At 45.5% G+C, this 60,948-nt stretch overlaps 2 protein-coding genes across 4 annotated transcripts; both read right to left on the bottom strand.

The window, feature by feature from the left end:
* Positions 1-2,399: 2,399 nt before the first annotated feature.
* On the bottom strand, positions 2,400-26,727 carry Il10rb (interleukin 10 receptor subunit beta). Of its 2 annotated transcripts, none has more exons than XM_090348852.1 (7): positions 26,590-26,724; positions 25,170-25,293; positions 19,826-19,986; positions 16,968-17,134; positions 11,378-11,522; positions 8,021-8,175; positions 2,400-2,948 (listed from the first exon to the last, which is right to left on the bottom strand). In XM_090348852.1, exons 1-7 carry the CDS (start codon positions 26,648-26,650, stop codon positions 2,703-2,705), a joined length of 1,059 nt encoding a protein of 352 aa, XP_090204978.1. In that variant the 5' UTR covers positions 26,651-26,724; the 3' UTR covers positions 2,400-2,702. The 2 variants fall into 2 exon arrangements, with proteins under 2 accessions (XP_090204978.1, XP_090204986.1); XM_090348860.1 differs by having other exon boundaries at positions 2,802-2,948; positions 11,374-11,522; positions 26,590-26,727.
* Positions 26,728-27,190: 463 nt separating this feature from the next.
* Ifnar2 (interferon alpha and beta receptor subunit 2) lies at positions 27,191-48,222 on the bottom strand. 2 transcript variants are annotated; one of them, XM_090348833.1, is made up of 10 exons: positions 48,007-48,222; positions 43,354-43,435; positions 41,847-41,885; positions 39,956-40,079; positions 37,798-37,967; positions 37,072-37,229; positions 36,194-36,362; positions 32,204-32,340; positions 32,038-32,103; positions 27,191-29,075 (listed from the first exon to the last, which is right to left on the bottom strand). In XM_090348833.1, the coding sequence occupies exons 2-10, from the start codon at positions 43,406-43,408 to the stop codon at positions 28,362-28,364; spliced, it is 1,632 nt and encodes a 543-aa protein (XP_090204959.1). In that variant the 5' UTR covers positions 43,409-43,435; positions 48,007-48,222; the 3' UTR covers positions 27,191-28,361. The 2 variants fall into 2 exon arrangements, with proteins under 2 accessions (XP_090204959.1, XP_090204966.1); XM_090348840.1 differs by lacking the exon at positions 32,038-32,103 and having other exon boundaries at positions 48,007-48,221.
* Positions 48,223-60,948: the final 12,726 nt, after the last annotated feature.

Below are 60,948 nucleotides of genomic sequence, written 5' to 3'. Positions count from 1 at the left end.
GCTTGAACTCAGGGCCCTGAGGTTTTTTTTTTTTGCTCAAAGCTAGCACTCTACCACTTTGACCCACAGCGTCTCTTCCAGTTTTCAGGTAGTTAATTGGAGATAGGAGTCTCATGAACTTTTCTGCCCCAACTGCCTTTGAATTGCAGTTCTCAGATCTTAGCATCCTGAGCAGCTAGGATTACGAGTGTGAGCCACCAGGGCCCAGCAGAAAAGTTGCTTTTAAAACATCACACTCGACATTTAAGTTGATGTCATCTTAGGGTCGTGGAGGACAGTGCCATAGTTTGGATGTGGTTTGTCCCTCAGAGGTTTATATGCCAGCAGCTTGGTCTCCAGAATGGTGACACTGTGCAGTGGGGGACTGTTTCAGATGGGGCTCAAAGCCTGGGCCCTGTGGCTTAGACCTGTAATCCTAGTTACACAGGAGGCTGAAATGTGAGGATCATGGCTCAAAGTCAGTCCAAGCAAAACACATTTGAGACTTATCTACCATGAATCAGCAAAAGACAGGAAGTAGAGTGTGGCTCGAGTGGTATGGCAATAGCTGTGAGCAATATAGCTCAATGAAAGCATGAGCCCTAGAGTTCAAGCCCAGAATCTCTGGAAGGTTTGGAGAAGCAGTCTGGGGGATTCAGACAGTAGCAACCCCAAATCAGACCCAGTCTTGTAGGAACATCCGCATTGCAGTTGAGTTGCTGGTCTTCTTTGGACATTTCTCCTAGGACCCCTAACTTTTCTTTCAAAGCCAGGACACGGTCTAGGACCTGTGCCTATAGCCCGACACCAAGTAGGGCTGGATACATGAGCACATGGCATTCTGAACCACTCAGCTGTTGACACGTCTAAAGAAAGGATTCAGGTGCAAAGCCAGACAAAGAGATACCAGTGGCCTCTGCAGAGCGGTGGTTGAGAATGGGGTAGCTCAAGCCATCTGTTGGTGGCTCACATCTATAATCCTAGATACCTGGGAGGCTCAAAACGGCACTTGGCACGGTGTCACATGCCTATCATCCTAACTGCGTCAGAGGCTGAGATTGGGAGGACGCTGAGACTCCAGCTCAATGGAAGAAGTGTGTAAGGACCCATCCGTGTCATCTGAGTCATGAGAAGCAGATCTCAGTCCAAGCACTGACCTGGACAGAAAGTATGACCTTATCTCAAAAATGACTCCCACTGGGCGCGTAGCCTAGTGGTAGAGTGCTCGCCTAGCATGCGTGAAGCCCTGGGTTCAATTCCTTGGTACCATGTACGCAGAAAAAACCGGAAGTGGGGTGGGGTGGCTCAAGTGGCAGAGCACTAGCCTTGAGCAAAATGTGTCCAAAGACAGTGCCAAGCCCCAGTATCGGCCAAAAAAAAAGACTCCCATGAAAAAGAGCTGGAGGCATGGTGGTGTAGCAACAGAATAGGTTGAAGAGCACAGTCCAAGGCTACACGGGGAAGAAATCCAAGCCACTACTTGAAAAACAACTAAAAGCAAAACAGGGATAAGGGTGTGGCTTAAATGGTATAATGCCAGCCCAGCAAACTCAAGACCCTGAGTTTAAACCCTGGTACCATAAGAAAAATGAAAAAGGCAAACGGGGGCCTCTTTCGCTGTCCAACAGCTATACAACTGTCCTGCCATTAATCGACGGTGTGGATCCTGAATGTCCTCCAAATACCTACATGGGCAGCTTGGTGATAGTGGGAGGGGGCAGAACCATTAAGTGGAGCTTAGCTGGGAGAAGTGATGTCACTGGGGGGTGACACTGAAGTGGATATTGGGTTTCAAGCCCTCCCTACTCCCTCTTCTGGACAAGCACACTCATTCCCACCATGATGTAGTGTGTTGCCACAGGCCCAAAGCCAAGGGACAATGAACTGAAACCACTGCGATCATGAGCAAAGACAAACCTTTCCTCTTGTGAAGCTGTTTATATCAGGTATCTTGTAATAACAGAAAGCTGGCAAATACATTAGGCAGAGAGGAAAGATCTCAGACAGCACTGGCAACACATGAAATACACACATGAAATACACACAGGTAGAACAAGGAATCCTCTCGACGTCTCCCTGAGAATCCTGCAATCTGGGTCCATCTGGTATGATGATGACCACTTTTAAGGTGAGGTTGTTTTTCAGGTCCATCAATTGGCACCCCACTTAGTTCTCATGTAAAATACTTCTCACAATGAAGATGTAATTTGTATATATTTTTGGGGGGTGAGGGGAAGGGTCATAGGGCTTGAACTCATCCTGGGTGCTGTCTTCCCTGAGTTCTTCAGCTCAAGGCTACCACCCTACCTCTGGGCCTGGGTGCTGTCCCTGAGCTCTTCAGCTCAAGGCTACTACCTTACCCTTGAGCCAAGCCCCACTTCCCATTTTTCTAGAAGTTAATTGGAGATAAGAGTCTCAGGTCATTTTATGCCCGGGCTGGCTTTGAACCTTGATCCTTAGATCTCAGCCTCCTGGGTAGCTAGGATTATAGGCATGAGTCACCGCCCGGCTATAATTTATATTTTAATGAGTATAAGCGACTGAATTTTCAGTGGACAACTTTTTTTTTTTTTTTTAAATCAAAGTCTTTATAAAGCAGTGAGTCTCTGAGATGGAGTATTTTTGGCATCTGGGTCTTTCAAACTAGATGTTTGGTTGTGTGAACAAATCCAGAGCCTGAGATGTGTAGACGTGAAGTTTTCTTAGGCAGTGGCTCTCTCTGATCATTTCTCTGGTACTGACATTTGGGGTGTGGGGTTTTCCAGGTCAGCTGAGACTGTTTCTTCATTGGAAACTATCTCTGGAGGTCCTGGCCCAGATGGGACTCCTGAGTTGTCACCGCCACTGGGATTCTGCTTGCTGCTTTCACAGTCTTCTGTAATGATACTCAGTTTGTCGAAAACTTCATTCTCATCAGAGAATGGAAAGGAGAAAAAGAGACGCGTGCTCTGATGAGGGTGGCCCAAAAACTGTGGCAGAAAGAAAGGACAATTAATTATCAAATTGTTCCATTTCTTTTTCTGAGTCTTACAAATATTTTATTTTTATTTATTTTTTGTCAGTTGTGGGGCTTGAACTCAGGGCTTGAGTGGTATCCCTGAGGTCTTTAGCTCAAAATTAGTGCTCTACTGTGAGTAGCTAGAATTCTACTCCCTGAGTAATTAAAGTTATAGGTGTGAGCTACCAATGTCTGGCTAGGGGCATTATCTTTTCTGTGGGGTTGTGGGGTTTGAACTCTGGGCCTGGTTGCTGTCCCTGAGCCCTTCAGCTCAAGGCTACCACCCTATCCCCTGAGCCACAATGCCAACTTCCAGTTTTCTGGTGGATAATTAGAGATAAGAGTCTCATGGACTTTAGTGCCCAGGCTGGCTTTGAACCAAGATCCTCAGATCTCAGCCTCTTGATTAGCTAGGATTACAGGTGTGAGCCACCATGCCTGGCGCCTGGCCTGGTGCTAGGGCCATTATCTTAATTATTGGTCTGATATTTGGGCATTAGACTAGAATCTTGTAGACAGGACATTTCTTCTACTCTGTTCATGTCTATTCCACCTGCCTACACTAACAATGCCCTCTCACAAATTCAGGACCTCAAATTCTTTTGAGAAGTTTTGAATTAGATTTTTATAAATAAGCTGGTGGCTCAAGCCTGTAATCCTAGCCACTCGGGAGACTGAGATCTGAGAATTGGGGTTTAAAGCCAACTTGAGCAGGAAAGTTTTGAACCTTTTTTTTGATGTCAGTTGTGGGGCTTGAACTTGGGGCCTGGGTGTTCTCCCTGAGCTCTTCAATGCTAGCACTCTACTACTTTCAGCCACAGCACCACTTCTGGCTTTCTGGTGGTTAACTGTAGATGTGAGACTCTTATCTCCAATTATTTACCAAAAAGTGGAGCTGTGGCTCAAGTGGTAGAGTGTTAACCTTATGTAAAAGGCTCAGGGACAATGCTCAGGTCCTGAGTTCAAGCCCAAGGGCTGGAACAAAAACAAAAAAAGCTGGAAGCCAGGTGTGGTAGCTCACACCTGTAATCCTAGCTACTCAGGAGGCTGAGATCTGAGGATCTTGGTTCAAAGCCAGCCCAGGCACTAAACTCTTATCTCCAATTAACTACTAGAAAGCTAGAAGTGGCGCTATAACTCAAGGGGTAGGGCGGTAGCCTTGAGCTGAAGAGCTCAGGGGCAACGCCCAGGCCTAGAGGTCAAATCCCACAATCAGCCAAAAAAAAAAAAAAAAAAGCTGCAAGTGGTGGAGGTAAGAGTCAAAAAAGATAAGCAAGGGCCAGGAGCATGGCCTAGTGGTAGAGTGCTCTGTCTGGCATGCATGAAGCCCTGGATTTGATTCCTCCGTACCACATAGACAGAAGTGGTGCTGTAGTTCAAGTGGCAGAGCGCTAGCCTTGAGAGAGTCCATGTACAGTGCCCAGGGCAGTAGTTCAAGCCCTAGGACTAGCAAAAAAAAAAAAAAAAGAAAGAAAAGGCAACCAAGAGCATGAGGCCCTTGAGTTCAAGGCCAGTACTAGCACACAAATCAACAAACAAACAAATATGCTTAACGTAGCTATACAGCTTCGGAATACATCAAGACTGACAGAATTATAAGATGATTTAGACAAATGCACGATCTTCTTAATATAGCATAACAATATATGCATGAGTACACACACACACACACACACACACACACACACACACACACACACACACACACACAAGTTAATGGCTTCCTTCTGTCCTGATGGAGTCCACTCCCTGTGTCAACACTGGGCACCCTGGGGGCATATGCTGCTATACAACTTCCACTTGTAGTGTTAAACTTGGTCAAGCCAAGGGGGCTGAAAACTCTCAGAAAGGGCAGTTACCCGACTTCCCTTACCTGGGCAGCCATTACAAAATCATGAAACCATTTTGGAGAGAACCTCAGTTTTATACTACCTAGTGACCTCACCCATTTGGATACTAAAACCCTAAACTCTGACAGCTTGATACAATTGGTCTTTAACTGAACTGCTCACCTCACACCTTGGGGGTGTAACTCTGCTGTGCTAATCATTTGTTGCTGTTTCCCTAGAAAAAGATGTGGCTCAAGTGGCAGAGCACTGTCCTACCACATAAAAGACTGAATCAATCCCAGTACTGCCTCCCCACAGCAAAATAAATAAACAAATAAATAAATATATATACATATGTATATATACATATGTATATATATATATATATATATATATATAATAAAAATACAGAGAGAGCCTGCTAACTTTGGAGGTAAGAGCTCAGTCCAACTGACCCCTTTACTAAACGTATGCTGGCTTTGATCTGCCATGTACTCTTTCCTGTCTGTCCAAGTTTCTTTGATGGTGAAGATAAGCAGCCAAAAATAGCAGGTGAATAATAACTTAGTTTCCTCTAGTTTCTCAGTTAACAGAATACCACCCACCCACAGCCAAGGGCCTCCCTTTGTTCAGCTGTGGCTTTGCACAACTCTGATGTTTCAGTGTTCCCTGATGCTCTTAGCAATTTCCAGCTTCTCTAAAATACCTGTCTAGGGTCTCAAGTATTTTTTTTTTTTTTCTGTAGTGGGTACTGTCCTGGGCTACCCAGATGCCCTCTGTAACACTGACAGATGTTATAGCTCACAGCTGTGGGACTCGTTTTCAGGAAATGCCTCACATAGCAGAACAAGACCTTGTGTTCTTCTTGGGGTGGCCCACATCCTGTGCAATCCTCTCAATGGCTACGCTGGTGGCTGGGGGAGAGCAGGAGAGCCTTGGAAGGAGAGGAACAAGAGGCCTGTGGATGGCATGTAGGAGGAGGGGTGCCAGCTTGAGATGTGTAGATTTGTGGAATGCAAATTAATTCCAGCTGATAACTTCAACACAGAAAGGATACAGCCAAGCAGAGGGGAGGCCCAGCACTGGACATCTGCTGGCTTCTGTATGTGGCCTCAACAGGATCATGAATGGGCTTTGCTCTGGCCTAAGAGTGGTAGTTTCCACTCCCTTAGGCAGATGTACTCTAGCCCCTGCTGAACGTCCAGCTGGCCTGTGACACAGATCAGAGCTGAGCCCCCAGGTCAGTGCCAAGCCCCCTGGTAGGACGATGATTCTAGGGGAGACCAACTGGCCACTTGGGAGTGGGTTGAGGACATGGAGGCATTGCATCGTGGAAGGCACAGTGACACCTCCTGACTGCAGCTGACTCCAGGAATAAGTTATTACTATAGTTCGGCAGGGCCCTGGCCAGCACACGGAGGCCTTACAGAGGTTTCACAGGCAACAACTGTAGCTTGGATGAGGCACCTACACAATGCACAGGTTGATTTCTAACCCCTCGCTCCTCAATCAGATGCCAGGTAAGAGCCCGTGGCTCATGACTACAATCCAGCTATTCAGGAGGCTGAGCTCTAACAATTGTGGTTCAGAGCCAGCCTCGTTGGGAAAGTCCCTGATGTTTACCTCCAATTAGGCCCTAGAAAGCTGGAAGTGGAACTGTAGCTCAAGCTGTAGAGTACCAGTCTTGAGCAGACAAAGCTAAGGGACAACAGCCAGGCCCTGTTACTGGAACCCCATCCCCACCCATCTAAAAGAAGAAAAGGAAAAATGGCAGGTTGTGGCTCAAGTGATAGAGTAACTGTCTAGCAGGCTTAAGGCCCTGAGTTCAGTCCCTAATACTGCCCAAGAAAAAACTGCATACAGCCAATGCACCTTCAACCATACTTAAAATTACCTTGATTATTTATATCATCCAATCTAATAGACATTTTATGTAAATAGCCGTTACGACTATAATGAGTAGGGAATAGTGAAACAAATTTACAAGTTCAGTACAGATAAAAAATTAATTTAAATATATTTGATCTGCATTAATTTGAATGCACAGAAGCAGAATCAACATAGAACGGACCACTTATTTTATTTCTTAGGGTCTCTTCAGTTCTGATCTTTTGCTAGCTACATTTTTTCTTTTTTCTTTGGTTGGTCATAGGGCTTGAACTCAGGGCCTGAGCGCTTTTGCTCAAGGCTAATGCTCTACTTTTTTTTTTTTTTTGCCAGTGCTGGGTTTGAGCTCAGAAACTGAGCACTGTCCTTGGGATTTCTCAAGGCTAGAGCTCTACCACTTGAGCCTCAGCACCACTTTCAGCTTTTTTCTATGTAGGTGGTACCAAGGAATAGAACCTGGATCTTCATGCATGCTAGGCAAGCACGCTACCATTAGGCCAAACTCTTGGCTCCACTCTACCACTTTGAGCCACAGGGCCACTTCCAGTTTTCTGGTGGTTAATTGGAGAGAAAAATCTTATGGATTTTCCTGCCTGAGCTAGCTTTGAACCACGATCCTCAGGGCTCAACCTCCTGAGGAGCTAGGATTACAAGCATGTGTCCCTAGCGCCTGGCAGTTCTTTCTAAATCTTTGGAAAAACCCTCCCTTAAACAAGATATACACTAGAATTTCGGTCTCTCTTGGGTATTTCCAAATGAGCACAGCACTCTTCCTTCCCCTCTCACCTGCCTGATCTGCCTGCATTAGCCTAGTTGGGTCTTTCTTACATTTCTACCCTGAGAGCTGTTGTATACCCTTTTCCCCAGATCTGTCACTCTGTTCCCCAATCACGTGAGGCTTTGGGCAGAGATCACAGAAGAAAGGAGCTGTCCAGGTTCCAGAAAGGCTTTTGGAACAAACCTGCCTTCTTTTTTTTTTTGTCAGTCGTGGGGCTTGAACTCTTGGCCAGGGCGCTGTCCCTGAGTTCTTTAGCACAAGGCTACTACCTTACCCCTGGAGCCACAGGGCCACTTTTGGTTTTCTAGTGGTTAATTGGAGATAAGTCTCATGGACTTGCGTGCTCAGGCTGACTTTGAACCTCAATCCTCAGAGGTCAGCCTCCTGAGTAGTTAGCATTACTGCCTCCTTTCTTTCAAGCTGACTGAAAGACCAGAATGTGAGATGTGAGTAATTTTCCTGGAAAACCTACTGTCTAAAACTGGGTAGCCTTGAGTTTACAGCAGAACATGAGGAGTTTTGGAGTCTCCATTCTGCTCCACCCCCTACCTCTTTCAGGTGCTGCGGGAGAGCGTTCCCAGGGGCAAGGGTGTACTTGGTCTTCTTGTAAATGCACCATAGCAGAGCAAAGCAGCCGATGAGCAGCAGGAAGCCCGCAAAGACAGACACCATGAGGATGATGGGCACGATCCAGGGCGGAGTTTCTGTGGGGAGATGGGAGTGGGTGAGATTCTCTGCAGCTTGAGTCACAGAGACCTTAGGGCTGTTGTGTAACCACAATCGGATGGCAACCTCTGGAAATCAGACTCTCAAACGGTTCATCCCTAACAGTCTTCCATGAATACAGCTGCTGTCTGGAGGTTGCAGGGCTTCTCAGAGAGTTTTGTTCCTTTCCTATCTTCTTCAGGGTCTGCCCTGTGACACTACGGCTATTGTACAATAAATCAAAGGATAAGAAGAATTCTGACCAGCATGAGGCCGGGAGTGTGGCCTAGTGGTAGAGTGCTGGTCTAGCATGCACAAAAACCAGGGTTCAATTCCTCAGTACCACATACATAGAAAAAAGCTGGAAATGGTGCTATGGCTGAAGAGGTAGAGTTTTAGCCTTGAGAAAGCCCCAGGACAATGCTCAGACCCTGAGCTCAAGTCCCAGGACTGGCCGAAAAAAAAAAAAAAAGAATTCTGACCAGCTTTGTGAGATATTTATTACTAACTACCAAAATGCCAGAAGTGAAGCTGTGGTTCAAGTGGTAGAGTCCTAGCCTTGAGCAAAAACGCTAAGGAACTGTGCCTAGGTCCTGAGTTGAGGTCTACTCTCTCATGCATGCGCACACATGCACGCACGCACACACACAATCTTGGTGCATGTTACTTACTTTCAGGCTAACACTGTATCAGTCTGCTCTGGGTGAACTTTTGCATGAAAGTGGTAAACAGCTTAAGGGAAATGCAGACACTAGAGCTGAGTGGTAAGAAGTGAAAGAAGCCTCCCAGAACTCATGACTGATGACCCCAAACAAATTTCAGAGTCAACTGACATGACTAAGCTCTTGTTGGCTGTGTCTCAAGAGATAGGATGGTAGCCTTGAGCTGAAGAGCTCAGGGACAACGTCCAGGCCCAGAGTTCAAGTCCCATGATGGACAAAGGAAATGATGATGACCAAAAAAAAAGGTGGGGGGGGGTGCCAAGGGCAGATCCTTCCCAAGTCTGATGTTCGTGGCTGTTGCAGGCAAGGGATGTCTTCCTCAGGACTCAGGGGCCATTCCTTTGAAACTGCCAAGAAGTACAGTGAAGCCGGTGGCTAACGCCTAGAACTCTAGCTACTCAGGAGGCTGAATTCTGAGGATCACAGTCCAAAGTCAGCCAGGGTATAAAGGTCAGTAAAAGACTCTTATCCCCAATAAGCTACTCAGAAAAAGCCAAAAGTGGCACTGTGGCTTAACTGGTACACTGCTAGCCTAGCTGTGAACAGAAAGAGGATCAGGGACAGCACCCCAGCTCTAAGTTCAAGCCCTAGGACTGGCAAAAAAAAAAATAAAAAGTACCCAGGAAGTCTAAAAGCACCTAACTCTGATAAATGCCAGTTGGCAGACTCAAGTGGCCTCATGGCAATGGCAGTGATCTGAAATTTGTCACTTTTCCACTTTCCTGACGTCCTCACCATCTTCCTTTAAGACACCGGGTGTGTGCTGGTTAGAGGCTAGCCTAGCCAGGACGCTCTCTAGACCCTCATCTTAGCCAACAGAAAGCTGGACACAGTGGCAAGCCCTGTCATCCCATCCACACAGGAGGTAGAAATGGGAGGATCATGGTCCAGACTGACCTGGACATACATGCGAGACCTTATGCAAAAGATACAGAAAAAAAGGGGAGGGTGAAGCATAAGGTTCAAATAGTAGAGCATCTGTCTAGTAAATGCAAGGTCCTGAGTTTAAAATCTCAGCACTGTCACAAAAAAGGATCTGGTCTCTTCTCGAGAAAGAACTCAACAGTTCCTAATGCAGTTATTATCGATAACTGTGCGTGTGCACCGGTACTAGGATTTGAACTTAGGACTTAAGACACTCCCCCTTACCTTACTCACCCGGCCAGCATTCAACCATTGGTGACTGACTTGAATAAAGTGTTCTTACTTGCTTTAACTAATCCTGCTACAGAGTTGACTGTGGCCATGCGTGTTCTCAGCTCGTTCTTCAGTACCAGCCTCCTTCTGTGGCAGTCCTGGCTACTTGTTCTCCCTAAGGCCAATGCTGCTCTCCTCCATGAGTAAGGCCCATGGATATGGTGCCGTGCCAGCTAGAGGCAAGAGAACCAAGCCTTCAAGTCATCTGAAAGGGACTATTTAGGGGGCACACAGCAACTGTCACTTAGTTGCAGCAGATTGGAGAACCCTGAACAACAATGGAACTGAGTACTGAGCTCTGTCTGTATGGGGGGATGTGTGAGAGACCTGCTGAACCCTCTGCCTACCACTCACCTGCCCTCCTCAGCTGCCTGTTGTGTTTCTGCTGTCAGATCTTCTGATGTCCAAGCCTGTGTCCTGCCAGATTAGAACTCTATCCCATCTCCCCAAGAATTCACTCCAGTGAGACAAACAGGGGCTGCTCTCCTCTACATGACACCCTGCACCTAGGACTCACTGGGTTCCTTCTTGGTGAATGTGGAATCCTGCCATAAGCTGGCTGGAGCTGCCCTAGGCTGCTGACATTCCAGATGTGGAGAAAGTTCCAGACTCTTACTCACCCATCCTTCCATTCATGTTTTAGCAGGTCTAAAATGTGACATGCATCAGAGTTCTCAGGGCCCCTCAAAGCACTGAGGATCCTGGCACCAGTGGCTCACACCTTTAATCCTAGCTATTCAGGAGGCTGAGATCTGGAGGATACTGGTTTGAAGCTAGCATAGGCAGGAAAGTCCCTCCAATTAACCACTCCTCCCACCCCCAAAAAGGCAGAGGGGGAGGTGTGCCTCAAGTGGTAGAACACCAGCTATGTGCATGGCATCCAGGCCCTGACTTCAAGCCCCAATACTGCCCCTCCAAAAACAAAAACAAAGACGGGACATGTGCACCCAAGACGGAAAGTCAACTTGGGGAGGGAAAAGAGGGCTTGGCTCTGCTGGGTAGTTCCAGGAGGCTCTATGTGTCTTGTTTCAGAGAGCTGAGAATAGTAAAAGCACAGCACAAGTGGAATCACTGGATGGCCACCTGTTCCATTCCCTTCAGACTGAGAGTGAAGGAACTGCTTCAGAAAGGGGCGTCTCCTCTGATGTAAAGCTGACCAATCAGGACTGGAGACTATTTGGAGGCAGGTCTGCAGACTGCTCAGCTGGATGGCGTGGTGATCCATGTAGGACCCATCTGCTGGGCTCAGAGCAGGCAGAATTCCGAGATACATCTCACCTACCATCATTCGTTCGCTCACAGACAGGCTCACTCCACTGCCCCATTTTGTTTCGAATAGGAACAATGCCTTGAACTTGAATGCAGTAAGTTGTCCAGGGCTCCAGGTTTTTGAGGACCTCGAATTCATTCTGAAGAGTAACTTGAATCTGGTTGAGTGTGGAAAAGAACACAATAATCACATGCTTCAACACAGAGGAGTCCTCAGTATTTTCCCTCATTTTTGTTACTGGAGGTTGGAACACAGGACCTTGTGCTTGCAAGGCTGGCAATACACTACTGGTGTTTTCTTGGTTATTTTTAGGATAGGATCTTACCTCCCGCCGGGGTACACACCTGAAGCATGGTGCTAGGATCCTCAGTGCACTCCACCCTGTCCTGTCCCTGTCGAGAAGCCTAGCATATTTTAAATTTTTTCCTGGAGCTGGAATGGCGGTTTTCCCAGTCTCAGTGCCTCTGTAGCTTGGGTTGACAAATCAAGATCTTCCCATTCATTCCCAGACTCCCAAGTGACTAAATGGCACGTACGAAGCATTGGCTTCAGGTTTCTTTTTTTTTTTTTTGCCAGTCCTGGGCTTGAGCTCAGGGCCTGAACACTGTCCTTGGACTTTCTCAAGGCTAGAGCTCTACCACTTGAGCCTCAGCACCACTTCTGGCTTTTTTCTATGTATGTGGTACCGAGGAATCGAACCCGGGTCTTCATGCATGCTAGGCAAGCACTCTACCACTAGGTCAAACTCCTGGCCTTCAGGTTTCTTTTCTTTCTCTTTTTTCATAATTACCAAGTTATTATTTCTGCCTTAGACTCAGCGTAGGAAAGAGCGGCTGCTCTCCTAACTCATCTCAGATCCTGACACCATGTCAGGGATGCAGCAAGACTGCCATACTGACAACCAATGCCTGAATTCTGAAGCTTTACTGACATCAACCATCACGTGTGCCCTTAAAACAAAAACAGGAAGACTAGTTTTAACCCAGGCCTCAGTGCCTCACAACTGTAATCAGAGCTACAAAGGAGGTAGGAATTGGGAGGATGGGGGTCCCAGGCTAGCCTAGGTATAAGTATGAGACATCCCCCTCACTCCCTATCCCGCAGTAGGATGCAGTGCCATGCACCTATTATGCTAGTTATGTGGGAAACTTAAATAGGCAGATTGCTATCTAGACCAGATACGGCATATACGTGAGAGCATATTTAAAACAAACAAAAAAGTTAGTGCTAAAGGCATGCGTGGTTCAAAAGGTAGAGAGGCAACCTAGCAAGTACAAGTCCCTGAGTTCAACCTGTAATACCATCAATAAAAAGATACAGGCCGGGAGTTTAGCTTCGTGCTTGCCTAGCATGCACGAAGACCTGGGTTCGATGTATGACATACATAGAAAAAGCCGGAAGTGGTGTTGTGGCTCAAGTGGTAGAGCGCTAGCCTTGAGAAAACCCAAGGACAGTGCTCAGGCCCTGAGTTCAAGCCCAGGACTGGCAAAAAAATAAAAAAAAATAAGCCAGTTTTTAATATATTGCATCGTGTCTCATAAAAATTCAAATGTTGAGCTGAGCCATCTAACTCCTATAATCCTAGCTACTCAGGAGGCTGAGATCACAGGTAGAAGCCAGTCTAGGCAAGAAAGTCCGAAAACTTTGATCTCCAGTTAACCACTAAAAAGGCAAAAGTAAAGCTGGAGTTCAAGTAATGGAGTGCTAGCCTTGAACACAAAATCTCAGGGACAGCATGCAGACCCTGAGTTAAAGTCCCAGGGTCAGCACACACACAAAAATTATATGTTGAGGCCAGGAGTTTGGCTTAGTGGTGGAGTGCTCGCCTAGCCTGCATGAAGACCCAGGTTCAATTCCTTGGTACCACATACATAGAAAAAGCTGGAAGTGCTGCTGTGGCTCAAGTGGTAGGACTCTAGCCTTGAGAAGGCAGTGCTCAGGCCCTGAGTTCAAGTCTCATGACTGGCAAAAAAAAATTGTATGTTGAAGTCCAAACACCAGATGCCTGTAAAACATAGTCTTCTATGGAGGTAGTCTTTCTTTTTCTTTTCCTTTTCTTTTTTTTTTGCCAGTCTTGGGGCTTGAACTCAGGGCCTGAGCACTGTCCATGGTCTTTTCTCAAGGCTAGAGCTCTACCACTTGAGCCACAGCACCACTTCCAGCTTTTTCTGTGTATGTAGTGCCGAGGAACTAAACCCAGGGCTTCATGTATACTAGGCAAGCACTCTACCACTAGGCCACACTCGTGGCTGGGATTCTTCTTTTGTGTACTAGTATCTCCCAACCTGGGGGGTTCTGCTCTTGGGGGGGGTCTGCCTCTGATTTGGTGGCTAGCGTCGCTAAGACATCTCAGTTGAATTTGAATTGAAGATTTAATTAGTGCTACAGTTCTGAATCTGAGGAATGAAAATAGTTGCTGGTAACCAAGGGAAGTGAAAGAGCTTACAAAGTGGGTACAGGCTTAAAACAAGAACTTTCGCAATTAGTTCTTTATCTGCGGAGCTGATGTGGATGGCTTGCTAGTATTTCTTCACTCAGCACACTGTGTTGGAGTCTGGGACCCCAGCTACCCAGGAAGCTGCAATCTGAGACTCTCGGTTCAAAACCACATTGGGCAGAAATGTCTGTGAGACTCTTATTCCCATGAAGAAGCAAAAAGCCAGAAGTGGCTCAAGTGGTAGAAGCTTCAGCCTTGAGCATATGCTCTCTCAAAAGAGAGCATAAAGGCCGTGAATTCAACTTACACTATTGGCACAGAAAGAAAGAAGCAAGGAAGGAAGGAAGGAAAAAAGGAAGGGAAGTGAAGGAAAGAAGGAAGGAAGAAAGAAAGAACAAAAAACAACACAAGAAATGTAATTCCTAAAGGTCAGTCATGCTATTGTTCATGGAACCAGTCTTGCAGAAACACTAGGTTTCCATTCTATATAAACTTCAGAGTGATACTGTGGGCACGGATGAGGGAGGAGTCAGAGAGCAGGTGGCCTTTTCAGGAACTCGGGGGCCTTCATACACAGGGCCAGGCAAAGTGAGAGAAGAAATGCATGATACCAGACGCCTGTGCTATGGGCGTGCTTTAGATAAGAAGCTAAGTATAAGAGACGGTTTGCCTTTCATGCTTGGTGTAGGAGGCATTCAACCGTCGTGGTTATGGCACTGGATTTTTAATTAGAGGGTGCTGTTTCTCTCTGTGAGGGGGAACTGCGTTTCATCTCTGGGTCCAGGGCTTGGCTGAGACACCTGGGCTTGATAAGTAGTTATGAAACTAGATATGATAAATTGCTTTTCAGGTACACATTTCCTGGGGCCTTGGCTATAAGCAAAACTGTCTTTTATGTGACAATTTCCTGTACTATGATTTAACTGTGTATGTCTTCCAATTCCTTCATTGAATTTAATCACCAATACAATAGTATTAGGAAGTCATGACTCAGAACCCAGATGCAGCTCGACCAGCAACCTTCTATAAGAGGTGTGAGGGAGGTGTTGCTGTTTGTTTTTGCTTCTTTCTTTTTGTCGGAAGGGTGAAGAAAGGGAGGGAAGGAGAGTGAACAAATGTAGTCATGCTATTTGGAAGACACTATGTGGAAAAGGCACTGTGCAACTATGCAACTTGTAGACAGGGACAAAAGGGTGCATGGGGTAGAGTGAAGGGGAGGGTGATGCCATACAGAAAAGAAATGTGCTCATTACCTGACTTATAAAACAGTAATGCCCCTGTAAAACACCTTTATAATAATAGCATATATAGAAAGTTGTTGTTGGTGGTGGTGGTAAGTGGTGGTCGTTGTCGTGGGACTTGAACTCTGGGCCTGGGTACTGTCGCTGAGCTCTTCAGCTCAAGGCTACCACCCTACCCCTTGAGCCAAAGTGCCACTTCCAGTTTTCTATTGGTTAATTCGAGATAGAGAGTCCCACAGACTTTTTCGATTGGTTAATTCAAGATAAGAGTCTCACAGACTTTCGTGCCAGGATGTCTTTGAACCATGACCCTCAGATCTCAGCCTCCTGAGTAGCTAGGATTATAGGCATGAGCCACCCTGCCCGGTATATAATTATATTTTTTAAAAATACAGAAACAGGGCTGGGAGTTTGGCCTAGTGGTTAAGGTGCTTGCCTAGCATGCACGAAGACCCGGGTTTGATTCCTTGGTACCACATATATAGAAAAAAGCCAGAAGTGGTGCTGAGGCTCAAGTGGTAGAGCTCTAGCCTTGAGAAAGTCCAAGGACAGTGTTCAGGCTCTGAGCTCAAGCCCAGGACTGGCCAAAAAAAAAAAAAAATACAGAAACAAAGATGTGTGAGGGAGCAGTTCATCCCATTTGCCTTTCATCTTAGTCTAAGGATACAGCAATATGCCCTCATATTAGAGGCAGAGAGAAGCTGGGCTCACGCCTGTAATCCTAGCTACACAGAAAGCTGAGATCTGAGGATGGCAGTTCAGAACCAGCACAGACAGAAAAGCTGGTGAGACTATTGCCTCCAATTAATCAGAAAGGAGGTGAGGGTCAGCCTTGAGTGGTAGGAGTCTCACTTGAGAACATGAGGCCCTAAGTTCAGAGTCTCACTTGAGAACATGAGGCCCTAAGTTCAAGCCTCAGTAAGTGACACCCCTCAAAACAAATAAATAGATAAATAGTGACAGGAGTCATGCGGAGACAGGGACAATGCTACAACTAGGTCTTTATGTTCCAAGCCAACCCTTTAAAAGAGAGTGGCTGGGCCGGGCACTGGTGGCTCACACCTGTAATTTAGCTACTCAGGAGATCTGAGGATCACAGTTCAAAGACAGCCGAGGCATAAAAGTCCCTGAGACTCTTATCTCCAATTAACCACCAGAAAACCAGAAGTGGCGCTGTGGCTCAAGTGGTAGAGCGATAGCCTTGAGCTGAAGAGGGACAGTGCTGAGGCCCAGAGTTCAAGTTCTACAACACACACACACACACACACACACACACACACACACGAGGAAGGGAGAACTGGGGTAAGAGGTAGCCCTTGAGTGGGGGTGGGGGATGGAGTGAGGTCACAATGGGTTTGGCTCATCTGCCCTGTTTCTGGGGTCTGATGCCACAAAACAGAAGTCACTCAGATCACCTGATTCAGCTGACTCCAACTTCCCCTGGCCTGCTGCTGCTGACTCAGTCTGCTTCTCCTGCAACTTCTCTTGTGAGAAAAGGCAGTTCTCAAGGTACAGACTTCCCACTCAATGTTCCACACATTTGCCATGGGGCTCTGAGAAGCTTGAGCTCAAGATACCAGTCATCTTTCTGGGAAGCTTTTGGCTTTGACAGCACCAGACCCAAGGCCCCTCTGGAACCCACGTGCTGGCCTCATCCTGGCCTATCAAAACTGAGCAGAAGGAAGCATGGTGGTTCATGCTATCATCCTAGCTACTCAGGAGGCTGAGATCTAAGAATCATGGCTTAAAGTCAGCCTGGGCAGAAAAATCTGTGGGACTTTCATCGCTAATTAACCAGCAAAAGGCTGGAAGTGGAGGGGTGGTGGCTTCAGTGGTAGAACGCTGGCTTTGAGTGAAAAAGCTAAGCAAGAGTATGAGGCACTTGGAAGCCAATATCTGAAATGCATCTTAACACCAAGCTCACCTTCTCCGCATGTCCCTCTTTCCAATACTGCACATTGTAAGCCAAGGAGGGATAAAAGTCCTTCATGGTCCAAGTTCCTGGTTCATTGTGAACTTGGGGGGCTGAGAAATGCATGTGTAAAGAATCAGCAAAGGCTTCTATATGTATTCCAGGAGGTCCAAGAAGGGCTACGAAGAAAGCAAAAGGAGAATCAAAAGTCACATTTTCAAAAGTTGACCATTCACTTCATATTTGTGCCAGACAGTAAGTGTCCTGAATGGCACTGCTCTTTTACCCATACCCATGACACTAACTCATGTGGCCAAGGATACGGTGGATTTTGATTCTTTTTAAAAAAAAATCGGATGAAGGTAGTCTTTATTAACTGAGTTTATGTTTGTGGAAATTTGGGAGGCTGTGAACTTAGGATTGTGGTTCAATGATAGCCCAGGCAGATACATCTATAGGACTCTTCTCTCCAATTAACTAATAAAGAGCCAGAAGTGGAGGTATGGCTCAAGTGGCAGAGATCTAACTTTGACTGAAAAAGCTAAGAGACAGCATGAGGCACTGAGTTCAAGCCCCTGTACTGGTTCTGGCACGTGCACATGGGTGCGAGCACACTCACATACACAAAACGATGTGCCTGGCACAGGGGAGTTAGTCAATTATAACAGAAGGAACAATGAATGGCTGTCTTGTGTTCTTCTCTGACCATGGCTACTTTTGATAGTCTGCAAATGGATTTACTTTTACCATTCTAAGATGGTCTGAAAGCAGACCAAGAGCACCTGACAGTTTTCCAAAGCAAGCTTAAAAGCACTTTCTTGTCACTAAGACATATAAATATCCCAAGGCAAATAAGTATCCAAAATAAGATAGAGATTACGAAGAATGTAGATTTTGGGTTGGAATCTTTGCTAGGCCATTGTTTGACTTTCCAGTAGGGTACTTAATCTGTTTCTAAGGGAACTGTGTTACATGGAATCTAAAAGGATTTGTGTGAGTATATGCCAGTACTGGGGCTTGAACTTAGGACCTTGAGCTCTTGTTTGGCTTTTCTATTCAAAACTGGTACTCTACCACTTGAGCCACATCTCCATTTCCAGCTTTTGGCTGGTTAATTGGAGATGAGAAACTCACAGACTTTTCTGCTTGGGCCCTCTTTGAACCAGGGCCCTACAGCCCCAAATCACTGGTCTATTTGTTACTAGATGAAGGTTCAACCAGGTTAGTTTAGACCTGACCTGGAAGTCTTCTTTCCAGCTTGCCAACCAGCCTGACTTTATAGAGCTGCCACCAGCTGATCTTCTTCCCCGTCCTTCCTGTGGGCTAGCTGCCTGGCTGTGTCTTCATAATTGCCTCTATTTTCTGTCTTTTGGGGTCACGTTTGTTTGTTGGAACTTCCAAACTGACTTCCAGAAAGCTGTCCTCAGGAGCCTTCCTATTCTCATGAATGGCCCTGATCCTCACTCATTCACATTATTACATCATAGTCAAATTATCAATTGTTATTTACTTTTATTTTTTTGCCAGTCCTGGCTTGAACTCAGGGCCTGGGCATTGTCCTTGAGCTTTCTCAAGGCTAGCACTCTACCACTTGAGCCACAGCACCACTTCTGGCTTTTTCTATGTGTATGGTACTGAGGAATTGAACCCAGGTCTCTTATTTATTTTAGTGATTGGTTATCTTTTCCTGTCTCAACAATAAATTTTTGGCCTGTGTGTGTGTGTGTGTGTGCAAGTAAATAAGTATTCCCTAATACCTACTTACTTAAATTCTGGGACTTGCACTCTTAGTAGCATTCTTTTTTTTTTTTTGGAGGGGGGGAGGCGCTAGTCTCAGGATTGAGTTCAGGGCCAGAGCACTGTTCTTGGGCTTTCTCAAGATTAGAGCTCTACCACTTGAGCCACTGTACCACTCCTGGCTTTTTTCTATGTATGTGGTACCAAGGAATCGAACCCAGGTCTTCATGAATGCTAGGCAAGCAGTTCTACCACTAGGCCAAACACCCAGCTCTCTTAGAATACTAGCTATAATTAAGAACATTACTATCACTTGAGTCATACATTCAGTTAGCTTTTTTTTTTTTTTGCCAGTCCTGGGTCTTGACCTCAGGGCCTGGGCACTGTCCTTGGGATTTCTCAAGGTTAGAGCGCCAACACTTGAGCTATTGCACCATTTCTGGCTTTTTTTTTTTTTTCCTATGTATGTGGTACTGAGGAATTGAACCCTGGTCTTCGTGCATGACAGGCAAGCATTCTACCACTAGGCCAAACTCCCAGCCTAGCATTTTTTTTTCTTTCTTTTTGCCAGTCGTGGGGCTTGAAAACATGGCTTGAGCACTGTCCTTGGGCTTTCTCAAGACTAGAGCTCTACCACTTGAGCCACAGCACCTGACTTTTTTCTATGTATGTGGTACAAAGAAATCAAATCCAGGTCTTTGTGCATGCTAGGCAAGCACTCTACCACTAAGCCACACTCCTGGCCCCTACAGCTAGCATTTTTATTTATTAACTGGAAATAAGATTCGGTTGGGACTTTTCTGTACAAGCTGGCTTCAAACTATGATCCTCAGACCTTCACTTCCTGAAAAGGTAGGCATGATCCACTGGCACCTAGCTTTCAACTTCTTAAATGCTGGGGATCTGAACTCAGGGCCTTGTGGTTGTGATGGGCAGGCATTCTATTACCATGCCCCCAACTTTTGCCTATGAGGATTCTTTTAAATCTAGACTGTTAAATTAGCTTCTTGCACAAGGCCATCCACTGTGGGTACTCAAAGGGCTCTTGTTGATGGATCAATCAGTGTGAAAATTAAAAAGACAAGACGATGACATACAACAACAACAACAACATGGAACACAAAATGGCTTACTGTCATCCTCAGGAGAGAAGGGGATGGCCACCCACTTTGAATGTTCATTTGCGAATTCAGCCCTGACTCTCAAGGTGTAGTTGCCATATTTGGAAAGACCAACGAAATCACACTGTGTCGAGATGATGCTGTTGCATACATTCTGGAATCCCCTGTAACTACTACATAATCAGAAAGACAAAATCATAAGTGTGTCAGCTGGGTGCTGGTAGCTCACACCCCTAATCCCAGCTACTCAGGAAGCTGAGATCTGAAGATCACAGTTTGAAGCCAGCCTAGGCAGAAAAGGACCATAAGACTTTCATTTCTAATTAATCACCCAAAAGCTGGAAGTAGAGGTCTGGCACAAGTGATGGAATGCTAGCCTTGCGCATAAGAGGCTCTAGTCCCAGCACACACAGATACAAAATGAGTTGTAATTTTTGTCTTTGAGGCTAATGTGCTTTATTCCCTCTGCTACCAAAGATTAAGAGAGGATAGTGAGAGAAAAAAGCCTATAATCCAGGCTGGCCTCAAATTTATACTCTTCTTCCTCATCCTCCCTACTGCTGGAATTCTAGGTGTATGCAACAATGTCCAGCAAATTCTTAAACTCTTAAGCAAATTGTTAAAATTAAAAAAACATTCTTAAAACATTGAGAGATAATATGCACAATTTATGTTACCATCTTCCAAACTGTTTCCTGAGTGATTAATGATCCTTGTCGTATCATTAGGCCTTTGAAAACCAATCCTCCCATGGCCAAATAATTTAGGGGGAAATAGCATCAAACACAAAAATAGGTGTTTTCATAACATAACTTCTCAGTGTTTAAGAGTCCAACAAGTACCTACGTCTCACCAATGGGATAAATATTCGATATATCTGACTGAGACACCTTCCTCTATCATCGATTTTTTTTCTTTATTGGCATGTATTAATAACACAAAGGGGTTTCATGGGACTTTTTCTATACATGTTTGTAATCTACTTTGATTCAAACTCAGCCCCTCTCAAAGCAGCACAGGGCACCATCTGAGGGCATGCTAGTCACACATTAACTAGAATAAGACTTCAAATAGTGTCCTAAAAATGACTTGCATGAAAATTATTCTGGAAAATCCCCTACAATAATTCGAAACACGCAGGCTTCCTTCCTGTAAGTGGGGAGGCTGTCTGACTGGTTTTCCACTGCACCTGTCCAGGTGCCAAGGCTAATTTGACTGCCTTCAAAAGCAGTGATTATGGTAAAGGTGATTAAAAAAAAAAAAAAGCAACATTAGTGGTGCTGAAGGCCAGGCACAGAGAGCTGGGGGGTGTCTGCTCACTTCCACTCAGCTTCTATGGCTTCAGAGCCTTGACTACATCACTCCTTATTGCACTTTTTTTTTTGCGAGTCCTGAGGCTTGAACTCAGGGCTTGAGCACTGTCCTTGGGCTTTCCTCAAGGCTAGAGCTCTACCACTTGAGCTACAGCACCACTTCTGCCCTTTTCTATGTATGTGGTACTGAGGAATCAAATCTAGGTCTTCACACATGCTAGGCAAACACTCTACCACTAGGCCAAACTCCCATCTCCATACCGTATTGCATTTTTAAGTCAAGTCCAGAGCGTTGCAAAAAATTTCTAAGGATCAATGAGATAAAAGAATCTAGGCACCAGTGGCTCATGCCTATAATCCTAGCTACTCAGAAAGCTGAGATCTGAGGATTCCGGTTTAAAGATAGCCCTGGCATAAAAGTCTGTGAAACTCTTATCTCCAATTAACCACCAGAAAACTAGAAGTGGCACTGTGGCTCAAGTGGTAGAGTGCTAGCCTTGAGCTGAAGAGCTCAGGTCTAGCCTAAGTAGCTATGACCATAGTCATGCACCATCAGAACCTGGCTGTAAGAGGCAATTTAAACGGTGATTCTCCTAGGCCTGTGGATTAATTAAAAGTGAGGAAACTGACCCTCCACTTTGGATCTGTGCTCTTTGATCTACGCCATTCCCTGCTATAATTACAATCACCTTGGGCTCCAGAAAGGAGGGGATTCATAGACAAGCAACCTGTGACAAAAGGCAACTTGTCCCTCAAGACAGGCAATGCCATGTTCCTATCATCAAGAAAACAACCAGAAGCTACAGACCACCTGCCAGGCCTATAGTCAGAGGCCACAGTGTCATAGCCCAAGCAGCCCATTCCTGTGGTCTGCACTGCTTTAACTATGCATGACTCCCTCACTCCTTGCTTCAGGTTCTCCCTATTTAAGCCAGTTTGCACCCCTGAAAACAGCTGAAGATGTATTCAAGTGCGGTATTCTCCTGACTGCCATGAAATAAGTGTCCTTTCTCTTTCAGCAAGGAAAAAAAAAAACAATAAAAGGACAGAGATTAAAATCTGGAGCCCTGGCTCAGTGGTAAAAGTACTTACTAGCAAGTACATAGCCTACCAAGCCCACAATCCCGAGTTCAAACCCCAGTGCTGGAAAAAACAACAACAAATAAAACGGTGGAATGTTGAGATATTTGGAAAAGGGCCTTCCAGGAGGTATTCAGGCTTAGAGTAGGATGAAGTGCCCAAACTGGTGGTTTGGTAAGGAGGTGGCACACCCTTGTTTCCTAACAGTCACCCAAGCAGAAACAGTCCCTTGGCCCAGGAACTCCAAAATTGCGAGCCAAATTACACCTCTGTCCTTTTACAAAATGCCTAGCCTTAAGTATCCTTATAGTAACAAAACCCTGATACAGAGGGAAGTTAATGCTCCACAGTGGAATGGGTAAGCTTTATAGAATCAGTGGAGAAAACACAAGCCAAAATGGTAAGACCAATCAGAACCAGATAAGCGCCTCAGAAAAGTAAGCCAGTGGATGCTCAACTATCGATCGAATGACCTTGTTACATCAATGTTGAAGTTCCTGAACTTGGTAAGTGTGCTGTAGGTAATATTACCCTTGTTCTTAAAGATCCTAAGAGGTAAAGGGCATGATTTATGAAAGAAAAGAGAAGGGAGAAGAGAAAAAAAAATGGCAACTATTAAAAATTGGTGAATCTGATGTAATCTATCTGGAAGTTCTTATTACTACATTTGAAAAATTTGGAACTTTCTGTTAAGGTAAAATGATCTCAATTAAAAAAAAAAAATCCTGGGGGGCCGGGAGTTTGGCCTAGTGCACCAAGACGGGTTCAATTCCTCAGCACCACATACAAAGAAAAAAAAAGCTGAAGTGGTGCTGTGGCTCAAGGGTAGAGCTTTAGCCTTGAGAAAAGTCCAAGGACAGTGCTCAGGCCCTGAGTTCAAGCCCCACAACTGGCAAAAAAAAAAAAATGTTTAAGGCGGGGCATTAGTGGCCCATGCCTATAATCCTAACTACTCAGAAGGCTGAGATATTAGGACCACTGTTTGAAGAGAGCCCCAAGTCCAAAGACCCTTATCTTCAACTAATTACCAGAAGTAGAGTTATGACAGTGCCAGCCTGGAGCAAACAAGCTTAGAGTGCCCAGGAATAAAAATATTGAAAACTCTTGGCACTAGCAGCTCATACCTGTACTCAGGAGATCCAGAGGATGGAAGTTTGAAGCCAGGCAGAAAAATCCTTGAAGCTCCTATCTCTAAATTACCAGCAGGAGCTAGGAAGGTGGCTTGTGGTAGAGTGTTTGCCTAGCATACATGAACAGAAAAAGCCTGAAGAGGCACTGTGGCTCAACCGGTAGAATGCTAGCCTTGAGCAGAAGCTCAGGGACAGTGCTCAGGCCTTGAGTTCAAGCCCCTGGACTGGCAACGACCCCCCCCCCCCAAACAGCACAAATCAGAGCTGGAGGCATAACTCAAGTGGTAGAACACTAGCAAATAAGTCAAACAAGCACAAGGCCCAAAGTTCAAACCCCAGGACCAGCAAAAAAACAACAACAACAACAACAAAATAAAACAACAGGATTCATAATGTGGCCTAGTGGTAAAGTGCTTGACTAGCATGCACGAAGCCCTGAGTTTGATTCCTCGATACCACACACACACACACAGAAAAAGCTGAAAGTGATGCTGTGGCTCAAGTGGTAGAGCACTAGTCTTAAGAAAATCCAAGGACAATGATCAGGCCCTCAGGACTGGCAAAAATTAAACAACAAATAAATAATGCACAAGGGGACCGGGAGCATGGCCTAGTGGTAGAGTGCTCGCCTGGCATGCACGAAGCCCTGGGTTTGATTCCCTGGAACCACATACACAGAAAAGGCCGGAAGGGGAGCTGCAGCTCAAGTGGCAGAGTGCTAGCCTTGAGTAAAGAGTATCCAAAGACAGTGTCCAGGCCCTGAGTTCAAGCCCCTACCCCCAAACAAAACAAAACACTATACTTCAACAACATCTAGTCCAGGACTATCTTATTCTTTTTTCCCGGACTTTGTGGGCCTTGAGTATGTTTGTACAAATGACAGCTGTAGGAAAGAGGGTGAGGTTATTGGGATAAGAAAGGGCCCTTCCCCTGCTGTCCCTGAAGGTCAGGCCTGCCTTCCTACTTTGAGTCCCAGGAGAAGCCCTGAGTCACCTGCTGCTATTGGCTACCTGGTGGGAAGGCGTGGACTTCCACCCCCAGTTGCTGGCAAACACACATAGATGAGCAAGACAAGGAAATAGTATTCAGACCATGGCCCAGGTAATTGTCTGGCATGAAAGCAGCCACCCATCCTTCCAAGTTTCTACTGTTACACAAGAGAGCTGTGATCAGCAAGGAGCTGTCTTCTTCCTGCAGCTGTCTTCTGGCTGTAGGGAAGCTTAGCAGGCTGTGTGTATCACCTGAATCCCTGGACCCTGTGGCTGGTGCCAGTCTCCATGGTGGTGGGTCTTCTTGACAGCCTCGTTTCTTAAACAGCTGCTATCTGTACACTGTGGACTTTTAGCAAAACTAGTCTAATCAGATGGTGACAGCAGGAGCATTTTTCTCTTAGAACATATCAATCAGGCTAGTGGCTCATAACTCTAATCCTAGCTACTCAGGAGGGCTGAGATCTGAGGCTCTTGGTTTAAAGCCAGCCAGGGCGGGGAAAAAAGGCTGTGAGAGAGACTCTTAATTAACTAGCCCAAAGGTGGAATTGGGTGTGGTTCAAGGGGTAGAACACCAGTCTTGAGCAAAAAGGCTAGGAGTATGAAGCTGTGAATTCAAGTTCCACACACACACACACACACACACACGTAAAATCATAAACCAACACAAGAAAGCCTACAAAGGAAGAGTTGATTGCAAGAATTTCCTGCATAGAAAGAAATAGGCAAGCAAGGCGGTCCTTCTAGACTACTATGGTCACACAGGTAACAGCAGCCCTCCCTCAATCCCTCCTGCAGGGTCACCATCTTTTAGTACTCTTCTGCTAAGAACCCGTGGACCTACCTTTTCTGCTGAGCTGTGAAAGTCAGGTTCCCTTTGTCAAAAGCAGGTGACTCCCACTGTAGAATGTTCTTGAAATTAACAGAGTTCATTCTGACATTTTCAGGAGGGGGCACCATTACTAATGCTGTAGAAAAAAAGGAAAATTTTCAACACTTTTCCTCAAAAAGGTGGCCCAAGAAAAGCCTCACGTCCCACACTTAGATTTCCATGGCAACCCTGTGAGGAAAGGGGAGACGGATATTAATGCACCAGAAAGGCTGGATTTCATTTCAAGCACCAGGAGAAGAAACTTCTGGGTGGGAAGTGAAGAGATCATGGTGATCTGGATTGAGGTGGGCTGGAAAGGATGGGTGGGTTATGGTGGGGCAAGAGGATTTCAGAGGTAGAAAGCTCTAGGTTTCTGATATATTTAATGCAGAGAACTCAAAGTTGAACATCCAATGCCCTGATCAATGAATCCACGAATTTCAGCTGCCTTAGACTGAAGAGATACTTAAGTAGGAAGTGAGGGAGACAGCAGAACAAACGCATCTGGGAAGACTTATGCTAAGGCAAATGTTTCTCTCTCTCCTTCCTTTCTCTTTCTCTCTTTTTCCCCCCTTCTTTCTTTCTTTCTCTTTGGTGCCGGTATTGAAACGTGAAATCGGGGCCTCCTGGGAGCTATTCCTTGGTCTTTTTCACTCAAGGCTCTATCACTTGGCCCAGAGCTCCACTTGTGGCTTTTTGATGGTTGGGGAGCCTCACAGACTTTGGGATCTGTAGCTAGGATTACAGGGGTGAGCCACTGGGGTTTCTTCTAAGTTTTTAAACACACGAAAGCAAGGGAGAAAACTCAGGATAAAGCACCCAGCTGGCCTCTGCTGGAAGTTCCCGTGTGGGGAAGGAGAGCTGGCTGAGAGGTGGGAAAGAGGTCCGGCAGGGCGGAGCGCAGGGCGCATCCCCACCCGGTGAAGGGGGGCCGCGAGCGGCTGGCATCTGGACCTGGCTTCCTCCAAGGGGCTGAAATGTTGGGTCCATGGGAAGCCCAAGAGGTGGGGGCGCCAAGGGGCAGAATCCAGAGTTCAGGTGTGGGAAGGGAGGACCCAAGAGGAGCGGGCGGGGTGGCCGGGAGGCTTTGGGGTGCGGGGAGGGGTGTGGGGCTCCTTCCCGTCCCAGGGACTGACTGCAGGAAGATCTGGCGCAGCCTCGGTGGGGGGCTTCGGCTCTTTCAGGAAAAGGAAGCTGGAGCCCAGCGGCTGGGGGCTGCAGGGCGATGCGCCCGGGTCCGCCCTGGAGTGCGGCCTCCGCCTGCGGGCTGGGGTCCCGCACGGGGGGCCCGGAGGGCGGCATCCCTGGTGCCGCCGCGCCGCCCGCTCCCTCTCGGGGCGCTCGGAGCAGCCCCCGCCCGGAGCCCGCCCGGCCTGCGCCCCGCACGGCTCACCTGACACCAGCAGCCCGCCGAGCAGCCAGCACGCCAGGATCCGGGCCAGGCCCCGCGCCATGGCGGCGCCCCGCGCGCGGGGCTCGGCAGGGGCGGCGAGGGGCTGCGGGAGGCCGGGCGGCGCGGGAGGCCGGGCCGCGCTTCCGGGAGCCGGGGCGGGGTCGGCTGTGACCGCTGGCCCCGCCCCGGGCGCGCCCGGCCGGCCCGGGTCAGAGGCCGGGCTGGAGGAGCGCGCCTGGCCGCCGACCCCGCAGCCGTGTCCCGCTGGAAAGCACACCGGGTCCCCGAGGGTCCCCCGGTCTCCCTCCCGCCCTCCCCAGGGAGAAACGACACGAAAGGCCGTGCATTTATTATTTCTTTTCCGGGGAAAGCTTTCATTTCCTCTCGGTAAAGTTGATGCAGTTGGTAAGGCTGGAAAACCCCGGGCGTGGCCGGCTGGGAAACGTTCCGGCTCATCCGATGGCTGGGGGGCGGGGAGCCCGGGGGTCCCCACGTCCCAGACCCCAGGCCGCTGAAGACCAACAGGGCAACGGGTAATCCAGACATGGAAAGGGGATTGCAAACGAGACGCACCAAGAAATCATTGCGAAGACCACACATGTTGTATAAAGACGTTATTGTATTATCTTTACCCAAACTCCGACAGCATACAAAAAGTCTTTAAAAAAGTAAAAAAAAATTAATAAAAATTAAGACTGGGAGTGGATGTATGCAGTTACAGGGGGTCCTCTCAAAACATCGTGAATGGCTCAAAACAGCTAGATTCGGATGACAAAGAAATGGATTATGGTCTTTTTAGTGTGGCTTTCTTCCTTATACCTTTTTTATTATTTTTTAAACTGGGTTCGAACCCCGGGGCCTTGGGCACGTGAAGCAGGGGCTCTGTCAGTGAAACAATACCCAGCCCCCACCTCTGCTTTTACTTTGATTTACTTGTTAACCATGGAATGTGTCATCTTTGTGCCTTCCCATCTCTTTCAGCAGCTGAGATTACAAGCATTGACAGCCATTCATTGCCCCCCCCCATTCCACTTGAGGCAATTACGCAAGTACTCTATTTTATCCTTGAACTAAGATCCTATATAGTTTGTTTTTCTCCATTTATTTAAAAACTGGCTTTTGGGGATGAGGGCAATGAGGGGGGACATATTCCACTTTTCATCTACTCTGATGATTTATAGCACTTCTTATTTTTACTTTACAATTTGGGCCAGTACTAGGGCTTAAACTCAGGGCTTTGGCACTGTTCCTTAGCTTTTTAAAACTAATGCTCTACCACTGGAGCCACACCTGCATTTCCATCTTTTTAGTGGTTAACTGGAGATAAGAGTCTCCCAGAGGGCTAGCTTTGCATTGCAATCCCCAGCCGTTGGCTTCCTGGGTAACTGGGATTATAGGCGTGAACCAGAGGCACCTGGCCCAATTTAATTATTTCCCAGAAATATCCCAGTCTGGGGGCCTCTACCACCCTGAAAACCACTGTGGAACTGGCATGCAAAGTGAATTGTGTTAGAGTAAGCATTAGCAGGGCAGGGTCCGGTCCCCTCCCTCCCCTCCTCCAACACATCACTCTGGACTTGTAACATCACATTGAACAGTACAGTGATTCCCATAAATACTGGGGGCCTGCACAGATGAGGTAGCCTGGAAGAACGGGATGGATCTGCAGTTCCTGCTTCCTTCCCTCCTTGACTCTGGCAGGCGGACCCAGGTGAATGGGGTGCAGGAATGCTTGGGGGGTACTTGTCAGTTCTCATGGGGAGCCTTGGAAATCACCTCATGATATAACCATCCTGGATGTCTGGGTCGGGGTCACTTTGGTCAGACAGAGCATCGTCTGTCCACAGGCACTGGGAGGAGGTGCTAGGGTGAGCAGGCTGTGTCCTCTCCCTACTGGTTCCCAGCACACTGGGCTGTCCTTCCTCAGTTTCCTCTTCTGGGTCCACCATCTCTTCTGCCAGAGATGACACCAGACTGACTTCATCCACGTCTTTGTCGGTAACTCTCAAGAATACAGAGTTTAAATCCACATTGAAGATAATTCTGTTTCCAGTCCCTCTAGGGGAGCTGCTACTGTCCTCAAAGAAGGGGTCCTGGGGCAGACTGTCTCTTCTCTCACAGGGTTCGCTTGAGTCTCCTGACTGCCAGGGTTGAGGCTCTGGCCCTGTGGGAGTGTCCAGCGCAGCTCCAGCCACATCAGATTCTTCAGCCGCATCAGATTCTTCAGCATCTGGGTCTTTGAGCTGGGACCACTGGGAAGGAGTGGAGGAGGCCGGATCCTGGCTCAGAAGGCAGCCCAGGAGTCCATGCATGGTATAGCCAGCAGCATTTGCCTTAGGAACCACTTCATTATCACTGTCACTGTCCTCGTCGTAATTATAATCCCACACTTTCTTCTTTCTGTGGATGGCGATCACCTCCACTACATCCACTGCTTCCAAGACTGGCAGTTCCAAGAAGTGCCAGGTGAAGAAGTCTTGGAAATTCTGAGAGGGAGGGGAGGGGAAGAGAGACAGACTGTCACTTATGTTTGCTATGGCTTTCCATTGTTGTTGGTTTGCTTTGGTACTCATGCTCTGGCTTGGCTTTTTTGTTCAAGGCTCCACTTTTGTGTTTTTGCTGGTTTGGTAGAGATAGGAGTCTCACAGACTTTCCTAACCTGGCTCGCTTTGAAGTGTGACTCTCTAGCCTCCTGAGTAGCGAGGATTACAGGACACCAGAGGTGAGGGTATGGGGTGGGGGAGGGAATCTATCCAGACATGGCTGTGCTCTTTAGGTTTGTTGTTACCCATGAAGGTGATAACAAAGGCCCTAGGTGAGATAGCCCAGGACCTGGTTATAAACACCAGAAGTAAACCAGGAAAGAAATCCCTCTCACACTCAAAGACTCCCTGATAGCCCTCCCAGTCTTGGACAAAGTAGGTTATAGTATTAAAAATTCTTATTTAAGCTGGGTCACACTTGTTATCCTAACTACTGGACAGGTTGAGATCTGAGGATCCTGGTTTGAAGCCAACCCAGGCAGGAAAGTTCTTGAGACTCTGAAACTCTTATCTCCAATTAACCACCAGGAAATCATAAGTGACACTGTAGCTCAAGTGGTAGAGTGCTACCCTAGAACAGGGGAGTTCAGGGAGAGTGCCCAGACCCGGAATTCAATCCCCAGGACCAACAAAAACAACATCAACAAAGAGATCTCTGGACTGATAAGACAGTTGTCTATTCTCCCAGCTTGGAAAACTATAGATGAAAACACCTTTTGAGTTTTTAACATTTTTTATGTTTCTATTTCTCCCCACTTTAACCCTGTTATATTAAAAAATAAATTGTTGCAAAAACTTTAGAATACAAAGTCTATATAAGAAAAGATTTTGTTTTCCACGGTATTGGAACTTGAATTCAGGGCCTCTCATTTGCTCAGCTTGTTTGCTCAGCTGTCTATCATTTGAGCCAAACCTCTAACCTTCCTTTTGCTAGTTATTTTGGAAATGGACTCTCATGGATTTTTCTGCACAGGTAGCTTCAAATCAGGATCCTCTGGATGTCAGCCTTCTGAGTAGCTAGTTGAGTCACTGGCATTGGGCTTATCAATTATTTTTATACATATTTTCCATAATCTATGGATTATCATTTTACTTCATGTACCCGGCTTATGATACCTTTTTAAAGAGGAATGATGAAGTTTAGTATAAGAAAATATCCTTTTAGCTGGGTGAAGTAGCTCACTCCTGTAATCCCAGCTACTCAGGAGGCTGAGGATTACAGTTCAAAGCCAGCCCAGGCACTAAAGTTTATGAGACGCTTATCTCCAATTAATCACTAAAAAACAGGAAGTGGGGCTGTGGCTCAGGGGTAGGGTGGCAGCCTTGAGCTGAAGAGCTCAGGGTCAGCACCCAGGCCGAGTTCAAGCCCTCCCCCCCAAAAAAAGAAAATATCCTTTTTTTGTTTATATATTTTTCTTCTTGTGTCTAAAACAATAGACTTCCATGTGTATAGACACAAAAAGTCACATTACCCCAAAGACATATAAAATCTCCTGTAGCCATGCTCTTTGACTCATGATATAATTCTGACCCAAGAAACATAGTAAGGTGAAAACACTGTGTGCTGAAAATATGCCTAATATATGTAAGCTACTGATCAATCAATAAGTTAACCTTGCCTAGGCTTTAAGAGGCCCACACCACCTACATTAGCCTACAGTTAGGCACAGCCTATGTCATAACCAAGTGTTGACTTTCTCGATAATTCGGAATTTGAAGTATAGGTTCTACTGAGTGACCATTATAAAATAAAAACTCTGCAGGCCAAATAAGGCTGTAGACATTGCCTTTTAAAACCTTAACAGCACTGCCTTTCATATTAGAGTCTTAGATTTACCTGGAGCTGGAATTTGTGTGTGGTGTGAGGTAGAGAGCCAATGTCATTTCCCTAACACAGATAAACTTTATTGACTAGATCGTCCTTTTCCTACTGATAAGTAACACTCACTGTAGTGTTAATGTTTTCATGAGATTGATAATTTCCTCCACAATGACCATGTACATCATCTGCTTGATTTATTCATTAAACTTTTTTTTTGTTACTATTACAATTGAAGTTATAAAAAAAATTATTGTAAAGGGGCTGGGAATGTGGCCTAGTGGTCAAGTGCTTGCTAAACCTGCATGAAGCCCTGGTGGGTTCAATTCCTCAGTACGACATGCACAGAAAAAGCCAGAAGCGGTGCTGTGGCTCAACTGGTAGAATAATAATCTTGAGGGAAAGAGCTCAGCGACAGTGCCCAGGCCCTGAATTCAAGCCCCAAGACCAGTAAAATCAATCGATCAATCAATATTGCTGGTACTTTGGAGCAAATGTGTACACTATTGCCAGAATCGTAATTTAATTACTTATAAGATAAATTTACTTTGTACTTATGTTAGTTCAAATAACCCATAATAAAAAGATAATCTCTATAGAAATTTCCATTGCGAGCTCAGTGTCGTGGCTCATGCCTATAATCCTAGCTGCTTAGGAAAGCTGGGATCTCAGGATCACAGTTTGAAGGCAGCCTAGGCAAACAAATCATGAGACTTTTATTTCCAGTTAACCCGAAAAATGCCAGCCAGAACTGGAGGTATGGCTCAAGCGGCAGAGTGCTGGTTTTGAGGAAAAGAAAACCTCGCCAAAGCATGAAGCCTTGAATTCAAGCCTCAATACCAACACACAGACCCGAACAGAGACACAAATAGACAAACAGACACACACACACAACTTCATTACACTATTTATAATGGCCAAAGAATAAAAGAAGAGAAAGGGAAAAAAAAACAAAAGGAGAAAAAAGTCCTTAATGCTCCATAGATGGAAAATGGCTGAATAATACATTAATATACTAATTCTGAGACATTGATAATGAGGGAATTTGAGAATACATGGACAACCTATCAACATAAGATGACTTACAATTGCAAAGTTTGTTTTTCCAGACTGATAAAACTCACTGGTGGGTTTGGAAAATGAGACTCTCTTCTGTGAAAACATTCAAGTATATAATAAAAACACTTAAATTTACAAAATAAAAGCTAGAAAAAGTTAAAAAAAATAAAAACAAAGAAATTACATTACGTACCAAGACTTCGGGGAGTTTACTTTTTAAGCAGATATAACCAACTCGTCTCAACATTTCAATGATGATGACAAAGACTACCACTACCACTATCAAAACCATGGCGATCAGCCTTCCTGCTTTGGCAGATTCTGATGACCCTGTTGGAGAGAAGATAAATAACCTTACCTTAAAAGAAATCTGATAAAGGGGTCACTGATGGAAATCAGTAGACTTTTGGTCTGGTGTTACGATTTTTTTTTTTGCCAGTACTGGCTGTGAGCTCAGGGCCTGAGCACTGTCCTTGGGCTTTCTCAAGGCTAGAGCTCTATCACTTGAGCCACAGCACCACTTCTGACTTTTCTATGTATGTGGTACTGAGGACTCAAACCCGGGTCTTCATGCATGCTAGGCAAGCACTCTACCACTAGGCCAAACTCCCAGCCCCAGTGTTAGAAGATTTGAAACCGAGGAAGCTGAAATGAAAAGAAAATTACATTGTGAAATAACAAAGAATGGAGAGTAGACTCATGTGTAGTGTGTGTATGTGTGTGTACGTGTGTGCTACCACTGAGATTTGAACTCTGAATCTCATTTTTTTTTCACTCAAGGCTGGTGATATGCCATTTGACCCACACCTCCATGTCTGTCTTGTTGCTGGTTAATTGGAGATAAGAGACTTTCAGACTTTTTTGCCCAAGCTGATTTGAACTTTGATCTTCAGATCTCAGCCTTCTAAGTAGCTAGGATTACAGGTGTGAGCGACCAGTGCCTGGCTTATGTTTAGTCTTTCAAGGTAGAAAATTTGTTCAGTTGATGTTTTCTGGTTACAATATAGTTGCCACTAACTGAGACTTTTTAATTAATGGACCAAATTAAATAAAGTGAGGTCATTTTTTTCTGTCATATCAGGCACATCTGCAACATCACCAGTTCATGACTGCAGGAGAGGTGGAGGAAGGGAAGTTTGTCTGGAAAAATCAATTGGGCCATTCTGAGGCCATATCATAAACCAAATCAGGCCTTTCCGGAATCACTTGGCTCTAAGAGTTTCCCTTTGTCAAAATTCCTTTTGGAAAATTTCAGCTTCTTCATTCCAAGTATGTCTGAACTGAGAAGAAATAGTGACATAAGATGAAAACTCTCTTACATTTCCAGAAAATCTTTATTGGTGTTAATCCTTCAACCAAAGCCTCAGTAAAAGTAAAGAAGAGAAAAAATACAAATGGGTTATGCAGTCCAACTTTTAATTTTTATTTATTTATTTATTTTGGTATCAGTACTGAGACTTGCACTCAGGGCCTGGGTACTGTCCCTTAGCTTAATTGCTCAAGGTTGGTGCTCTACCACTTGAGCCACAGCTCCACTTCCAGCTTTTTGATGATTAACTGGAGATTAAAGTCTCTCAGACTTTTCTTGCCCAGGTTGGCTTTGAACTATGAACCTTAGATTTCAGCCTCTTGTGTAGCTGGGATTAAAGGCATGTGTCCAGCTCTATGTTTTTTCAAACCTTATTTAGTTTCCTGCTACAGTTTAAACTCCATGATATCAAGGTTAGTCTTCTTCACTGCTGCCTCCAACATCCAGAATGGAATTTCATCATCAGCCAACATTTACCCAAATGAACACATGCAGCTTTCCGTAGGGCTTTACTGAAAGAGCCAGCCGATGAATTGGGGTTGGTCAAGGGGAAGGCAGCTGGCCAGACCACTGGGCCAAAATCACCCTGTGTCAACTGGTCTGACATGGCAATGTTTGCCGTAGTTCACGTCAATACTGGTGTCAGGTGTCCTAAGACATCTCAGCACGCACATTTGTTTGGGTTGAGTTTGACTGGTTGAGAGTAACTGAGGAAGCCAGTGGACAGAGAGGAGATCTGACATGTTATCCCAACTTCTGTGGTTCCTTGGGACAGCTGCGCTTGAATGGTCTTGGTGAGTGGGTGCAAGAGCTCGGCAGATGGAATGACCTCAGGGCATGCGGATCATGACCCTTTGCTACAGAAGAGTCAGGGGGAACTGCGATGCCACAGAACTCATGCTGGAATTTGACTGTCACTATAACCATCGTGGGAGCTAAGCTCTTTGAGAGGTATTTGGGTCAGACAGGCTCTGCTCTCACAGGCTCATCCATGCTATTATGGGTTACATTTCAGGGGTGGCATTGTAGCGAAGGCAGCTCACCATTTTCCCCTCTTGAGAGAAGATAACCTCCAACATCCTGTGGCTAATGATGTAGTCAGTCTACATAACGAAAGGAACGCAACAAAACTCCTCATCCCCAAGGTTTAGGGGGCTCTAAAGTGAATGAATAAGTCTGAGGTGCGAGGAAGGTGTGTGATATAACTCCATGGAGATGGACGCTTGGGTGATTGTAACACAATGGCAATCATAAGTTTGGAACTTTCTCCATGACCAACTCCTTTCCTTAGGTCCTAGAGTACTTCAGTAGCTTCAGTAAACTATTTGAGCATAAGAGAAAGCCTGGGGAGCCCCTAAGCTTATAGGCAAGTTAGACAGGAGTCCAAGTACTCTGAGGACCTGGTGCTTGTGGCTGGCATCTGTGGGGTGGGCATCCTGATTTTGTGGGGGTACTTAGCTCACTTTGGATTGTGGGAATCAAAAATGAATTGAAATACTAGACCCCTACTTGGAGTCTGAGAACTGATGTTGAACATAAATGTACAGGCTTGGTCTGGGTTTATCTTTACGTAAGAGCTATCAGCATACAAGCATACTGATGTAGAATATCAATATGTAATTGATATTATAAACACAAGTGAAGACAGGTCTCAGTGGCTCATGCTTGTAAACCTGCTACTCAAGAGTCTGAGATCTGGGGGTGTGGGGGGGGGGAGGGAAATGGGTACCAAGATGTGTGAAAGGGTATCAATGTATGTGAATTAATGAACCTTCTATCTGGCAAATATCATGTAACCCTTTTACTAATTACAATAAAAAAAAATTAAAAAAAAAAAGAGTCTGAGATCTGATGATCAGAGTTTGAAGCCATTCAGGCAAAGACCATGAGACTTCTATCTCCATTTAGCCAGCGAAAAGCCAGAAATGGATATGTGGCTTAAGTGGTAAAGTATCACCTTTCAGGAAAAAAAAAATAACTAAGAGAGAGTGTAAAATCTTGAGTTCAAGTCCAAGTATTGGCACAAAAATAAATAAATACAAGCAATTGAAGCTAAAAGTTTGAGATAACTTTTTCCATTAAAAATCAATCTGTATCTTCTTGACTTGTTTGAAGTGAGAAACACTTTAGAATGGAAATCAAACTGTTTATCACAACACCTTTAGCACCAGGTGGTGTTAAAGAGTAGTTCACCCAAATTACGAATAACCGTATCCCTTAAGGTCAGTTCCTTGTAAATCAACCGTATTTTACTCCGGTAATTAAAACACGAAAGACACATCCAATGGGGCTGGCAAATTTAGGGCTTCTTCAAAGAAGATATTCTAAGATTTTCCCCCCTTTGGTAAAACAGCTGTAGACTGCGCAGATTCTGTGCAGGGGAGGCTCCTAAGCTGGCTGTCTTGCAGCTTCCTTCTGCAGAGAAAGGAAGGTTCTGGATCACAGAGTTTACTGTCTGGGTATCTGCAACAGAAGAGCTTTCTGCCTTCATCAGTGATGGGCAAGGTTCACACCATCCTGAGAGCCAGGCTGCATCTGCACCCAACCATAGTGTCTCCACCTCCAAACCTTCCGGCGTTGGGCTTGAACAATGGCCAACCAAAAGACCCACAGCACTCAGTTTGTTTCTCTAAAATAAGAGTGTCTACTTCTAGAAAGAGTCTGAACTCAGAAAGACATATATTGTATCATCCTTTAATGGTAGACTGAGGAAAAAATGGACTACCACATAGTTCAGAGACTGACCAGCAGAGAAGGTCTCCCTGCTAAGACCTGTAGCACCCCACCATGAAATTCATATTCTTCCAAGAGAGTTTTCCTTTCAAACAGAAGCATGCATTTGGATCATATGAATTTTCAGAAACTAAACCCTACCTGATTCCTGGCCAGGTTGAAGGAGGGTGCACTTTAAAGGAGATCTTATTACTTTTCCCACACCTTTAGGCTCAAAATAAACAGATATGCAGTAGTTTGTGTTTGGAATTAAATTATCAATGACATGGCTGAAATTTCCACTGATGCTTCCATTTATTTGGAGTTTATGCTGTAAAAAGAAGCAAGAAAATCAGTAAGACATTGATAAGAATTTGGAGTGCGTGCGTGCGTGTGTGTGTGTGTGTGTGTGTGTGTGTGTGTGTGTTTCATACCAGTACTGGTGGCTTGATGTCAGGGCCCGGACACTGTCCCTTAGCTTTTCCATTCAAGGCTGGTACTCTACCACTTGAGCCATAGCTCCACTTCCAGCTTTTGCTGGTTATTTGGAGATATGATTCTATTTATATATTTTTCTGCCCAGGCTGGCTTTGAACTGGGACCCTCAGATCTCAGACTCCTGAGTAGCTGGGATTACAGGGGTGAGTCACCAGCATCTGGTTCTTGCAAGGGTTTTCTAGTTGGTACAGGCTTATTCTAACAGAGGCCCACCCATGAGCATGCTTTGTCCATTTCAGTTCTCTGGGGATGGAATATTCTGGTCTGTCTCATAGCTGTGGTCCTTCAGGGAAACCAGCAGGGGCAGAACCTCCCCCAGCAGTGTGAAGACTGGAGAAGTTTGTCACATGTCTGTCACATATGGCTCAGTGAAAGCACTCTTTCTGAGATCTTACCCTGGCTTACTGAGATCTGCCCAGCACCCCTGTGTGCACATATGCCTGTCTTCTTTTGGGTCCTCTGATTTGAGCACGGGATGTGTTTCTGCAATGGATGAACCGAGACTTCTTTCCCAGAGTGACCCCAGCACAGAGACCACTTACCACCCTCACCATCTCTTCAGAGTGTTCCTTGATGACGAGGGATAAATGATGAGAAATATCTTTCCCATAAATCTTGGGAATGACAGATGGAAATGTCACTGTCACATTAATGTGGTCGGTAAAGCCGACAATGCCAAACTCAGGTGGCTCAAAAGACACTGTTTAGAAAACAAAGACAGAAACCAACCTCAGTATGTGTCACTGTCTACCTAACAAGCTCTCTTTCCCAAATCTTTTAATTTTTTGGTGATGGTACTGGGGCTTGAACTCAGGGTCTTGTGCTCTCACTTGGCTTTTCACTCAAGACTGGTGATCTACTACTTAAGCCATGCATCCACTTCTAGCTGTTTGCTGGTAAATTGGAGATAAGACTCTGCCTCCGCTTTCTTCTTCTCCTTCTTCTCCTTCCTCTTCCCCTTCTTCCTCTTCCTTCTCCTCTTCCTCACCCCTCTACCTCCCCCTTCTCCTCCTCCTCTTCATCTTCTGATTTTGGACCATGATCCTCCTATCTCAGCCTCTCACATAGCTCAGAATACAGACATGGGTCAGAGGCACCTAGCTAGCTTCCACTTTTTAGCCACAAAATAAGGAGCTTCAGTTGCACAAGTAAGAAGTGATAGGGAAGGAAAGAGCCACCTTTGTCCTAAGACACCATTGCAGAGCTTCCTATCTATGGCAGAATAAATAGAGATGATCTTGATGAGGCTGAGAGAGCCACTGACTCACAGTTGGTAGCCAAGACACTGCCCACACAGTGTAGCAGTGCCGTGTTCCCACGGAACCCCTCCAACAAGGGAATATAGGTCTCGTGCATCTCTTCCCACACATCTGTGACATCGCAAAATGAGCTTGTGATGTTTGTACAGTTCCCAATGGCCTTCGCATCTTCCAGTTTACTTTGTAGAGCAAGGGAAAAAGGAAAACTTTAGCATGTAGACAGGGCAAATCCATGTTCTGTGTCTCACCTCAGATCCTTTAGGACACTACCCAAATACCACTGTACCACACCCTCTGCTGTCACCACTGCTTTTATGCAATAATGGGGCTTGAACTCAGGGCCTTGGCACTGTCCCTTAGCTTTCTCACTCAAGGCTAGTGTTCTACCACTTGAGCCACAAGTTCCACTGATTGAAAAAATAAAATAAAAATCCAGTGACCTTCCTGACTTTCTGTGCTGCTTACTCCCCCAGAGGCCCAATTACCCATCACACCTGAAAGCTTTAGACTTCCTGGAGTCTTCTGGAATGTTCCTGGATTTCTGGAAAATCATCTGACCCTTTCCCTAGTCCTTAGTTTCTAAGAAGGGGATAAAAGGAGACCCCCCCCACCTCAGCTCCAAACCCAGAGCTAGGATGGAAAACTGGCTCTTGCTCAAGTTTTCTGTTGTTCCTAGCCTTATTTCATACTGTCCTGAGAACAAGAATCCACTCTCTGCTTGCTTCTCACCACTTCCAGTTCTTTGCCAGGTCATAGACCTTCCTGTTAGGTTTTGAAAGCATGGTCCTTAGACCTTGATGCTTAAGGAGCTAGGATTATAGGCTTGAGCCACCAGTGCCAGGCTAAAACACCTTATTTTAAAATGGAGCTCTTTTACACGCCGTCTCTCCCACATCCTTACATTGTATAGTGCTTCCCTCCACCTGCCACATTAAACCTTTATTTGTTTCATAAAGTCTCCATCCATTTTCAGAATTGTCCCTCCCTGAGGGCAGGGACTTTGCTTCCTGGCTGAATTCCCTGGATGTAGTAGGTCCTCAGTAAACACTTGCTTCCCCAGTAAGAGGCCTCAGATCTCCCTCCTGCTCTAGGACATTTAGGGCTACCACCTCTGAGGATCCTTCTTTCTCTTTGGCTGAAGGCCACATGGGCCTCCTAACTTCAGAAAGGGAGGCAGATAAAATATGTGATCAACCAATGCAAAGAGCCTGAAGAACTCACAAAAAGCATTCCTGCACAGGAAGATAAACAAGTACACAACCAACAGAAGGACATTTCAGGGTCTACTGAGTCAAAACAGGGCAGAAAGAGACTCCATCCATTCTTATTCCCTCTAACAACCCGAAGCAAGAAGCACACACTTCGAGAGGCTGTGTTCTGGGACATGAGGCAAACTGGTGGGAGACTGACTTTGGATGACCCAGGCCTGCCAGACAGTTTTATGGTGTCCCATTTGCTTGCATGAATAAGAAAAAAGTGAACATAAGCCATCCACATGGTAAGAAGAGCTTTGTACCGCTGGAAAACAGAGGACTTTTAAACATTCAACTTGGCTTAATTTGAGAATTCACTGGGAAAAGGTACCCAGCGATTGATTACTTTGCTCATGAGATCCTGACTATGCAATTTGGTTCAGGTTATAAATACAAGCTTTATCAAAAAACACCTTTGGATTGTTAAATTATTCAACTGAATTAAATATGCTAGGCACTGGTGACTCACGCCTATAAATTTTAACTACTCAGGAGACTGAGGTGTGAGGATTGCAGTTCGAAGCCAGGCTGAGCAGAAAAGTCTTAGCTCAAATTAACCAGCAAAACGTTGGATCTGGAGTTGTGGTTTAAGAGGTAGAGCGTTTGCTTTGAGAAAAAAGAAATAAACAAAAAAGGCCACGTGAGATCGTGAAGCCTTGACCTTGAGTTCAAGCTCCAGTTTTGGCATGCTTTTATGCGCACATGTGCAAACACACACACACACACACACACACACACACACACACACACACACACACAGGATAGGTGTTTTGCCTTTGATCTTTTAAGGTCTTGTATAAAAACCAAACAAGAAGGAGCAAGTGTGAGAAAGAGGAAAAAGAAAGAGGGATTGGGAGAGAGTATATAATGGAAAGATAATACTTTACCAAGACCAAAATGAAATTTCAACCAACCTCATGACTGTGTATTGCAGTGTATAGTGAGTTGGTACAACAGAAGCATTTTCTAATTCCCATGATAAAATGAGCCGAAAATTTTGAACTGTCAGTTTCAAACCACAAAAGTCCTCTGAAAACCCTAAAGAAAAACCAGGAAGGAAAAAAAAAATGGAGCTGACATAGGGACAAGGGCTACACTTTGTTCTATTGTTCTATTTTTCCCTTGGAACATGAAGACAGAATCCCTCCAGAGTCTTGAGTTCTTAGAAACATAGGAAGTCTAATGGACATGGGAAATGAACTAATTTACTTAATTAACAAGCAAACTACTGACAGAGAGGTGCACATTAGAAATTGAAAATTCACAATCTGTAAACGGAATTTGAGTCCATGGCAGCGCCTGCCTGTAACCCTAGCTACTTAGGAGGCTGAGATATGAGGATCCAGGTTCAAAGCCAGTCTGAGTAGGAAAATCTATGAGACACTGATCTCCAATTAACCACCAAAAGCTGGTAGCGGACATGTGACACAAATGGTAGAGTGTCAGCCTTGTGTGAAAAACCTAAGGAAGAGCATGAGGTCCTGAGTTCAAGGCCAACTCCCAGCATACCGTGTGCGCACGGGTACACTAAAATGGATAAAAGGGTTCACCCAATTCCTGACTCTCTCACTGGGCCAAACTAATTCAGTTCTTGGACTCTGCTGTGTATTTCTTGTCTCCCTCATTTCCCCTCCATTTTCTCAGTTCTGCTCCCAGATCCCTCTGGACTCCCCTCTGTACTTATTTCCCTGGTCACAAAAAGGAGAGCTGTAGAATGTTTGTGGGAAGTAGCCTCTTCTAAGCATTTAGCTTAAGCAGTGTTGAACTAAGTACTTAAGAGTCAGTGTTGTGTACTGGGAAGTGGGTGACAAATGAGACTCTAACACTCCACCTGTCCAATCCTGCCTTATACCATTGTGTGTGTGTGTGTGTGTGTGTGTGCATGAGCACACCACCATGGGGCTTGAACTCAACGTCTGATGCTCTGTCAATTAAGCCACACCTCCACTTCTGAAAAGTCTTAAGGACTTTTCTGTTCAGACTGGCTTTGAACCACACTTCTCAGATCTCAGCCTCCTGAGTAGCTAGGAGTACAGGTATGAACCACCAGTGTCTAGCTCAGGATTTAGAACGCAATGGGCATGATTGTTCTTTGGTTTGTTTTTCATGCGTGGGCACTGTCCCTGTGGGCTTTTTTGCTCAAGACTAGTGCTCTACCATTTAAGCCCCAGTTCCACTTTCAGCTCTTTTGGTGGTTAACTGGAGATACGAGTCTCACAGACTTTCCTGCTTAGGCTGGCTTCAAACCATGATCCTCAGATCTCAGCCTCCTAAAGAGGTAGATTACAGGCATGAGCCATCAGCTGGCAGCTTCATTAGTAAGAATATTATGAGTTTGAATATTCTTTTGAGAGGTCTTAAAATAATCTCTAGTATTTCTTTTTTTCTTTTTTTTTTTTTTTTTTTGCCAGTCCTGGGCTTGAGCTCAGGGCCTGAGCACTGTCCTTGGACTTTCTCAAGGCTAGAGCTCTACCACTTGAGCCTCAGCACCACTTCCGGCTTTTTTCTATGTATGTGGTACTGAGGAATCGAACCCGGGTCTTCATGCATGCTAGGCAAGCACTTTAACCACTAGGCCAAACTCCCAGCCCTCTAGTATTTATTTCTTATATTGTATTTTTTGTAAGGCACATATGAAAACCAGGCTTAGTTCCTTTTAGCTCCTTCTATAGACAAAGGATTCTAATAAAACAAGCAACAGGTCTGGGATCAGAAATAAAATCTCTCATATTTTTTATATTGGAATGGTCACCCAAATATTTTGACCTTTTTAATAAATTTATTCAAACCACGAACATCTCTTACCATTGAGAGAATATGACGGATCAAACAGGTTCATGTACACTGTGAGGAAGAAAAGTAGGTCAGTAGAGCAACACTGTGTTCTCCGGTTCAGCTTAGACTTAGTACTCTAAATTTATCTTTTATCTTACCTTATTTTAATGCTTCCATATATACTTCTCTTCTAATCTTGTTCTCGTAGTTGTCATTTTTAACATCAGTTATGTGTACAAAGAATACTTTGACATGTCCATGCAGGTATACAACGTACATCAATAAGAATCACCCCCTCCATTACTCTACTCTCCCCACTAATCTCAAAGAAGTTGATACTCTTTTGCACACAGGTGTTAATGAAGAATGAATTAAGACTGTCTTTAGCTAACCAAAATGCTCAATCAAGTGGTTCTTAGCTGACTTTGGTACCACCAGTACCTAGCCTTAAGAGTTGTGCTTGAATGGATCCCAATATATGATCACTGGTACATTACTAACTGCCAGGGTTGCCTGCTGGAGGGAGTGTCTGAAAAGTACTTATTTACCTGAACAGAAAGCTCTCAGAATACAAATAAGCAGAGTGCTAATTAATTCATCTTAAAGGAAAGGATGTCTACTAAGGGTGGTAGAGGAAAAAAAGGGTGTTGGTGATCAAAATTGATGAGTCTCAATCAGGGTGGGTGGGGGAGAGCATTGTTTCCAGGATAGAACCATGGCTGTAAGGGTAGTAGGGTTCCTGGAATTTTTTATATATGGTATCCAGGGAAATCATCCATGCACCCAGACCATGATCCCATTCATAGGTGCCCTACTGGTCAACCATGTGACAGAACACATTGCTTCTGAAATAGAAGCAATACAGCAACAGGATTAGAACTAGGGAGAGAGAGGAAGAGAGAGCGAGAGAAAAATGGATCAGAAATAGAATGCATAAACCACAGGGGAACACTAGAGGGTTGGCTTACTTTCCAGCTATTGAAGTCTGATGATTAATTCTGCCCCGGATTTGACTGAGGGAATTAAAAGAAATTACTTTGCATGTGTGGGTGTGGGTGTATGCGTGCATGTGTCAATACTAGTGTTTGAATGTAAGGTTTGAGAGCTATCCCTTAGCTTTTTGTGCTTAAGGCTAGAACTTAACCTCTTGAGCCATAGCTTTGCTTCCAGCTTTTTGCTTGTTAGCTGGAGATAAGTCTCATAGAGTTTTCTGCCCGAGCTAGCTTTAAACTGTGATCCTCAGATCTCGGCCTCCTAATTAGCTAGGATTACAAGTGTGAGGCATGAGCTCCGAATGAGAATCACTAACTTTTACACAGGATACCCCCCCCAATAGCATCACTCCTTAGGCTACTCTTACACATCTATGTCTTCCTAAAATTCACAGTAGTCAGCTTTTCAAGGAACAGTTGGGGGGGGGGGGAGGCTGATCTGACCCTGCACTTAGGAAATCAGTTTGTGGCTCCATTACAGGACTCTGTGTGGTGATGTTGACACAAGCTTGCTACCATAGAGCAAGACACAAAGGGGCACTTACCTGGAAGAGACCAAAGAAGTGCACAGGTGGCTAGGGCCCTGTAGTTCAAAGGCATCTTTACTGGTTTTTAGGTCCTTTTAATCTGAAAAAAAATCATATCAGATGATCAACATTTGAAAGTAAGAATAAAAAAGAAGGCAAAGACAAGATCCTACAAGGCCAGCAAAGATGAGCCAAATCCTTGTGTAACCTCTTGTCTTCCCAGGAGCTAGACCATCCATCTTTTCACTCCAGCCAACGCTCAGCTTCTCCTGCCCAATCAGGGAGGAATTGTAAATTTAACTTTGAACAGGGAACCATCATTAAGTTAAAATAGTGTGTGTGTGTGTGTGTGTGTGTGTGTGTGTGTGTGTGTGCGCTGGTGTCTGTGGTCCTGAGGCTTGAACTTTTGGTGGTAATTAGGAGATAAATCTCTAGGACTCAGGCTGGCTTTGAATTGTGATCCTTATCTCTCACCTCTTGAGTAGCTAGGATTATACTGATGCCCAACCAGAGTGGAGATTTAAAGCCCTTCGGATGACGCTATAGGTTATGGATTGAATGGGAGGCCCTTGGCAGAGGAGACTGCAAGACAGACTTTCCAGTGTCCATCTAGGCTGGTAGCAGAAAGAAGATCCCGCATGCCAGGCCCACTGGAGTGCATGCCAGGAGTCACTGGGCAGAGGCTCTCGCCCACTGGCTCCCCTGTATCCTTGTGCCTGAGGGAGCATGCTCTTTGAGGAGTTCCAAATTCCCAGGGATCCTTACTTGTTAAAACCTTCAACAGAACAACATCAACATGGCTATGGCCAAAGAGAAATCCAAAACTTTTTCAGACAGGGACAAGTTGCCACCCAGACAGCATGTCAGAACTTAGTGCACCAGAGAAAGTCATTTTCTGGAATCTAACAGTAACTTGCAAAGCTGTGGGAAATCCTAGAAGGACCAACTTTTGTCTCTTCACCTGCACATTTGGATAGACTTATAAAACACAATGACCAGCTTGCTCTCAGTTCCCAACTGCTGGACTTCTGGTGCTTATCTACTTCCTGTCATGTCAGGTTCTTCATTTTCCTGTTAGTAATGCACCAAGCTAAGAGGAAGCATTCACTGGCTTCTAACTGAACCCTATTTTTCCATTTTGAGAATCCATTTGGTGTAAAGAATGAGGAGGTGCCTATCTTTACTTTTATTTTACATTCGTTTATGAGTTCTTGGTTTACACCACATGAATATGGCTTGCCTGCTCTTAATAGAGTAATTCAGTAATTCTTTATCCAAATATAAGTACTCTTGTATTGGCATTATATATATATGTTAAATATAAATGTATATTTATAGAAATATAAATATAGGGGCCGGGAGTTTGGCTTAGTGGTAGAGTGCTTACCTCACATGCACAAAGACCGGGGTTTGATTCCTTGGTATCACATACATAGAAAAAAAAAAAGCCAGAAGTGGTACTGTGGCTCAAGTGGTAGAGCTTTAGCCTTGAGAAAGCCCAAGGACAATGCTCAGGCCCTGAATTCATGCCCCAGGACTGGCAAAAAACAACAACAAAAAAGAAATATAAATATGATATACTTAAATATATGATGTATTATAAATATATCACAAATATATTCTAATACTACATTATGTTATGTAAGATTATATAACATATATATTATATAATGTATATATTTGCTATCTATTAAATATGCATAAACTATATGCATATTTGAGTATACCAGGTACTAAGTTTGAGTATACCAGGTACCAGTTCTGGTACTTGAACTTAGGATCTTGTGCTCTCACTTGGCTTTTTTCACTCAAAACTGGTGCTTTACCTCTTGAGCCACACTTCCAGTTTTTGTATTAATTTTCACATCTGGCTTTGCCTACAATACAAAGAACTAGAAGATTTATGGTAATAATTTTTATTTTAGAATGCCATTCACCAGTACTTTTACAAATAAGACTGAGAAAAAGAGACTGGGACAGAGATGGAGGAAGAAAAGACTTTGCATTTTAGTACTTTATAGGACTTGTAAAATGAGTTGGCCCTGCATTTTTTCTTCTGGAACAAGTACAGTTTATTCCTTCCACAATTCTATAGATTTTTAAATTAATTTTCCATTTAAATATTTGCCAATATGACTTTTTTTTTAATCAGCCATGGGGCTTGAACTCAGAGCTTGGGTGCTGTTCCTGAGCTGCACTAAGGGCTCAGGGCTCCAGTGTCAGAAGAGAAAAATGACCAAGTATGTGGAGATGTGGGATGTGGCTTTCCTACAATCATTAGGGAGAATTTTCAAGTGTTCTCCTTGGCTGGAATGCTGTGAGAGGTTGGGATGGGCTTAAAGAGAGAGAATCTCAGCATAGTTTTGTTTGTTTTGCTTTTTGGATTTTTTTTTTTTTTGAGACTGGGTTTTGTTGCCTAGGCTGGCCTCAGATTCATGACCCCTCCGTCTCAAGCATACCGCCGTGCCTTACTGGAATATATAATTATAATAAAAGTACCTACAGTTAAAGGGATATACATTATATTAAAAGCTGCACTGCTGGGCTGTGGATGTAGATCAGTGGTAGAGTGTGAGGCCTTGGGTTTAATCCCTATCACTGCTGAAAAACTTCTAAGACAATACTTTTTTGGGTGGTGTATGTCTTTTTAATGTTGTTGGTTTTCTTTGTGTGTGTGTGTGTGTGTGTGCGCCAGGCTTGGGGCTTGAACTCAGGATCTTGGCACTGTCCCTGGGCTGTTTTGCTCACGGCTAGTACTCTACCACTTCCCCACTTGAGTCACAGCTCCACTTCCAGCATTTTAGCAGTTAATTGGAAGTAAGATTCTCATAGGCTTTCCTACAGGTCTGGCTTTCAAACACAATCCTCAGATCTCAACCCCTGGAGTAGCTAGGATTATAGGTACAAGCTACCTGCACCCAGCTGTTTCTAGTTTTTGTTGTTGTTGGTTTCATTTTTTTAAGATGTCACCAATTTGTTCTTTGTCAAATAACCTGAACAAAACCTGATATAGATCTTAACTTCTTCTTTTCTTTGTTTTCTTTTTATTTTTTTGAAGACCCAATGTATAATTTCCAGCAACCTAGGCAAACACTCTACTGAGCTATACTAATCCCTTTAGCATTTAAATAATTCAATGCTAGTAAGTAAAACTTCAGAGGAAAATTCAGTTAGGAACAGTGATGGTAAATGACTAGAGGCATGATTCAAGGGGTAAAGCAGCTGCCTTGCAAACACAGGATCCCAAATTCAAACCTTAGTGCTGCTAAAATTGTGTGTGTGTGTGTGTGTGTGTGTGTGTGTGTGTGCTTGGTGTCTCATTCCTATAATTCTGTCAATTCAGGAAGCTGAGATCTGAGGATCACAGTTCAAAGCCAGCCTATGCATTAAAGTCTGAGACTCTTATCTCCAGTTAACTACCAAAAAGCCAGAAGTAGAGGTCTAGCTCAAGTGGTACACACACACACACACACACACACACACACACACACACACACACACACACACAGTCATGCAAGTTGTTATACATATTATTTAAAGTAGATAAACAAACTGTGAGTGAGCTATAGTGGTTAGAAGTTCAGGCTGTTTCCTGAGGCAGGTCCCACTTTATCATCCAGTTCTAAAGCACTAGCTCCCCATCCTGGTGCTTGAGCTCAGGGCCTGAGCACTGTCCTTGGGGGCTTTCTCAAGGCTAGAGCTCTACCACTTGAGCCACAGCACCACTTTCAGCTTTTTCTGTGTGTGGTCCCGAGGAATGGAACCCGGGCCTTCGTGCATGTGAGGCAAGCACTCCACCACTAGGCCACACACCGGCCCCACTCCCCCTTTTTAAGTTATTTTCTTTAGGAAATCTTTGGTGTGGCCTCTGCTAACTCTCCACTCCCTGAAAAACCTGACCAGGTGGACTGGCAGGACAAGGGCCAGCCAGTAGGACGAAGCCGGGGTTCACACGGGACGAAGCTCAGGGAGAGGGTCCAGGCCCGCACCCCACTCTCAGACCGTTCGTTTTCCACCTCAAACATGGCTATCAAACGCAGGAGACCTCACCAGGGGGTTCCAAGAAAGCCACCTCCAGCCACTGCCCCAATGAAACGAAGCCACCAACGGCCCCCCCAAAGATCAGAGGCCCCTCGATTCCAGAGGGGGACCAGCTTGGCCGGGGCCAGCTGACCCTCGGGCATGTTCACCCCCAAACCACAGCGCTCCACATCCTGCAGTGCCTCGGGCCCCCGCGTCCCGGGCGCACGAACCCCACGGTCCCCCACAGCGGCGATGGATGGCGGGAATCCGGGGTAGGGTGAAGCCCAGCCACAGGGCGCCCAGGGACGACGCGGGGGGGGGGGAGGTTGGGGGTCCCCAGGACGCAGCTCGGGCCGCTCCAGGCGGAGCCCCAGGACTGGGAGGAAAGCCGGGGAGGCAGAGTCGGGAGTGGAGGAGAGGCGGGGGGGAGGGGGGGCGATTCCGGGAATCGGCGGTCGGGAGGCCACCTTAGCTCCGGTGTGTGCGAGCTGGCCGTTCTCGCCATGCAATGTCCCCTCACAATGTCCCCTCTCCAGTGTCCTCGTGTCCCCGCGCAGGGCCCCCTCCCCCGTGATCCCTCCCCGGTGTCCCCCCTTCCGGCCCCTCCCCCATGCCCCCTCCTCTGTCCCCCTTCTATCCCCACCCTACCTGGTCACTTCTGTCCCGCAGCTGCGCCCCGCGAGTCCTCGGATGACCTGCAGACCCGGGGCTGCGCCCCACCCGACCCCCGGGAGGCGGCCAGGACGGGTCAGGCGGGCACAGCCAGCGAGGGTGTGCGCGGCCTGGCGGCGGCGCTTCAACCTAGAGGCATCCTCCAGCCCCGTTAGCCGGGGAGCACCCGGCGACAGCGGGCGGGGAGCAAAACCCCAGTCCCGCTCCGCCCAGGGACGCGCTGGGCGGGCCCGCCGGGCGGGGCGAGGCGTCGGGGCGTTCCCGGAGTCCAGCGCCGATCGGGACGGCGCCTGCGCGCGCGCGCACGCACACGCACACGGACACGCGCGCACGCACACGGACACCCGCGCACACGCACGCACACCCGCGTACACGCACGCGCGCACACGGACACCCGCGCACACGCACGCACACGGACACGCGCGCACGCACACAGACACCTGCGCACACGCATGCACACCCGCGTACACGGACACGCGCGCGCACACGGGCACGCGCACGCTGGCCGTCCTCCTTTAAGGTCTTGACACTGAAGCATCCCCTGGCCTCCGCGCAGTGCTGGGTACTGAGACGCTGCTCCAGAGTATGATGGAGGAAAGAAAGCACGAAAGGTTTCTGTAGTTACGAGCATGAAGATGTGAAGGTGGAACAGGGGGTCATGATGTGAAAATACTAGAGTAATGAAGGTGACAGGATTGGAAAATACTAATATAATGCATATGAGTAAAACGAATAGCAATGGGATGAAATACAGCGAAAATACTTAAAGACATATATATATATATATATATATATATATATATATATATATATATATATTGCCAGTACAAACTGATATCGAAAGGCATGTGGACATGGGGAATAAAAGGCCCACGCAAGGACACATGTGTCCAGAACCACAGGGCCGGTCAGGAGCATGGCTTACAAGGTAAGAGTAATTGTAAAATACATCTGGGCCTAGGAGATAGAGCAGTAGCTAAAGTACCAGCACATCTCTGGGCACCACCCACCAATCCGAATCAAGCAAGAAGGAGTTTGGGCCACAGAAGAGCAGCCAAGGACCCATACAAGCAAAGGACCCAGAATGGGGGGCAGCACTTCTGCTGGCCTTACCCGAGACTGTGGTTCCAGGATCCTTGACCTGCAGAAGCTGCTCCTTGCTCCCCACCAGTGAGTATCTACAACCCGAGTCTCTTTTGTGTGGCCCTGTTTGACTTTGGGACTAAGAGATGTTAGAGAGGACAGGATAGAATTAGGCAAGTTAGGACTAGAATATAGTAACTAAAATATAAGTGTTAACTGGGCTAAGCTATGTTAAATCAATAAACTATGTTGCATCATATTACCTGCCTATTGGTGCATTACTTCGCCTGCTCGCAGCAGTTTCTCTTTTGGCTTCCCAATTTATTACTTTATAGACCCCTAGAATAAGGCTATAACAACACCTTTACAAACAAACCAGCATTCATCCTTTCTTTGTTGGATGTCCTTTGAGATTTTCCAGTTATTCTTTTTTTTTTTTTTTTTTTTTGGCCAGTTCTGGGCCTTGAACCCAGGGCCTGAGCACTTGGGTTTTCTCAAGGCTAGAGCTCTACCACTTGAGCCACAGCACCACTTCTGGTTTTTCAGTGTATGTGGTACCGAGGAATCGAACCTGGGTCTTCATGCGTGCTCAGCAAGCACTCTACCACTAGACCAAACTCCCAGCCTCCTCTCTTTCCTTCCTTTTCTTTCTTTCTTTCTTTCTCTTTCTTTCTTTCTTTCTTTCTTTCTTTCTTTCTTTCTTTCTTTCTTTCTTTCTTTTTTCTTTCTTTCTTTCTCTCTTTCTTGCCAATCTTGGGGCTTGAACTGGAGGGTCTGGGTCCTGTCCTTTGGCTTTTTGGCTCAAGGCTGGATTTCTACTACTTGAGCCACAACTCTACTTCTGTCTTTCTGGTGGTTAGTTAGGGTAAATTGGAGATAAAAGACTTTTCTGTCTGGGCTGGAGGTTTCCTGTGAGCTGCAATCCTCAGATCACAGCTCCTGAGAAGTCCTAGCATTTAGCCCTGACTTGTAACGTCTTGCCATATTTCAGCTAAAGCATACCTTTGTAAATATTATACATGCCATTGCCCACCTCTCTGCTTCTTTGTATTTCTTTTCTTTTCTTTTTAAGTGCCAGTTGTGGAGCTTGAAATTGGAGCCCGAGTGCTGTCCCTGAGCTTTTTTGCTCAAGGCTAGTGCTCTACCACTTTCAGCCACAATGCCACTTCCAGTTTTCTGGTACTTAATTGGAGATAAGCATCTCATATACTTTCCCACCTGGGCTGGCAGGAAATCCTCTCTTAGTCTCGTGAGTAAGATTACAGGTGAGAGCCACCAGTACCTGGCTTTCTAGTCTTTTGTTGTTGTTTTGTTTGTTTGTTTGTTTTGCCAGTCCTGGGGCCTGAACTCAGGGCCTGGGCACTGTCCAAGGACAGGCTTTTTCCTCAAGGCCACTTGAGCCACAGCACCATTTCTAGCTTTTTCTATATGTGGTACGAAGGAATCAAACCCGGGTCTTTGTGCATGCTAGGTAAGCGCTCTACCACTAGGCCAAACTCCCGGCTGTTTGTTTTTTTGCCAGTCCTGGCTTGAACTCAGGGCCTGAGCACTGTCCTTGGGTTTTCTCAAGGCTAGAGCTCTACCACTTGTGCCACAGAACCACTTCCAGCTTTTTCCTAAGTATGTGGTACCAAGGAATCGAACCTGGGTCTTTGTGTATGCTAGGCAAGCACTCTACCACTAGGCCAAACTCCTGGCCTCCCTCCGCTCTTTTTAAAAATTTTCTTTATTTTGTCCTTTCCCCAGATCTCACTGAACATGTGCTTCACAGTAAGTGGAAAGGAAAGGCAGAATCCATCATTTGTTGTGTACTTATTATTAATATCATCAGAACTTCCCAAATAGAATATGAGTTAGCTTTTCTGTAAATTGTGTGCACATATTTTTCTTTTTTTCTTTTTTTGCCAGTCTTGGGCTTTAGCTCAGGGCCTGAGCACTGCCCTTGGACTTTCTCAAGGTTAGAGCTCTACCACTTGAGCCTCAGCACCACTTCAAGCTTTTTTCTATGCATGTGGTACCAAGGAATTGAACCCGGGTCTCCGTGCATGCTAGGCAAGCACTTAAACCACTAGGCCAAACGCCCGGCCAATTGTGTGCACATTTTAAATGTTAAAGCTTCCAAAAGGGAATGTAGCTATACTACATATGAACTCAGGAGCTTATACTTGAGCCATGGCTCCAACCCCCAAATAGAAAGGTTAACATCATTTTTAATAACCGGGCAGGAAAGTCCATCTCCGTGGAAGAAGTGCTGTAGAAGTGACCTCCCATCAGAATACCCCCCCTAGGAAAGGAAGTGCAAATTAGGCAGGTCAAGTTTCAGGTATATGCTTGGCAGGAATTGAAAAGCCATCTCAATGCATAAAAGCAAAGTTCAAGAATCAAGAGAGACACAGAGACAGACAGAGAGAGAGAGAGAGAGAAAGAAAAAAACAATGTAAAAAAGGCTGGAGACATTGTTCAGTGATAAAGCCTGAGGCCCTGAGTTCAAACACCAGTGGGGAGCGGGGGAGAACCTTGATATAAACTACACCAGGTTAGTTCCTACTAACACATCCATGTTGGTTCATCAATTACATCAAAACATTCCACACTGAAGCAAAGTAGTAGTCTTGAAGGAAAATGTCTGTGGTCAGATGGAATTATGTGTATAGGGAAATCTCTGGACTGTGTACTCAGATTTTTTCCCTGAAGAATAGTTGTCATTGTTTCAACTATATATTGATTTCTTCTCTAAATATTTCAGGACCATCTTCCATGAGAAGCAATGCCTTAGGTATTAGAAGTGTCCCTGTGTTGAGCCCTAAACAAGGCTAGCCTGGGCCTACAATTCCCATGTGACCAGACTAGAAGAAAAGCAAACTCTACAGGTCAAGGCCCGTCGGAAAGGCAAGGGCGGTACATATACTCCTGGCTGAGCAGTGGCCTGAAAGGTGGTATGGCAACTGGGCAAAGAGTAAGAAGAAAGCATGAGAAGTAGTGACTCAGGGGCAGAAAGAGGCAGAGACAGAAAGAGAGGGAGAGAGATTCAGGAGGGAGGGGAGAGAGAGGATATGGGAGAGGGAGTGGGAGAGGGTTCTGAAGGCAATGAGAGAATCTGAAGTTTGTACTTAGGACAAAGGGAGGTCAGTGGCCCTGGAAGGCCATCACAGGTAATGGGACTTGAACAGGGACGGGGTAGCCATGGGGACCACTTGTGTATGAGGAATGCTTCTACCCTGTCAGTTGCCCAATTGCTGCTTCAATGTTTTGCATTGATACAGTACCTAAATTTTTACCACCAAGGAACCCAAATGGATACATTCCTACTAACCAAAGTGCATAGTTTCTACAGGTAATCACTCGTTGAGTTGCATGTTCCATGGGTCTCACCAAATATGTTTTATTTCCACACCTGTATTCTGTAGACTAGTTCTGCTGCCCTAAAAATTCTGCTTTATTCCCATTCATCTCTCACCTCTCCTTTCCTTAACCATGCATTTTTCCCTGTCTCATGGCCTTTTCTATGATGTCACATTGTTGGATTCACATAGTATGTGGCCCTTCTAGATGTTTCTTTCCTCTAGTTCATTGGAGGTGCTTTCCTGTCCTGCTATGGCGTGGTAACTCATTTACTTTTTTATTGGAAAATAGTATTTCTTGTGTAGCAGTCCCAAGGTTAGTTTACCTATCATTCAACTATTGAAGAAAATCTTCATTGCTTTTGGTTTGAATAATAATGAAGATTGAGGCTGCCAATATCCACATGTGGGCTTCTGTGTGAATATAAGTTTTCAATTCATTTAGGTACAGCACTTCACTGGAAGATCATATGTTGATATTATTTTCTAGAGGTACCTACATTTGAAATCAGGACTTCAGACATGCTAAGCAGGTGCTCTGCCCCTGACCTCTGTAATTCGCTTTATAAGAAATTGCCGTGCTCTCTCCCGAGTGACTCTTCTCATTGGGATTCCCACCAGCAATGAATCAGAGTTCCAGGTGTTACACCTCCCAGTCAGCATTCAGTGGTGTTGGCTGGTAACTTGGATTTTAGCTACTGTAGAAGACATCTACTGGTATCTGATTATTCATGCTGGGATTTTCTAAGATGGGAGATTTCCATGGCTGTCCAAAGTCCATTGAGAACGACTCTGTAGAGAGGAATAAGGGTGTTGAGAAAGGAGATAAAAGCAAGAGGGAAGTCATTGTTCTGGGGGGAGGAGAGGTCAGGCGTACACAGACCTGACATAGAACAGGAGCAAGGAGTGTGTGTGTGTGTGTGTGTGTGTGTGTGTGCGCATGCATGTGTGTGTGTGTGTGCGTGTGTGTGTGTGTGTGTGTGTGTGTGTGCTCTTTGTATCAGAGAAAAGGAAGGCAGAGAGTGGTTTAGAGGAAGAAGAAAAGACCTGAGAGGCAGCCTCTGCTTTTCACAGGAAGTGTATGATCATGGTGTTATTTGCTGAATATGCAGATGGCAAAAGTCATGAAAGAGACAAAGAACATTCTAGAAGGGGAAGGTATTTGTGTGTCAAAGACTTCATAGAGGAAGGAAATGCAGTGGGAGTATTTTCCTGGGCTGGAGAGATCTAATGCAGATTTGATCCATCTCTTCACCAACACCACTACCCCAACCTAAAACATCAGCATTGTTGGGGGGTGGGAAGAGAGGTCAGTGGGAAGAATGCCAAATTAGGAGAAATGGATCTGGTTCCAGCTCTGGCACAATCACCACGAGGGTTATGTTTACCACAGAGGTCTAATGTTCAGCTATTGAATCTTTTTGGCAGGTCGTGGGTGAAGCGTCATGTGATGGACTAGGAAGGTAGCCTCCTGCCGGCATGTGTGACGCAGGAAGGCAGGTGGGGGGATTTCCTCTACTGAGTCTGTGGCTGGGATATCAAATCTGGCCTGTTTAGCCCAGACAAGTACAGTAAGTAGGGAAGGGAGCAATTACTTCTTCAGTTCTGCTGCAAGACTTCTCGGCTCAGTGTGCTGAACTTTAGGCCTTGCTGGATAGAAAAAAAAGAAAAAAGAAAAAGAAAAAGAAAGAGAAAAAGAGGCCAGAGACGGAAGCTGGTGGCTCACACCTATAATCCTAACTACAGGAGGCTGACATCTGAAGATCTTAGTTCAAAGCTAGCCAGGGCAGGAAAAAGTCTGTGAGATGCTTTTCTCCAATTAAGCACCAAAAAAGCTGGAAGTAAGCAAAAGAAGCTCAGGGACAATGCCTAGGCCCTGAGTTCAAATCCCAGGACAGGGATACACACACACAGACACACACACACACACACACACACACACACGCACAGACACACACACACACACACACACACATGCACGTGCGCACAAGAGACAACTGCCTCCCTTGCCTCCTTCTCCCCCAACCATGTTTTCAGAACCACTCATTTCCTTCCTCTTTCACTTTTTTATTTTAATTTTGGACTAGTTTTAAACATTGGTTGTGTAATGGGGAAGGGAGAGATGCAACATTTCTATACATGGAGATAATATATCTTGAACAATATCATTTTCCTCCCATTCTCTCTGCCTCCTGAAAACAATTTCATTGCTCTACTTTCATACATGCAAATACATGATTTGGATCACCTTCAGCCATCCTCTTCCTCAGTCCTGCCTCCCCCTCCCTCCTCCTGTTGTTAATCTTCATAACTTTTTTTTTCTGTGCCTTAAACTCAGGGCCTGGACACTGTCCCTGAGTTGTTGTTGTTGGTGGTGGTTTTTTGGTTTTGTTTTTTTGCTCAAGAATAGTGTTCTGAAACATGAGCCACATCTCCACTTGTGGCTTTTTGGTGGTTAATTGGAGAAGAAAGTCCCACAGATTTTCTTGCCTAGGCTGTCTTTGAAATACAACACTCTGAGCTCAGTTTCCTGAATAGCTAAGATTATGGGCATAAAGCCACCACTGCCTTCCCAACATTTAAAATTGGTGTCATGACTTCACTCCTCCAGTGTCCTAGGTAGTCGAATGGTGTCTTGACCATCCCTTCCAGATTTCCTGAGAAGTGCGCTCAACCAGTGCTTGAAGAAAAAGAAAAGGACAGTGAAGGGATTCTAGGTAGTCTTTCCCGCCAGAATATGCTGAAGGACTAAGAGATTGCTCAAGTTCCTTGAGACAGTCCACTGTGGCAATGAGTCAAGTTTTCATAGACAGACTCACATCTAGTGACTTACTACAGACGTGTGAATTCATAGAAGAAAGAAGAAAGATAGGAAGGAAGGAAAAAAGGAGAGGGAAGGAGGAAGAAGGGAGAGAGGATGTGTCCCATGGAAATTGGATCCAGCAGTGTTCTGTGACCACCTGCTGGACAGATGCAGAAGTCAGATCTGCTGGATTCCCAAAGGGAGCAGCTCAAGAGGACAGCTAGCAAAGGAGGCTGGCTTACTTGGCAAGGGGCCTGGATAGGATCCTAGGTCCTGGAAGGCCCTGGGGGAAGAGTAATGTCTTTGGGTAGAGCCCCTCTCACACATTCCCCAACGTTATCCTTGGGAGAGCCCCACTAGTGTCCTCTACAAGGAAAGCTGAAGGAAACTCAAATATCAGTGCCAAGTTTAAAGGCTGGCAAATTCTGCTAAGTGTGTGTGTGTGTGTGTGTGTGTGTGTGTGTGTGTGTGTGTGTGTGTGTGTGTGTGTGTAGGGCCCAAACCAGAACCTAACCTTGGGATTACAATGGTTTCTCTGAGTAGGAGGCAGTGCCAAGCATTATTTTCAGGACTGCTTTTGTCAACAGTATTTAATAAGTCTCTTAGGTTCAGAACCCAAACAGAATGGTTCCTTCCCCTTTCTTGGCTTCCTTTTGTCCTCTCTTCTTGCCTGGGTCGGTAGCCTACCAGCTTGTCTTATAGAGTTCCCTGTCCCTCCGTGCACCCCCATTACTGGAAGTATCAGGCTTACACCAGAGAAGAGCCTGTTTGAAACAAGAAAAATTATTATCTGATTGGATAGAAGTCAGAAAAACAAATGGCTGAGATGATTAAACCCTTAGCTTTCTGACTCATCAACGCAGCAGTTACCCATGGGCTGGGATCTCTGGATTTTGTTTTACTATTTGGTTTGGGGAATTTCTTGGGTTGCCTTATTCTGCACTTTACTGCCTGAATCACCAAACATGACCTACTCTTTCTGCCTTGGATTTCCAGCTGCCTGTCTTATTGCTGGCTTGACAGGTGCAGGAAAGTTAAAATCTGGTACAAACTCACCTACGTCAAGTCAGAGTTTGTCATTATAAGGTGCCATGTGCTCTATTCTGTTCTGTCTTAGCCTCCACCAGTACCAACACTTTCTTTAATCTTGTCTGAGATTCACTACCATCCTTTCCCAGCATCCATGGAAGATTGGTTCCAGAACCTCTCCATATCAAAGTCCACAGGCATATATAACCTACATATATCTTCTATTCTTTACTTTTGTTTTTGCTAGTGTTAGAACTGGAACTCAGTGCCCCATGTATTCATTCTGCTTTCTTGCTCATCACTGGTACTCTACTGTTTGAACCATGTCCCCAGATCATCTTTTTGCTGGTTATTTGGTGAGAGTCTAACGAACTTTTATACCCATGATCCTTCAGATCTCAGCCTCCTGAGTAGCTAGGATAACAAGCATGAATCACTAATCCCTGACTTGTGTATGGACTTGAAATATTTTTTCCCCAATCCTAGGGCTTGAACTCAGGGCTTGGGCACTGTCCTTGAGCTTCTTTTACTCAAGGCTAGCATTCTCCCCACTTGAACCACAACTCTACTTTGTGTGTGTGTGTGTGTGTGTGTGTGTGTGTGTGTGTGTGTGTGTAATTTATTGGAGATAAGAGTCTGAAAGCCTTTCCTACAGGGCTGGCTTTGAGCCACGATGCTCAGATCTCAGCTTCTTGAGTAGCTAGGATGCCAGGCGTAACCCACCAGTCCCTAGTTCTCCATTACTTTTACTACTGAATACAATGTGGATGCTATGTGAATAGTTGTGGCCTTGTGCTGATTATGGCATAATAAGAAGGGAAAAAAGTACATGGTTAGCCCAGACTCAATGTCCTTCCGCACGAGGTGTGGCTACTTCTGTGAATTTGGAGTCCACACTGGTGATGGTGGACTAAATGAATGTTATGACTGGCTGCCACTTGAGCTGCAGAAAGATGAAGGAAGTGTGCAGGCTGTTGTGAACGGAAGAGAAATGACTAAGAACAGAGGGTGCTGCAGATTTTCTTAGGAAAACGCAAGGGCTGCACTAGAGGTGACAGCTTGCCTGGCTGAGCGGCGCTGAGTCACTCTGGCCATGTGGCTGTGCGGAGGAGTTCTGCTTCATCTAAGCCTCGGGCCAGGGGCCCAGTCACTCTGCTTAGAGGTCAAAGGCAGATGGAAGACCATCTGTAAAGACTAAAGCTCATTTCCCAGTGGCTTGTGGGGTTTTTGTTGTTGTTGGGTTTTTTTTGTCTTCTTCTAGGTCTCTGTTTTCCAGAATTTCCCCTCAGGATCCCTTAGTAGAGTGTGAAATCAATGTGGGTAAGTCTAAGATACCACCAAACAAACAAACAAACAAACAAAACAAAAAGAAAGAAGAAAGGAAGAAAGGAAGGAAATAGGAAATGAATGGAATGAGGACCCCTCGTGCAGCCTCAAGTAAGGGGCTGGGCATATTCACTCATGGCAGAGCGCAGCAGAACACAGGACTGGTAAACACAGGGTCCGGTTGTTTCGGTGATGTGTGGTTTGAGTGTTGTGTGTGGCGATTCGGTGCTGTTTGTGTTTATGTATATGTGTGTATATTTATGCAGTGTGTGAATGATGTGGTGTGTGCCTACATAGTGCTGGTCACTAGGTGTGTGGGGGTGTATGGGATTCCTATATATTCCTATCTATCTATCTATCTATCTATCTATCTATCTATCTATCTATCTATCTATTTATCTATGGTTATAATCAGGAGCAGCTTTGCCCTGAGGTTCATGGAACTCAGACTATAGGCATTTAGCCTTTTGCAAAGCTTATCCCCTAACTGGATATTTGTAATGCTGTCTTACATATGTTTTTTTTTTCTTCAAAAAAGGGATATTTTAGTGGCTTTCTACCATGATAATGAAATGGCCTAGGACAATGAATTTATAAAGAGAATACATTTTGGCAAGCCTGTCATGGTGGCTCATACCTATGCTCTCAGAGTCTCAGGAAGAGGAGACAGGAGGCTCAAAGTTCAAGGCCAGTCCAGACAAAAGGATGAGACTGTTTCAGAAACACCAGGAGGGATATGACAGGGTCCTTGGGGGATTCAGACTTGTGTGTGTGTGTGTGTGTGTGTGTGTGTGTGTGTGCACCCCTAGTCCTGGGGCTTGACAGTGTCCTAGATACTGTCCCTAAGCTCTTTTGCTCAAGGTTAGTGCTTTACCACTTGAGCTATAGCTCCACTTCTGGCTTTTTGGTGGTTACTTGGAGATAAGAGTTTCATGAAGCCATGTGCCTGTGGTGGCTCATGTCTATAATCCTAGCTACTCAGGAGGCTGAGATCTGAGGATCAAGGTTCAAAGCCAGCCTGGGCACAAAAAGACCTGAGACTCTTTTTTTTTTTTTTTTTTTTTTTTTTGCCAGTCCTGGGCTTGAGCTCAGGGCCTGAGCACTGTCCTTGGACTTTCTCAAGGCTAGAGCTCTACCACTTGAGCCTCAGCACCACTTCTGGCTTTTTTCTATGTATGTGGTACCGAGGAATCGAACCCGGGTCTTCATGCATACTAGGCAAGCACTTTAACCACAAGGCCAAACTCCCGGCCCCAGACCTGAGACTCTTATCTCCAATTAATCTCCAGAAAATGGGAAGTGGATTGGCTCAAGGGTAGGATGGTAGCCATGAGCTGAAGAGCTCAGGGACAATGCATGGGTTGAGTTCAAGCCCCATGACCCCCCCCCCCAAAAAAAAATCTCATGGACTTCCTAGCTCAGGCTGGCTTAGAAACTAGATCCTAGATCTTGACCTCCTGAGTAGCTACAATTACAGATATGAGTCACTAGCTCCTGTCCTGGAGCCATGATTAAGTGAGGGTGGGAGAGAAAGAAGGAACAGGGGAGGTGAACAGGGTGGAATTGTGGGGTGCCAGTCAGCTACCGGGCTGTTATCAGGATGCGCCAGGCCACTCTGCTCTGAGAAGTTGCGGGGTGCTATGCCATCCAGATGTTTCTGCTTTTCTGCCCCAGGCTACCCTTGGTGGGTGGGTATGTGGCTGATTCAACAGATGTCCCGAGCTTCCTTTTTTTCAGGTTATCTCAGCTCTGGAGACACTCCAGAACCGGTGTCTGATTATGTTCTACTCAGCCATTGCCAAGGTTCTCTTAGCTTCTGATAAGCTCCAGTAACTTAATCTCTTCTGAGAAAAAATGTTTTGTTTTTCTTCCTTGCCCCTGTCTTAGGGTAGAGATCTCATATCTCAACTTGTCCTTACATACAGGTTCAATTTACTTAAAACAATTTTTTTTGGTGGGACTAAGGTTTGAACTTAGAGCCTTTTACTTGTACTAGGCAAGTACTCTGCTACTTGAGCCATATCAATTCTTTTTTTTAAACCAGTCCTGGGGCTTGAACTCAAGGCCTGAGCACTATCCTTGGGCTTTCTCAAGACCTAGTGCTCTACCACTTGAGCCACAGAACCACTTTCAGCTTTTTCTATGCATGTGGTACCAAGGAATCAAACCTGGGTCTTTGTGCATGCTAGGCAAGCAGTCTACCACTAGGCCAAACTCCCAGCCCTCAATTCTTGTTTGTGTTCAGTTTTTTTTTTTTAGATAGTGTCTCCTACTTTTGCCCAGATTTTGATTCTCCTGTTCCTCCCTTCTATGAAACTGGGATTACAGGCGTTCATCACCACCCCAGGCCCACCTTGATGTCTTACGTCAGCTGGACCTTTTCCTGTTTCTGTCCCTGATCTGAAAGTCGTCAGGCACTTCCTCTTTTTGGCTAGTCATCTTCTTTGGGCTTTATTCTAGAATAACTCAGCTGCCAGTTCACATATGTCTGACCACTCAGCTTGTGTGGTTCCTGTTTTTCTGCATGTAGAACATCTCTCTCTCTCTCACTTTCTCTCTCTCCACACACACACACACTCACACACACACACACACACACACACACACACACACACACACACACACGATTTAACCTCATATTTATGCTCCAGTATCTTGTAATGTGGACTGGGGGACACAAAGAATAGAAACACCAATGTTACTGCCAGCGCCATCTAAGCAGACATAGTTGCAGAGCCATTCAGAGTGAGGTAGAGCTCAAGTTTCAGCATGACTGCCTACCTGCCTTTCCATTGATGCACTGGGACCAGGATCTTTCTAGATCTGCCCCATTTTCATGGGCTAGCATCTGTTCCACATCTTTCCTAACCAGGAAAGACAGCACAATTTAGGGAGTTGTCAAAGGGACAGTTTTAAATATTCTCTAGTAAATTTGTGAAGGACCCATCCCCCAGGAACAGTGATACTTAATAACAAAGTACCGCATCACATTTTCTACTGCTCTGCTTTCAGTAGTCCAGTGAGTTGCTGTGAGTGAAAAAGCCAAAGGAGAATGTGAGGCCCTGAGTTCAAGTCCCAGAACTGGCACAAACAAAACAAACACCAAAGGAGAATAAATCAATATACAATATTACTTATTAATTAAAGAGTCTCATGGACTTTCTCCCGGGATAGGATTTGGACTACGAGCCTTAGATCTCAGTCTCTTGAGTAGCTAGGGTGACAGGAAAGAGAAAGTTGGTGTCCTGACTCTGCTGAAGAGACCCCAGTGTTCATGCTTAAGCTCAAATGTCGGATCTGCCTCAGTCTCCATTCTCTTGCGTTGAAAAATGGGCA

This window comes from Megascapheus bottae, chromosome 1, assembly GCF_031878675.1.
Source record: "Megascapheus bottae isolate mThoBot1 chromosome 1, mThoBot2.hap1, whole genome shotgun sequence".
Taxonomy (NCBI): Eukaryota; Metazoa; Chordata; class Mammalia; order Rodentia; family Geomyidae; genus Megascapheus; species Megascapheus bottae.
This window is presented reverse-complemented; position numbering and strand designations above follow the sequence as displayed.

Coding starts and splice junctions, on each gene's coding strand:
- Ifnar2 (XM_090348833.1), bottom strand. CDS start 43,408: ATGCCTTTGAACTACAGGGCCCTAGCCACCTGTGCACTTCTTTGGTCT. Junction 37,230..37,797: donor CAGTGTCTTGGCTACCAACT/GTGAGTCAGTGG, acceptor TTTTCTAAACAG/TGTCTTTTGAGCCACCTGAG. Junction 32,104..32,203: donor GTAAACTCCCCGAAGTCTTG/GTACGTAATGTA, acceptor ATGTTTTCACAG/AAGAGAGTCTCATTTTCCAA.
- Il10rb (XM_090348852.1), bottom strand. CDS start 26,650: ATGGCGCGGGGCCTGGCCCGGATCCTGGCGTGCTGGCTGCTCGGCGGG. Junction 11,523..16,967: donor AAGAGGGACATGCGGAGAAG/GTGAGCTTGGTG, acceptor ACACTCAACCAG/ATTCAAGTTACTCTTCAGAA. Junction 8,176..11,377: donor CTGTGAGCGAACGAATGATG/GTAGGTGAGATG, acceptor ATCTCCCCACAG/AAACTCCGCCCTGGATCGTG.